The sequence below is a fragment of the Zea mays genome, chromosome 1, assembly GCF_902167145.1.
Source record: "Zea mays cultivar B73 chromosome 1, Zm-B73-REFERENCE-NAM-5.0, whole genome shotgun sequence".
NCBI classification, from domain to species: Eukaryota; Viridiplantae; Streptophyta; class Magnoliopsida; order Poales; family Poaceae; genus Zea; species Zea mays.
Window position 1 is genome coordinate 169,706,531 of NC_050096.1, and position 72,089 is coordinate 169,778,619.

At 48.4% G+C, this 72,089-nt stretch overlaps 1 protein-coding gene across 4 annotated transcripts; it reads left to right on the top strand.

Annotated features, from left to right (window-relative positions):
- Nucleotides 1-1,258: 1,258 nt before the first annotated feature.
- LOC109943457 (uncharacterized) lies at nt 1,259-28,263 on the top strand. 4 transcript variants are annotated; one of them, XR_002266243.3, is made up of 4 exons: nt 1,261-22,070; nt 22,897-23,031; nt 23,165-23,228; nt 27,743-28,263. XR_002266243.3 is itself a non-coding variant. In XM_035964131.1 (3 exons), the coding sequence occupies exons 2-3, from the start codon at nt 22,909-22,911 to the stop codon at nt 27,851-27,853; spliced, it is 234 nt and encodes a 77-aa protein (XP_035820024.1). In that variant the 5' UTR covers nt 1,259-22,070; nt 22,897-22,908; the 3' UTR covers nt 27,854-28,263. The 4 variants fall into 4 exon arrangements, 1 of the variants encoding a protein (XP_035820024.1); XR_004855379.1 differs by having other exon boundaries at nt 27,815-28,263; XM_035964131.1 differs by lacking the exon at nt 23,165-23,228 and having other exon boundaries at nt 1,259-22,070.
- The last annotated feature ends 43,826 nt before the right edge of the window (nt 28,264-72,089 follow it).

Here is a 72,089-nt window from a genome sequence, read left to right on the forward strand (position 1 = left end):
CCCGCGTAACGGCTCGCCTGAGGTCAACCCCGGACAAGCAGCGCATTTTCGACTCTCTCGAGGGCGCCTCAGGCGACTGTCCGGTGAGGCCCAGACTGGCCCAAGCTTGCTTTTTTCTGTTTCTTCTCAACTTGACTTCGACTCTTGGGAGGATCTTCCTGTGACTTAGACAAACACATTTAGAGTATAATTCAATTGACTGAGTCCCAGAAGATTACCTCTTTTCATATATTCTCCCAGCTTTTATGTTCGAGGTAGATGTTGGACTCCAAAACTCCAAGTCTCCAAGACTTGATCCAGATTGTTATCTATGAGCTCCAACACCCTGCATAGGTCACACAGAACATATCCAAACACAAGAACAACCCAAACTCATGGTCAAAGTAAACTTAGGGTCTGTTTGGTTGGGCTGTGGCTGTGAAAAAAGTTGCTGTGGGCTGTGAGCTGTGGAAAAAGCTGCTGTAGGCTGTGAGCTGTTAAAAAGCTAAAAACCGTTTGGTGGAAACCACTAAAAATCGTTAAAAATTCTTCGATATATGTTTTCATAGTTTCATCCGAAAAGCCACTAAAAGCAAGTCCAGGGGTGCTTTCAGATTTGCACTACGAGAAAGTCGGCTTTTAGGAAAAGCTGCTTCCTGGATCCAGCCCTTTGGTTGGCTTTTGGCTTTTAGGGGGACAAAAGCCAAAGCCAAAAGTCAAACCAAACACACCCTTAGCTCTTTTGAGTTGCTTCCAGGTTCTCGCTTTGACACTACTTCTAGTGACCTTGCTTTATGACCTGAGCTTGATCTTGAGCCTTATGACTTACACCACATAACCATAGATGTTACATCATTGGTTGTAAGTCATGTCCTTAGATAGTGATTCTCGATGCACCATATCTTTTCTCAACTCGATCAATTCTTGACTTGCAAGTCTTCTTGTTATGGTCGCTAGATCGGTGAGGGATTAGAGAGGGGTATCGATGGGCAGGAACGTCGGTCGGGGGCCTCTTCCCACAGCCGAGCAAGAGGAGGGTTTCTCCCTTCTAATTCTTGCCTGCTTTATTTCTCATCCATTGATTACATAAATAGGCCGGTTGGCCGCCCCTATCTAACTAGAGATCCTTATCTCCTTAAAACTCTCCTAAAAACTCTCAACAAACTACTAACTGATAACCTTCCTAGATAATCTCAACTAATCTCCTAAATAATCTGAACTAATCTTCTAATCTTATCTCTAACTATCCTTATCTAATCCCCCTTGGAGGGCCCATGGCTGTTGCTGCCGCAGCCCCTCCGTGGGCCTCCTTAGGCCCTGACACTACACCCCTACTGGACAAGCAACTCGCCCTCGAGCTGCCGCATAACGGGTGCTCAAAGATCGAGTCTACTTGACCCAAAACCAGACACCTAGAAGACATGCCTTTTACATCTCGGCTTATCTTATTATTCCGAATCTGAATTTTTTTACCCCATAAGATAAGGTGGACACCCTCCGCGCATTGGACTTGCACGTGTGCAGCCACCTGGATCCCATGGATGCCATCTGTACGAAAGAGGAGCACATGGACGGGCACCTGGAATAGGTTGCAACAATAACCAGCGGAGGCGCCCTCGTGGCGGCCGGTAGCGGAATGTGGTGGCGCTAAATAGTGCGCCCTTGTTGATGATGAGGTGAGTGACTTCCCTACCGCCGCTGCCGTAGAGTTGAAGTTCGTCGCCCACGGGACACGTACCATGCTCGCACTTGGAGATAGCGGCCCGATGCCACTGCTGATGGCCGTCCGACAGGGCGAGGTCGCGCCCCCCGTGTGCCGAGGTCAACCGTCACCAAGGCTGCCTCGAGCATCTGCCGGTGCATCTCCCGCACTCTCCGTCGTGCAAGGAAGCCACGAGCAGCAGCTTGTATGCCCACAGCCTCCGACGTCCGGAGCCGTGCGGACAACGCCGGCTGGTGCTGCTCATGTTGCACTGCTGCCTTGATTTGCAACAACCCTTGCTCAACCTTCTAGAGCGTGGCTTGCATCTTTGCGAGATCAGCCCTTATGTTGGTCCACAAATCCCCCATCGATGGATCTGGTGATTGCTGAGCCGTGGCTGCCCCTAGTGGCGTCGCCCATGGGGACGGAGACGTTGTCAACGAAGATGATGTGATGAAATTTGGCGTTGTCCCTGGGGATGGGCACGCCGACGTCCAGGATGTGGTGACAAAATTGACAGGCGATGTTGCCCATGGAGACAGGGACGCCGGTTGCCAGGATGGCGTGACGAAGGTGGCATGCGGCGCAACCCATGGAGATGGGGACGTCGGTTGCCAGGACGGCGTGACGAAGGTGACATGCGGCGCTGTCCATGGAGATGGGGACGCCGGTTGCCATGATGACGCCGCGAAATTGGCAGCAGAAGCCATGGGATCAGGTCGAAACCCAAGATAGCCGATACCAGATGTTATGGTCGCTAGATCGGTGAGGGATTAGAGAGGGGTATCGATGGGCAGGAACGTCGGCCGGGTGCCTCTACCCACGACCGAGCAAGAGGAGGGTTTCTTCCTTTAATTCTTGCCTGCTTTATTTCTCATCCATTGATTACATAAATAGGCCGGTTGGCCGCCCCTATCTAGCTAGAGATCCTTATCTCCTTAAAACTCTCCTAAAAACTCTCAACAAACTACTAACCGATAACCTTCCTAGATAATCTCAACTAATCTCCTAAATAATCTCAACTAATCTTCTAATCTTATCTCTAACTATCCTTATCTAATCCCCATTGGAGGGCCCATAGCTATTGCTGCCGCAGCCCCTTCGTGGGCCTCTTTAGGCCCTGACACTTCATCACCCCTGGCTTTGGGTTCCTCGGCCTCCTTGACCTTCTTCCGTGCACTCGGTACCTCGAAACTCTTCTTGCCTCTATCCTTGGCTTGACCAGTTGTCTCCAAGATATGCACACCAAGTCTCACATAAGCAATCTTCTCCTTCACTTGTGAAGTCCACACCCATAATCAACTCAGCCTTTGGACCATCACTCTTGAACACTTGTGTTGAACTTTACAAGTTTTACACTAAGCACCTGTCCAACGCTTAACACACTTGTCAGTCCTTTTATTGGGTTGTCATCCAAACCACCAAAACCCACAATAGAGCTTTCAGTTGGACGGGTGGAGGAAGAGGCACATGCATCCAGGGAAGTACTTGTATGTCCTGCGTCGTTTCGTACCACAAGCAGAGGTGCGTGCATCCATGGAAGTTCGTCCCATGGCCTGCGGACAGTGGACACGAGTGTCTAGACGCGACACCTACGTCAGAATGTCCGGGCACGACGCCTACGTCCGCACGTCCGGGCGCGGGGAGTTCTTCTGATTATTTATGTATGGCAAATACTCATTATGAAAATTTAAGGGCATCTAGGCACTATGCAGCGGATCATGAATAAAAAAGTAGTCCCTAATCTATAGCTAATAATAAAGAGACAAAATTTCAGCCTATTTTTTCGTCCATCCATTTTTAGGTTCGTCTCTCTCTAACTACCGGACAATAGAGACTTTCTTTGTCAAGACTTCATCTAGACCAATATGGAGTAGGAATCCTAATCTAAATAGGTTCCTCAGATCATGAGTACTCTAAATAGAACCCTTATATAATAATCAAATAGAAAAGGTAAGAGTCGTTCTGCTATTTATTTGCTCGTCTTTCTTTATTTAGTTCTCTATCAAGAGGGAGACAAAAAAATCATGTCCATGTGTTCCTTATTTTATATTCTCCGTCCGTTTACAAAGCAAGCAAACTCCCAACTTCTATCTCCTTTTTGATTCAAGCTTGTAGAGTCCAAATATTTCACGGAAACGTGGTGGCAATCTTTCTAAATATTTTTGTACAAATATTATGTAGTAGTAACAAGACCGGACTCGAACTCCGGGTGCAGAACGACAGAGATATATGGTATATAGCCTGAGGCACCATACATATATGTATAATAATGAATAAATACAGATATATCACGCCATACCATTATTGTTATTTTTTAGTTTGATTTGATTGATTGAAGCTCATCAGTAGATTTGGATGCAATGAACCGCGTTGTGGTGTACTGGTATGACCTCGTGACATTGAAAAGGCGGCGGGCACAAGGACGACCATGACCAATGCGGCATCGTGGCGCACATGCCAGACAACAAGCGTGGCATGAGTCGGACGTAGGTGGCTAGACCAAGGTCATCACGGGAGTCTCTGGGGCACTCGATCTGGTTCACTTTGACGACAGACGACGCTGGCAATAGGCTGTCATGTCAAGGCCATCGGAGTAGCTCCAATATGACATGGGGCTCGTTTTGGGCAACTTTAGGTACACTATACCCTATGACTCCGCAGGCTCACCGAGCTGTCTCTTCATGTGGACGTGGTGTTTGACAACGGTGCACAAACACTCATCAGGCAACGCACAAATTGGTAGGAGCCCAAGCAAATAAGGATGACAATTAAAAGCACAACATGCGGAACCGCAAGAAGACGAACCATGTCTTGTAGTCGAGACAGCGTTGCCGGCCACTTCCTGTCAGTCTCCTAGGCGTCCTAATTGGTAGACTGTGTGTGTATGGGCCGGCACCACTATTGGGCTGTCGACCCATTAGGGTTAGGATTGTGAGTCTATATATTGTACCCCATCTCCTATCAATATATCAAGCACTTTCATAATTCTACATGGTATCAGAGGATTAGGGTTCCCACAACCCAACTCCCACAGCCGCCACCTGCCAACCCCCACAGCCGCCTGCCTAGGTCTAGCCGCTGCCCCGGGAGGCTCATCCTTCCCTCCTGGGGCGGCTCCCTTCCCAGCCGCCGGCCACCCCTTTGCCCTGACCGTCCCAATTCGCTGCTCCCTCCCCTCGCCGGCCGGCCGCCGGCCTCCCCGGCCTAGGGGACGCCACGCCCGACGGACGGGCCCGCCTCCACTGGATTCGCCCAGTCACTTGTCTCCGTGGTTGGATCCGCCCGAGACGTCGACCCCTTCCTCTCCGGCGCGCCCGCTTGGCTCGCCCCTCTCACTCTGCGCCACCGGCGGCCGATCGCGGTCCTCCCTCCTAGCGCCGCTGGCCGCCCTTTGGCCGGATCGATCTGCCGTCCCTTTGGGCTGCCGACCCATTAGGGATAGGGATGTGAGTCTATATATTGTACCCCATCTCCTATCAATATATCAAGCACTTCCATAATTCTACACTGATGGATTAAAAGCTATTGGAACTGGAAGCCAAATCGTATCTAAGGCACCGTCTCTAGAGCAGACTGCATACATCACCAGCGTGCTTGTGCATTGGGTCACCTCTATGCATATGGGGACCAACAAGGCAGACACTTATCTAAGCCACGTGTGCACCACATAGTTCCAGCCCAGGCTGCGTGAAGACATGCGTGCGTGTTGCCATGACTACTCCCGCATGAACGTTGTGCCGTGGTGCAATGTCGGCATAGTTTCGTACTGTGGCCATCACGCTATCGGCCAGGGCTGCCTCGCCATGGTCAGTAACACCATGCGCACGTGGTGTCGTGGTCGCAAGTTCTAGCCACCTCGCTGTGGTCGTATCTCGGATGTGGCTAGACCGTTAAGTTTAATTCCGCAATTATTTTGGTCAGCCAACGTGATTAAGTTTTAGAAAAGACTATTCACCCCATCTTGTCCACCATATAGACCCTACGTCAGCAACCAGTGACACCCATAAGTAATGGTTATAACTAGTGCTTCATATATATTGTATGCATCTCGTTCGTTTTTTATTAATCATATCCTAGAAATGATGTTCGCTCCTAGGAGGATCGGATCAAAAGTTGTTGCGGCATTAATCCATGATCGGAATGCTCGACACCAATATTGGGAACCATCCACAAGTGTGTCAAGTATTGCTCACCAATTTCTCAAATATAATTGCGCCTAAAAATAAAGGACTAATAAATACTTCACCGGACATACATCACTTGTCAACACTAGGCATCTCATTGTTTATTATTCGATATATTGAGTAGGACACTACTCAATATAGATTCAACACAGACACTTAAATGTATGAAATCAACCATGAAAGCAAGATCAGACATCACACTCGCATTATTCAATTGATGCTTGCCTTTCATATATCAAGGCATAAAAGGTATAAATATAGCCTTTGCTAGTAGGCAATCTAGCTTACTAGCAAAAGCTACCTTTATACCATTTTATGCCTTGATATATGGAGTTTCTTCAACGGTTTCCTCATTAGTGTTTGGGTCCAGGCCAAAGTAGATGACAACACGTATAGCTCCGGCTGCGAGTTCGTCTGAAGGCCTCGGGCTCTCATTCAAATCCACATCTACTGAATCAAAGAATGTTACATCTGGCCGCTCTTGTTCTATTACTGCAATTGCATCATTAATTTCCTTGCCAATCAACTCGGGCCAACTGGTCTTGTTCTGCGTAGCCATGATCACGTACTGTCCTTAGCTTCTCTCTCTTTTGAAACTGTTATAATACCAATAAGAATCAATAATTGAGCAACATTAGTGTAACGAATAGAAACATAATATGTTGTTTTGTGCTAATGCTATCATACTTTCATAGTAAGCATATGTCTTAATCGAATGCACTACATAACTATCGGGCTGCTAACAGTCTATTAAAATTTTAAAAAGATACTCTTTTTTTCAAAGCAATTACTAACAAAGAATACATGATTACCTGAAGGGAAGAACACAGTAGCCTCTGGCGATGATACGTGCTCTATGTATAGGTGTGTATATATACACGACGACATTTGTATTGTTGGTTGGATGTTGTCGGTGAAAACAATGCAAATATTTTTTCCACCATTAATTAGGAAAACACGATCATATTGCCCTTTTGCTGCCAATAACTGTAGTTCTCGACCATAACAATGCAGGCTTTGACTTAGTAAACATCATCATATCTCCTTGTTCACAGGGGGGCAGCTGAATGCCCATACTGTACACAGCCCGTGACTCAAACAATATACGTGTAATCCAAATGAAACATAAAAAAGCCCTAGAAATAGTGCTACCCACTATGATTAATGTCATTGTTGTCTAGCTAAAATTTTTGACCCCACATGCATCGTTTCCTAACCTGACTCAAATCTAACACATGCCAGACTTTCGTGGTTTCTCATGTTTTGTTATTTTTGTTTTTTCATATATTTAAATGCCTCACATGGCCATGCACTGGAACCAGATTCTTAGCTATGGGCTGGCATGATGCATCTGTCAACAAAATCTCCAGTTTTCCACGCTGTTGAATCGACAGGTACAGTAGACAAATACAGAAAAGGGCTGGCCTGGTTAAAAAACGGCTCAGGTTAGCAAGCAGCCTGGCCTGCTTCACGTTTGAGAGAAGGTGGCTTCGAACGAGACCTGATCGTTTCCTTCGTCCTGGGGCCTGGGCGACTTGGCTGGCTCTTGCTCAATGGGAGTTGACAGGACAGATCACGGCCAGCCAGTTAGGTCGCTGTGACGAGCTGTACAAGAGGAGTGTTCCGCGATGATGCGTCTCAAGCAGATTTATATCGGAGGAGATGAACCGCGTTGGCTCTTCTCTCGGTTCTGAAAGGTGGTCTAAGTGAATAATTTTTTTTCTTTATCAAACCAGTTTTGGCTTATTGTGTTTCTGAACATAATTTGCTTGGTTCATTTGGTTACTGGTAGTTATACCAATGCAGAATAACAAAGTTTTATGGTGACTAACAAAAACAAAGGATGCCCAACATATACTTTCTTGTAGATAGGAATAGTAGATAATCTCCGGTATATTTGGTAGTGGTTTAAACTAATGTTTGTTGTTGTCTTGTCTAATGTTCTGCTTGTAACTGTCTGTCAAGAACATGACTTGACCTTATGAAACATATTTGACTGGGTATCTTTAGGGCTGATATTGTTGTTGATAGCATTATCTAATGTCATGCTTGTAACTTTCTGTCAAGAACATGACTTGACCTTATGAAACATATTTGACTGGGTATCTTTAGGGCTGAGATTGTTGTTGATAGCATTATAGCAAGTACGCTAGATGTTACCTCATTGATTTTAAGTAATGTCCTTAGATAGTGATTCTCGATGCACCATATCTTTTCTCAACTCGATCAATCCTTGACATTGCAAGTCTTCTTCACCCTGGCTTTGGGTTCCTCGGCCTCCTTGACCTTCCGTGCACTCGGTACCTCGAAGCTCTTCTTGCCTCCAGCCTTGGCTTGACCAGTTGTCTCCAAGATATGCACACCAAGTCTCACATAAGCAATCTTCTCCTTCACTTGTGGTGTCCACACCCTTAATCAACTCAGCCTTTGGAACATCACTCATGAACACTTGAGTTGAACTTTACAAGTTTTACACAAAGCACCCGTCCAACACTTAACACACCTGTCAGTCCTTTATTTGGGTTGTCATTCAAACCACCCAAACCCACAAGAGAGCTTTCAGGTGGGCGGGTGGAGGAAGAGGCACATGCATCTAGGGAAGTACTTCAATGTCTTGTGTTGTTTCGTGCCACATGCAGAGGTGCGTGCATCCACAGAAGTTCGTCCTGTGGCCTGCGGACAGTGGACGCGAGTGACCGGACGCGACGCCTATGTCCAGTCGTCCAGGCACGACGCCTACGTCAGCACGTCCGGGCGCGAGGAGTTCTGATTATTTATGTATGGCAAATACTCATTATGAAAATATAAAGGCATCTAGGCACTATGCAGCAGATCATGAATAAAAAAGTAGTCCCTAATATATAGCTAATAATAAAGAGGCAAAAATTCAGCCTATTTTTTGTCTATCCATTTTTTAGGCCCGTCTCTCTCTAACTACCAGACAATAGAGACTTTCTTTGTCCAGACTTCATCTAGACCAATATGGAGTATGAATCCTAATCTAAACAGGTTCCTCAGATCATGAGTACTCTAAAATTGAACCCATATATAATAATCAAATAGAAAAGGTAAGAGTCGTTCTGCTATTTATTTTGCTCGACTTTCTTTATTTAGTTCTCTATCAAGAGGGAGACAAAAAAATCATGTCCATGTGTTCCTTATTTTATATTCTCCGTCCGTTTACAAAGCAAGCGAACTCCCAATTTTTATCTCCTTTTTTATTCAAGCTTGTAGAGTTCAAATATTTTACAGAAACGTGATGGCAATCTTTCTAAATATTTTTGTACAAATATTATGTAGTAGTAACATGTTCGGGCTTGAACTCCGGGTGAAGAACGACAGAGATATATGGTATATAGCCTGAGACACCATACATACATGTATATAATGAATAAATACATATATATTACGCCGTACCATTATTGTTATTCTTTAGTTTGATTTGATTGAGTGAAGCTCTTCAGTAGATTCAGATGCAATGAACTGCGGTGTGGTGTACTGGTATGACCTCGTGACATTGAAAAGGCGGCGGGCACGAGGACGACCATGACCAACACAGCATCGTGGTGCACATGCTAGACAACAAGCGTGGCATGAGTCGGACGTAGGTGGCTAGACCGAGGTCGTCACGGGAGTCTCTAGGCACTTGACCTGGTTCGCTTTGACGACAGACGACGTTGGCAATAAGTTGTCATGTCAAGGCCATCGGAGTAGCTCCAATATGACAGGATGTTCGTTTTGGGCAACTTTAGGTGCACTCTACCCTATGACTCCGCAATTTCTAGCCACCTCGCCGTGGTCGTATCTCGGATGTGGCTAGACCTTTAAGTTTAATTCCGCAATTATTTCGGTCAGCCAACGTTAAGTTTTAGAAAAGACTATTCGCCCCCTCTAGTCCACCATATAGACCCTACAGCAGCGACCGATGACACCCATAAGTAATGGTTATAACTAGTGCTTCATATATATTGTATGCATCTCGTTCATTTTTTATTAATCATATCCTAGAAATGATGTTCGTACCTAGGACGATCGGATCAAAAGTTGCTGCGGCATTAATCCATGATCGGAATGCTCGACACCAATATTGGGAACCATCCACAAGTGTGTCAAGTATTGCTCACCAATTTCTAAAATATAATTGCGCCTAAAAATAAAGGACTAATAAATACATCACCGAACATACATCACTCGTCAACACAAGACATCTCATTGTTTATTATTCAATATATTGAGTAGGACACTATATATAGATTCAACACATACACTTAAATGTATGAAATCAACCATGAAAGCAAGATCAGACATCACACTCGCATTATTCAATTGATGCTTGCCTTTCATATATCAAGGCATAAAAAGGTATAAAGGTAGCCTTTGCTAGTAGGCAATCTAGCCTATTAGCAAAGGGTCTTTATACCTTTTTATGCCTTGATATATGGAGTTTCTTCAACGATTTCCTCATTAGTGTTTGGGTCCACGCTGAAGTAGATGACAACACGTATAGTTCCGGGTGCGAGTTGGTCTGAAGGCCTCGGGGTCTCGTTCAAATCCACATCTAGTGACTCAAAGAATGTTACATCTGGCCGCTCTTGTTCTATTACTTCAATTGCATCATTAATCTCCTTGCCAATCAACTCGGGCCAACTGGTCTTGTCCTGCGTAGCCATGATCACGTACTATCCTTAGCTTTTCTCTCTTTTGAAACTGTTATAATATCAATAAGAATCAATAATCGAGCAACGTCAGTGTAATGAATAGAAACATAATATGTTGTTTTGTGCTAATGCTATCATACTTTCATAGTAAGCATGTCTTAATCGAATGCACTACATAACTACCGAGCTGCAAACAGTCTATTAAAATGCTAAAAAGATACTTTTTTCAAAGCAATTACTAATAAAGAAATACATGATAACCTGTGTGGAAGAAGAACACGGTAGCCTTTGGTGATGATAAGTGCTCTATGTATAGGTGTGTATATATACATGATGACATTTGTATTGTTGCTTGGATGCTGTCGGTGAAAACAATGCAAATATTTTGTCCACTATTAATTAGGAAACATGATCATATTGCCCTTTTGCTACCAATAACTGTAGTTATCTACCATAACAATGCATGCTTTGACTTAGTAAACATCATCATATCTCCTTGTTCACAGGGGGACAGCTGAATGTACATACTGTACACAGCCCGTGACTCAAACAATATACGTGTAATCCAAACGAAACATAAAAAAGCCCTAGAAATAGTGGCAACCCGCTAATTCATGTCGTTGTTGTCCAGCTAAAATTTTTGACCCCACATGCATCGTTTTCTAACCTCACTCAAATCCAACAGATGCCAGACTTTTGTGGTTTCTCATGTTTTGTTATTTTTATTTTTTTTCATATATTTAAATGCCTCACTAGATTCTTAGCTAAGGGCTGGCATGATGCATCTGTCAACAAGATCACCAGTTTTCCACGCTGTTGAATCGACAGGTATAGCAGACAAACACAATTTTTATGTTGAACTATTTTTTTTATAGAAATTTATGTTCACCTGATAATCATCAGAATATCCTGAAATCAAACTACTCACGCAAGAAAAAAAATTCTGGAAAGTAATTGCATATAGGCCCCACATTTTGATTATATCATCATGCAATCAGCTTATCCGCATGATATGCAGGCAGATTAATTCAAGTTATAGTAACTTGGACCTCACGTGAAACGGTTAATAAGCTTAGAGAGTTGGATTTGCATTTTTGGAAATTTGGGAACTTGGATCGAACCAAGTTCATAAACTTTTATTCACATAAGGTACAAAAGCACCAAACTATATGGTGTAGAAACAATCCACATGAAATGTCATGAAGTGTCTGTAGCATAACACACCTCTGTATATTAATAAATCTGAAAGCTGACTCATTGACGGATGATACATCACTGGCCAAGAACATGGCACACTACAGCCAGTGCACTCGTACGAAGAGAGGAAAAGCAGCATGCTAGGCTAGCAATATGTGCTGGCACATCTTCTATTTTTTTTATAACAATAGGGAACAGACTGAAAAATCAGAGGCCGCAGGCATTACAGAATGTAGCATTCGAAAATCAGTATAATATGCAATAGCAGGTAGTCAACGAAGAGCATCCCGTTTGAATGTATCTTCTGAAAAAATGGATATAATAAAGAAGTAGGGGAGAGGAGAAAAGGGATAGAAAATTGAAAAAAATGATGTAGCTAGGAAATCTAGATTAGTAGCAGCTGCTAGTTAAGACGTCTACAAATTCCTATATCTCGGAGCATCAAGCCTGAATTCTCCACGGAAGCACAAACCATCTGCTTCGACTTGCTCCTTGTGCTCAGATAGTCAGTGGGAGCCAAAAGTACACACACGCACAAACGCCCTTCTCCTATCTGTGCATCTGCGGCCTTTCCGTGTAGACGAAAATTTGCTGTCACCGTACATTGGCCAGCCCAGCTAATCCATGTAGAACTCGAATTGAACCCCATTAGAAGCAGATTGAAAAGGATCTGCGAAGCGGACACACACAGCAACAACCTATCGCTAAAGGTGACGGAAGTGCAAGGGGAGGTGAGGGGGAACATGTCGCTGGCACACGAAGAACTGGAGCATCCATACTGCAATAACAGTAGAAGGTATAGCGGCAGAAGGTATACCGACAGCAGCACGTATACCTTCTATAGATGTAGCGACCCATGCACTATTAAATGGGCCGTGCTTCGGGTCGGCCTGCCAGGAACAATCCATTTGGCCATCTATAGACGTCAATGTAAGGAGAGTTCCATCTCTCTTTTGGAAATATCTTTCACTGCTCCATAGACTCAAACGGAAGAGTCTTGTTGGTATCTTGATCCGAGGATCCACCAACCAGTGAAATAATGTTGTGTGCCCTGGCCCAGATGAGTGATGCAAGGTGATACAAGTTGTTTATCCTGGTTCGGGCGAGAGAAAGCCCTACTTCCAGCAGAGGGAGGACGAGACTTATATTACTTGCACCTAAGTGCTTGCAGTAGGGAGTACAAACAGGTCGAGAGAGGGGAGGATCCCAAGTCCCTGGGGTTGATTGAGGCAAGTGTCAATATCGCAGTGGAGGTGAAAACCGTGAAGTGTTCGCCCGCCTCCCTGAAGCCACAGACTCCTCTATTTATAGCCTCAAGGAGGGCTGCCATGAGTGCCGGGGTTGGCCGGGTATGGTGAGGAGGCGAGGTTGAGCACCTGTAGACGGTATGGCCTGTGGTATGAGGCTTGTACTTGCTGTTGACTTATGCCTGGTGGAGACGTCTGGTTCCTGTATTTGCATCTTTGACTACGCAGAGAGTCGAGGCTAGGGCCGAGGGCTCGGTCACATACCCGAGCCTACCTGATGGGGAAGTTGCACATGTCGTAGTGGTTGGTGTAGTGCTGAGCATGGCAAAAAGCCCATGGGTAATATGTCAGCTCCCCCGTTTTCGGTGACGTCGGGCGCCCTTTTGTTGATAATAACGAGGTCGATGCCGTGCTCGGGCGAGGCGAAAGTCTGCCCGAGGCCGTGACTGAGCCCGCACCGGGATTCGTAGACGTGCGCGACACAGTTGAAGGAGTGGTCTCCTGCGGTATTCGCGGGGAGTAAGTAGCCGAGGCTGGGCTCGGGCGAGGTGTACTTTCCTCTCGAGGTCCAGTCCCGCGCTTTGTCGAATGCGTGTATGCGTGTCCCATCAGTAGTTGGTAGGTGACGTGGGGGAACAACAGCCGTTGTACTTAGGCATACATCATCGTAGTTGGTGAAAGCCGACGAGACCGCGGTCTTGTCGCTCCTGTTCGCCTGCAGCGCTGCGTGGGGTAGGTATGCTCATTAAATGCTCATGTCCCCTGTGACCTTCGGCTGAGACCTGCCTCGGGGATGCCTTCCTTGCTCGAGACGGGCTCGGGCGAGGCGGAGACGGTAGTTATGGGGAGAGAGGACCTCGGCTGGGACGAGGATTCTACTGAGTATGTACCTTGTCCGAGGGCAGGTCCGGGCGAGGCAAAGTTATGGGTGACCGCCGAGAGGGGCCTTGGGCGAATCGTGGTTTATACCTTATTGTCCTCGGGAATGTGCCTGGTGGCAACCTCGGGGTTAAGCACGTTTAGGGATGTAATCCAGGTACCTCTAATTACGATACCCGACAAGTCATCTCTTGAGTTGGATCTTTCGGCTAGTCTTGAGTCTTGACTTAGACCAGTGACTACACTGGGCATGAAAGAAGAGGAGAGAAGAACGATGCAGTCCTTAAATACCCTAATTTCGTCATCAAATCAAATTTAAATTAAGACCTGTTGGATCCACTTGACTAAATTTTAGCCCTATCACATTAAATGTTTAATACTAGTCAGGAGTATTAAATATAATCTAATTATAAAACTAATTACATAGGTAATGACTAAACAGTACAACCAGTCTATAGAGCCTAATTATGTTATGATTTACTCATGTGATGCTACATTGAACATTTGCTAATTATAGATTAACTAGCCAGTTGCACGTGCTTTGCTACGGTTGTTATATATCATATAAATAAGTATTGAGATATTTATTCAAATATAATTATTGTTTGTTTCTAAACACTAAGGTACGTGTGGTCTTGTGGTTAGCCCCACATTTCTAGAGTAGGGGGTGTATGTTTGAGTGCTCGCTCTGCACTATTTTTTGTGCGGTGTGGTAGCTGTATGGGCGGGGTCAGGTGCTAGACAGGCAGGTGGCGGCGCGGGCGCTGGGGGTCCACATTGCACTAGCTGAGAGAGCGCTGCACGGGCGCGGGCGTGAGGCCCACAGGGCACGACGCAGAGGCGGGGTGAAGCACCAGGTGCCCACATTAGGTTCTTAATAGAGTAATAGGTATGTGCCCGTATGTTGTCCCAGGAGTTAAAAATAGTATAAAACATAGATATAAAACGATAAACATCACTATGATATACAAAACCCGCGTAACGGCTCGCCTGAGGTCAACCCCGGACAAGCAGCGCATTTTCGACTCTCTCGAGGGCGCCTCAGGCGACTGTCCGGTGAGGCCCAGACTGGCCCAAGCTTGCTTTTTTCTGTTTCTTCTCAACTTGACTTCGACTCTTGGGAGGATCTTCCTGTGACTTAGACAAACACATTTAGAGTATAATTCAATTGACTGAGTCCCAGAAGATTACCTCTTTTCATATATTCTCCCAGCTTTTATGTTCGAGGTAGATGTTGGACTCCAAAACTCCAAGTCTCCAAGACTTGATCCAGATTGTTATCTATGAGCTCCAACACCCTGCATAGGTCACACAGAACATATCCAAACACAAGAACAACCCAAACTCATGGTCAAAGTAAACTTAGCTCTTTTGAGTTGCTTCCAGGTTCTCGCTTTGACACTACTTCTAGTGACCTTGCTTTATGACCTGAGCTTGATCTTGAGCCTTATGACTTACACCACATAACCATAGATGTTACATCATTGGTTGTAAGTCATGTCCTTAGATAGTGATTCTCGATGCACCATATCTTTTCTCAACTCGATCAATTCTTGACTTGCAAGTCTTCTTGTTATGGTCGCTAGATCGGTGAGGGATTAGAGAGGGGTATCGATGGGCAGGAACGTCGGTCGGGGGCCTCTTCCCACAGCCGAGCAAGAGGAGGGTTTCTCCCTTCTAATTCTTGCCTGCTTTATTTCTCATCCATTGATTACATAAATAGGCCGGTTGGCCGCCCCTATCTAACTAGAGATCCTTATCTCCTTAAAACTCTCCTAAAAACTCTCAACAAACTACTAACTGATAACCTTCCTAGATAATCTCAACTAATCTCCTAAATAATCTGAACTAATCTTCTAATCTTATCTCTAACTATCCTTATCTAATCCCCCTTGGAGGGCCCATGGCTGTTGCTGCCGCAGCCCCTCCGTGGGCCTCCTTAGGCCCTGACACTACACCCCTACTGGACAAGCAACTCGCCCTCGAGCTGCCGCATAACGGGTGCTCAAAGATCGAGTCTACTTGACCCAAAACCAGACACCTAGAAGACATGCCTTTTACATCTCGGCTTATCTTATTATTCCGAATCTGAATTTTTTTACCCCATAAGATAAGGTGGACACCCTCCGCGCATTGGACTTGCACGTGTGCAGCCACCTGGATCCCATGGATGCCATCTGTACGAAAGAGGAGCACATGGACGGGCACCTGGAATAGGTTGCAACAATAACCAGCGGAGGCGCCCTCGTGGCGGCCGGTAGCGGAATGTGGTGGCGCTAAATAGTGCGCCCTTGTTGATGATGAGGTGAGTGACTTCCCTACCGCCGCTGCCGTAGAGTTGAAGTTCGTCGCCCACGGGACACGTACCATGCTCGCACTTGGAGATAGCGGCCCGATGCCACTGCTGATGGCCGTCCGACAGGGCGAGGTCGCGCCCCCCGTGTGCCGAGGTCAACCGTCACCAAGGCTGCCTCGAGCATCTGCCGGTGCATCTCCCGCACTCTCCGTCGTGCAAGGAAGCCACGAGCAGCAGCTTGTATGCCCACAGCCTCCGACGTCTGGAGCCGTGCGGACAACGCCAGCTGGTGCTGCTCATGTTGCACTGCTGCCTTGATTTGCAACAACCCTTGCTCAACCTTCTAGAGCGTGGCTTGCATCTTTGCGAGATCAGCCCTTATGTTGGTCCACAAATCCCCCATCGATGGATCTGGTGATTGCTGAGCCGTGGCTGCCCCTAGTGGCGTCGCCCATGGGGACGGAGACGTTGTCAACGAAGATGATGTGATGAAATTTGGCGTTGTCCCTGGGGATGGGCACGCCGACGTCCAGGATGTGGTGACAAAATTGACAGGCGATGTTGCCCATGGAGACAGGGACGCCGGTTGCCAGGATGGCGTGACGAAGGTGGCATGCGGCGCAACCCATGGAGATGGGGACGTCGGTTGCCAGGACGGCGTGACGAAGGTGACATGCGGCGCTGTCCATGGAGATGGGGACGCCGGTTGCCATGATGACGCCGCGAAATTGGCAGCAGAAGCCATGGGATCAGGTCGAAACCCAAGATAGCCGATACCAGATGTTATGGTCGCTAGATCGGTGAGGGATTAGAGAGGGGTATCGATGGGCAGGAACGTCGGCCGGGTGCCTCTACCCACGACCGAGCAAGAGGAGGGTTTCTTCCTTTAATTCTTGCCTGCTTTATTTCTCATCCATTGATTACATAAATAGGCCGGTTGGCCGCCCCTATCTAGCTAGAGATCCTTATCTCCTTAAAACTCTCCTAAAAACTCTCAACAAACTACTAACCGATAACCTTCCTAGATAATCTCAACTAATCTCCTAAATAATCTCAACTAATCTTCTAATCTTATCTCTAACTATCCTTATCTAATCCCCATTGGAGGGCCCATAGCTATTGCTGCCGCAGCCCCTTCGTGGGCCTCTTTAGGCCCTGACACTTCATCACCCCTGGCTTTGGGTTCCTCGGCCTCCTTGACCTTCTTCCGTGCACTCGGTACCTCGAAACTCTTCTTGCCTCTATCCTTAGCTTGACCAGTTGTCTCCAAGATATGCACACCAAGTCTCACATAAGCAATCTTCTCCTTCACTTGTGAAGTCCACACCCATAATCAACTCAGCCTTTGGACCATCACTCTTGAACACTTGTGTTGAACTTTACAAGTTTTACACTAAGCACCTGTCCAACGCTTAACACACTTGTCAGTCCTTTTATTGGGTTGTCATCCAAACCACCAAAACCCACAATAGAGCTTTCAGTTGGACGGGTGGAGGAAGAGGCACATGCATCCAGGGAAGTACTTGTATGTCCTGCGTCGTTTCGTACCACAAGCAGAGGTGCGTGCATCCATGGAAGTTCGTCCCATGGCCTGCGGACAGTGGACACGAGTGTCTAGACGCGACACCTACGTCAGAATGTCCGGGCACGACGCCTACGTCCGCACGTCCGGGCGCGGGGAGTTCTTCTGATTATTTATGTATGGCAAATACTCATTATGAAAATTTAAGGGCATCTAGGCACTATGCAGCGGATCATGAATAAAAAAGTAGTCCCTAATCTATAGCTAATAATAAAGAGACAAAATTTCAGCCTATTTTTTCGTCCATCCATTTTTAGGTTCGTCTCTCTCTAACTACCGGACAATAGAGACTTTCTTTGTCAAGACTTCATCTAGACCAATATGGAGTAGGAATCCTAATCTAAATAGGTTCCTCAGATCATGAGTACTCTAAATAGAACCCTTATATAATAATCAAATAGAAAAGGTAAGAGTCGTTCTGCTATTTATTTGCTCGTCTTTCTTTATTTAGTTCTCTATCAAGAGGGAGACAAAAAAATCATGTCCATGTGTTCCTTATTTTATATTCTCCGTCCGTTTACAAAGCAAGCAAACTCCCAACTTCTATCTCCTTTTTGATTCAAGCTTGTAGAGTCCAAATATTTCACGGAAACGTGGTGGCAATCTTTCTAAATATTTTTGTACAAATATTATGTAGTAGTAACAAGACCGGACTCGAACTCCGGGTGCAGAACGACAGAGATATATGGTATATAGCCTGAGGCACCATACATATATGTATAATAATGAATAAATACAGATATATCACGCCATACCATTATTGTTATTTTTTAGTTTGATTTGATTGATTGAAGCTCATCAGTAGATTTGGATGCAATGAACCGCGTTGTGGTGTACTGGTATGACCTCGTGACATTGAAAAGGCGGCGGGCACAAGGACGACCATGACCAATGCGGCATCGTGGCGCACATGCCAGACAACAAGCGTGGCATGAGTCGGACGTAGGTGGCTAGACCAAGGTCATCACGGGAGTCTCTGGGGCACTCGATCTGGTTCACTTTGACGACAGACGACGCTGGCAATAGGCTGTCATGTCAAGGCCATCGGAGTAGCTCCAATATGACATGGGGCTCGTTTTGGGCAACTTTAGGTACACTATACCCTATGACTCCGCAGGCTCACCGAGCTGTCTCTTCATGTGGACGTGGTGTTTGACAACGGTGCACAAACACTCATCAGGCAACGCACAAATTGGTAGGAGCCCAAGCAAATAAGGATGACAATTAAAAGCACAACATGCGGAACCGCAAGAAGACGAACCATGTCTTGTAGTCGAGACAGCGTTGCCGGCCACTTCCTGTCAGTCTCCTAGGCGTCCTAATTGGTAGACTGTGTGTGTATGGGCCGGCACCACTATTGGGCTGTCGACCCATTAGGGTTAGGATTGTGAGTCTATATATTGTACCCCATCTCCTATCAATATATCAAGCACTTTCATAATTCTACATGGTATCAGAGGATTAGGGTTCCCACAACCCAACTCCCACAGTCGCCACCTGCCAACCCCCACAGCCGCCTGCCTAGGTCTAGCCGCTGCCCCGGGAGGCTCATCCTTCCCTCCTGGGGCGGCTCCCTTCCCAGCCGCCGGCCACCCCTTTGCCCTGACCGTCCCAATTCGCTGCTCCCTCCCCTCGCCGGCCGGCCGCCGGCCTCCCCGGCCTAGGGGACGCCACGCCCGACGGACGGGCCCGCCTCCACTGGATTCGCCCAGTCACTTGTCTCCGTGGTTGGATCCGCCCGAGACGTCGACCCCTTCCTCTCCGGCGCGCCCGCTTGGCTCGCCCCTCTCACTCTGCGCCACCGGCGGCCGATCGCGGTCCTCCCTCCTAGCGCCGCTGGCCGCCCTTTGGCCGGATCGATCTGCCGTCCCTTTGGGCTGCCGACCCATTAGGGATAGGGATGTGAGTCTATATATTGTACCCCATCTCCTATCAATATATCAAGCACTTCCATAATTCTACACTGATGGATTAAAAGCTATTGGAACTGGAAGCCAAATCGTATCTAAGGCACCGTCTCTAGAGCAGACTGCATACATCACCAGCGTGCTTGTGCATTGGGTCACCTCTATGCATATGGGGACCAACAAGGCAGACACTTATCTAAGCCACGTGTGCACCACATAGTTCCAGCCCAGGCTGCGTGAAGACATGCGTGCGTGTTGCCATGACTACTCCCGCATGAACGTTGTGCCGTGGTGCAATGTCGGCATAGTTTCGTACTGTGGCCATCACGCTATCGGCCAGGGCTGCCTCGCCATGGTCAGTAACACCATGCGCACGTGGTGTCGTGGTCGCAAGTTCTAGCCACCTCGCTGTGGTCGTATCTCGGATGTGGCTAGACCGTTAAGTTTAATTCCGCAATTATTTTGGTCAGCCAACGTGATTAAGTTTTAGAAAAGACTATTCACCCCATCTTGTCCACCATATAGACCCTACGTCAGCAACCAGTGACACCCATAAGTAATGGTTATAACTAGTGCTTCATATATATTGTATGCATCTCGTTCGTTTTTTATTAATCATATCCTAGAAATGATGTTCGCTCCTAGGAGGATCGGATCAAAAGTTGTTGCGGCATTAATCCATGATCGGAATGCTCGACACCAATATTGGGAACCATCCACAAGTGTGTCAAGTATTGCTCACCAATTTCTCAAATATAATTGCGCCTAAAAATAAAGGACTAATAAATACTTCACCGGACATACATCACTTGTCAACACTAGGCATCTCATTGTTTATTATTCGATATATTGAGTAGGACACTACTCAATATAGATTCAACACAGACACTTAAATGTATGAAATCAACCATGAAAGCAAGATCAGACATCACACTCGCATTATTCAATTGATGCTTGCCTTTCATATATCAAGGCATAAAAGGTATAAATATAGCCTTTGCTAGTAGGCAATCTAGCTTACTAGCAAAAGCTACCTTTATACCATTTTATGCCTTGATATATGGAGTTTCTTCAACGGTTTCCTCATTAGTGTTTGGGTCCAGGCCAAAGTAGATGACAACACGTATAGCTCCGGCTGCGAGTTCGTCTGAAGGCCTCGGGCTCTCATTCAAATCCACATCTACTGAATCAAAGAATGTTACATCTGGCCGCTCTTGTTCTATTACTGCAATTGCATCATTAATTTCCTTGCCAATCAACTCGGGCCAACTGGTCTTGTTCTGCGTAGCCATGATCACGTACTGTCCTTAGCTTCTCTCTCTTTTGAAACTGTTATAATACCAATAAGAATCAATAATTGAGCAACATTAGTGTAACGAATAGAAACATAATATGTTGTTTTGTGCTAATGCTATCATACTTTCATAGTAAGCATATGTCTTAATCGAATGCACTACATAACTATCGGGCTGCTAACAGTCTATTAAAATTTTAAAAAGATACTCCTTTTTTCAAAGCAATTACTAACAAAGAATACATGATTACCTGAAGGGAAGAACACAGTAGCCTCTGGCGATGATACGTGCTCTATGTATAGGTGTGTATATATACACGACGACATTTGTATTGTTGGTTGGATGTTGTCGGTGAAAACAATGCAAATATTTTTTCCACCATTAATTAGGAAAACACGATCATATTGCCCTTTTGCTGCCAATAACTGTAGTTCTCGACCATAACAATGCAGGCTTTGACTTAGTAAACATCATCATATCTCCTTGTTCACAGGGGGGCAGCTGAATGCCCATACTGTACACAGCCCGTGACTCAAACAATATACGTGTAATCCAAATGAAACATAAAAAAGCCCTAGAAATAGTGCTACCCACTATGATTAATGTCATTGTTGTCTAGCTAAAATTTTTGACCCCACATGCATCGTTTCCTAACCTGACTCAAATCTAACACATGCCAGACTTTCGTGGTTTCTCATGTTTTGTTATTTTTGTTTTTTCATATATTTAAATGCCTCACATGGCCATGCACTGGAACCAGATTCTTAGCTATGGGCTGGCATGATGCATCTGTCAACAAAATCTCCAGTTTTCCACGCTGTTGAATCGACAGGTACAGTAGACAAATACAGAAAAGGGCTGGCCTGGTTAAAAAACGGCTCAGGTTAGCAAGCAGCCTGGCCTGCTTCACGTTTGAGAGAAGGTGGCTTCGAACGAGACCTGATCGTTTCCTTCGTCCTGGGGCCTGGGCGACTTGGCTGGCTCTTGCTCAATGGGAGTTGACAGGACAGATCACGGCCAGCCAGTTAGGTCGCTGTGACGAGCTGTACAAGAGGAGTGTTCCGCGATGATGCGTCTCAAGCAGATTTATATCGGAGGAGAAGGAGATGAACCGCGTTGGCTCTTCTCTCGGTTCTGAAAGGTGGTCTAAGTGAATAATTTTTTTTCTTTATCAAACCAGTTTTGGCTTATTGTGTTTCTGAACATAATTTGCTTGGTTCATTTGGTTACTGGTAGTTATACCAATGCAGAATAACAAAGTTTTATGGTGACTAACAAAAACAAAGGATGCCCAACATATACTTTCTTGTAGATAGGAATAGTAGATAATCTCCGGTATATTTGGTAGTGGTTTAAACTAATGTTTGTTGTTGTCTTGTCTAATGTTCTGCTTGTAACTGTCTGTCAAGAACATGACTTGACCTTATGAAACATATTTGACTGGGTATCTTTAGGGCTGATATTGTTGTTGATAGCATTATCTAATGTCATGCTTGTAACTTTCTGTCAAGAACATGACTTGACCTTATGAAACATATTTGACTGGGTATCTTTAGGGCTGAGATTGTTGTTGATAGCATTATAGCAAGTACGCTTGCTGTCTCCATTCTTCTGTGGTGCCATTCACTTACTCAGACTTGCTCTTCTGTTGAAGCCTGAAGGCAGTTCATTGTTTGAAATTTTGAATGCATTATCATAACCAAGTTTTTGATGGAAAATCAATGTTGGTGTAGCACATAGAGTTGTCATTAGAGGACCCCTTTTGGATTATGATGATGCTTTCCTGCTATGTCATAAAGGAAAATAAACATATTATTTTTTATAAAAGAAATTATGCGGACTTGGTAATATGGAATTATTTGTCTCACATATGTGCATCTATTACCTGTTGTACATCGCAAATTATCTGATCACCATCTTGATTCATGAATATGAACTAATCATGGAGTTGAGCTTTGCTCTTGCAGCACAAGTTTACTATGTCTGGGATGGCATTTGATGATTCACCTGCCCAAGTGAATGTTGAAGGAGATGTTTCAGAGAAAAAAGTAGAAGTTCAAGACCAGAATGAAGTGGGTGGGATGCCCTCACGACAAGAGGAGGTACTGCCTTTTGGCATCACCATTTCCCTCTTGTCTGTTGCGCGTATTTATAACATTCGCATAGCCTTCACTTCATGTACATGAAGGAATATTGCCTTCTAACCGGTTCACTGCTACTTATGTGTTTTTTTAGGAGGCAGCGATTAAGAAATAGTATGAAGGAATATTGCCCAGAAAGACTCGCGCTTATATCTAAGGTCAATAGCATTGCCTTATATCTAACTGATAACGTTAAATCATGTCTGTTTAATTTCAACCGTAATCAGATACCACACTAGAAACTGATAACAACATATTCAACTTTATTACCGTTGTTACTTAAGTGTGAATCTGTCAAGGGCGTTGAACCCCTGACTAGCCGGACCTCGGCTACGCAGCTCGTAGCCGTCCGTCTTCTCAGGTGGGGTTAGAACTCCCCAACTGCAGGCTTGAGAGAAGAGGGGAGAATAGGAAGTGGTATTTCTTGCTTGATTATTCTAAGTGCGGTTACAGCATATATATAGGCCATCAGCCCACTAATTTAGGATCTCATAACAGGAAAGAACTACTAATACTAGGAAGGTTTTATTTTATATAAAGCTATCTCAATAATAGGAAGGATTTATTCATGGAAGGCTATTCCCTTATCTTAGCCCCCTGCCGGACCTTCCTCTTCTGGACCTTCCTCTTCCGGACCTTCCTTATCTCGCGCGCCTGCTGTGTGCGCCGCGCGTTCCGCTTCGGCTGCGTGTCGCATATCTCGGCGACTTCCTGTCAGTCTCCTAGGCGTCCTGTTGGATTAAAAACTATTGGAACTGGAAGTCAAATCGTATCAAAGGCACCGTCTCTAGAGCAGACTACAGACATCACTAGCGTGCTTGTGCATTGGGTCACCTCTATGCGTATGGGGACCAACAAGGCAGACGCTTATCTAAGCCACGTGTGCACCACATAGTTCCGGCCTAGGGTGCCTGAAGACACTGCGTGCGTGTTGCGATGACTACTCCGGCATGAACGTTGTGTCGTGGTGCAGTTTCGGCATAGTTTCGTACTGTGGCCATCACGCTATCGGCCCAGGCTGCCTCGCCATGGTTAGTAACACCATGCGCATGTGGTGTCGTGGTCGCAAGTTCTAGCCACCTCGCCGTGGTCATATCTCGGATGTGGCTAGACCTTTAAGTTTAATTCCGCAATTATTTCGGTCAGCCAACGCGATTAAGTTTTAGAAAAGACTATTCGCCCCCTCTAGTCCACCATGTAGACCCTACAGCAGCAACCGGTGACACCCATAAGTAATGGTTATAACTAGTGCTTCATATATATTGTATGCATCTCGTTCATTTTTTATTAATCATATCCTAGAAATGATGTTCGTACCTAGGAGGATCGGATCAAAAGTTGTTGCGGCATTAATCCATGATTGGAATGCTCGACACCAATATTGGGGACCATCCACAAGTGTGTCAAGTATTGCTCACCAATTTCTAGAATATAATTGCGCCTAAAAATAAAGGACTAATAAATACATCACCGGACATACATCACTCGTCAACACAAGGCATCTCATTGTTTATTATTCAATATATTGAGTAGGACACTACTCAATATAGATTCAAACATACACTTAAATGTATGAAATCAACCATGAAAGCAAGATCAGACATCACACTCACATTATTCAATTGATGCTTGCCTTTCTTATATCAAGGCATAAAAATGTATTGCCTACTAGCAAAGGCTACCTTTATGCCTTGATATATGGAGTTTCTTCAACGATTTCCTCATTAGTGTTTGGGTCCAGGCCAAAGTAGATGACAACACGTATAGCTCCGGGTGCGAGTTCGTCCGAAGGCCTCGGGCTCTCGTTCAAATCCACATCTACTGAATCAAAGAATGTTACATCTGGCCGCTCTCGTTCTATTACTGCAATTGCATCATTAATTTCCTTGCCAATCAACTCGGGCCAACTGGTCTTGTCCTGCGTAGCCATGATCACGTACTGTCCTTAGCTTCTCTCTTTTGAAACTGTTATAATACCAATAAAAATCAATAATTGAGCAACATTAGGGTAACGAATAGAAACATAATATGTTGTTTTGTGCTAATGCTATCATACTTTCATAGTAAGTGTAGAATAGTGAAGTGTTCGATTGTATTGCATAGAGAAGGACTACAATATATAGACACAGGAAACCCTAACCCTAATGGGCCGGCAGCCCAACAGTGGTGCCGGCCCACACACACTCACACACACATAGTCTAACATCCCCCCGCAGTCGCAACGGGGGCACCACACACGATGAGACTGGAGTAGAGGCCGAAGGTAGGAGCCGACGGGTTGAAATCCCCCCGCAGTCGCAGCGTCGTGATGGTGCGAATGTTGCGGCTGGAGTAGAGACCGTTGTGTGCTCCAAGAAGACAATAGCCCCTAGATGCCGAGGTAGCCGAAGTCGAGGTGGTCGCGGTCGGAAGACGCGCAGCAAAAGCCTGATCTTCGGGAGGGGTCGACGTTCGAGCGTCAACGATTGGCAGGGCGACACAGCAAAAGGGCACCAGCAGGCCGACCTTTCTGCGTCTTCGATCATCCGGGCCTCAACGAGCCCCGCCAGGGAGGCCGACAGCAGCGCACGCGGCTGCGCTGGTCAAGGTGTCCGCGCCCGCGACAGAAAGGAAGGGGAATGTCGGATCCGGCCAGGAAGGCCACGGCAGCGACGGATCCGGACGGGGAGACGCGATCCAGCCAAAGGGACGGCGGATCGAGCCGAGAAGGACGCAGCAACGTGGATCCGGCCGGGAAGGCCGCGGCAGCGACGGATCCAGCGAAGGCGAAGAAGGGGGTGGGCGGCGGGGCGTGTCCAGCCGGGCAGGGGTCTGCGTCGGACCTGGCAAAGGGTGTTGACGGCACTGGCGACGGGAGAAGCTTGAAGTGGGAGGCGCTGCTGGGGCGTCAGCGCGAGCAATTAGGAGGTGGCTAGCGCGATGAGGAGGGCGGCACGTGGGAGGGTGCCGACGGAGGACGTAGCGAAGAGGAGGGTGCACGTGCAAGGGACACAGCGAAGGGGAGGACAGGGAACCGAGCATAGGGGCTGTTCGCGCCCTGCCCCGCGGCTGGAGTAGAGACTTGGCTGGCGACCTGGGAGAGGTAGTAGTAGCGGGAAGCCAGCTGGAGACCGCGGCCGCCATGGGGGCTGGAGGCAGAGCGCCGGTCGCCGGGGAGGCTCAGGCTCGTCGCCGCCGCGCCCTTCTTGCGCGCGTCGGGCTGCGGGTGCTGTGTAGGCGCCTTGCCAGTCAGCGCCTCCAGGACCAACACGCCGAAGCTGTACGGCGACCATGCGGAAGCTGTCGTGCAGCCGCTTCACGGCGACCATGCGGCCGTCGCTCAGCACCGCGCGGTACACGGTGCCCAGGCTGCCCCTGCCGACCATCTCCGCGGACGCGCGCAACAGCTCCTCCAGCTGGAACCGGGTCCCCCGCCGCCCCTGCAGGTCGCGCCGCCATGCGCCAGCGGGGAGGGGAGGGGCGGGCGCGCCGGCGGCAGACGCGTCCGGCGGGCGCGGATCTGGGCCGCGCCAGATGGGGGCGCAGGGGAGGCGGCGACTGGGAGAAGGAGGCCGCCGGCTGGGAAATCCGCGCCCGCGCCCTGGGCGAAGCCGGGGAAGGGGGACCTGGCCGCGCCGCCGTGCGCCGGCGAGGAGGGGCGGTGAGCAGAGGAGGGTGCTCGAACAGGGGTGGCCCTCAGCAAGGCGGCGGAGCTCCATGGGGACATCAGCAGGGGTGCTTGGCTGGGGGAGCTCCGGCGCTGGACGGGGAAGAGAGGTGGGGCTGGCGGCTGCTGGGTGGAAGGGCCGCCCCGGGAGGGATGGATGAGCCTCCCGGGGCGGCGGCGCGGAAGCAGGTGGTTGTGGGGTTTTGGGGCAGCCGGCGGCTGCTAGAAACCCTAACCCTAACCTAGTCCTCTGATACCATGTAGAATAGTGAAGTGTTCGATTGTATTGCACAGAGAAGGACTACAATATATAGACACAGGAAACCCTAACCCTAATGGGCCGGCAGCCCAACAGTGGTGCCGGCCCACACACACTCACACACACATAGTCTAACAGTAAGCATATGTCTTAATCGAATGCACTGCATAACTATCGGGCTGCTAACAGTCTATTAAAATTTTTAAAAAATACTTTTTTTCAAAGCAATTACTAACAAAGAAATACATGATTACCTGCGGGGAAGAATAACACAGTAGCCTCTGGCGATGATACGTGCTCTATGTATAGGTGTGTATATATACACGATGACATTTGTATCGTTGGTTGGATGTTGTCGGTGAAAACAATGCAAATATTTTTTCCACCATTAATTAGGAAAACACGATCCTATTGCCCTTTTGCTGCCAATAACTGTAGTTCTCGACCATAACAATGCAGGCTTTGACTTAGTAAACATCATCATATCTCCTTGTTCACAGGGGGACAGCTGAATGCCCATACTGTACACAGCCCGTGACTCAAACAATATACGTGTAATCGAAATGAAACATAAAAAAGCCCTAGAAATAGTGCTACCCACTATGATTCATGCCATTGTTGTCTAGCTAAAATTTTTGACCCCACATGCATCGTTTCCTAACCTGACTCAAATCTAACACATGCCAGACTTTCGTGGTTTCTCATGTTTTGTTATTTTTGTTTTTTCATATATTTAAATGCCTCACATGGCCATGCACTGGAATCAGATTCTTAGCTATGGGCTGGCATGGTGCATCTGTCAACAAGATCTCCAGTTTTCCACGCTGTTGAATCGACAGGTACAGCAGACAAATACAGAAAAGGGCTGGCCTGGTTAAAAAACGGCTCAGGTTAGCAAGCAGCCTGGCCTGCTTCACGTTTGAGAGAAGGTGGCTTCGAACGAGACCTGATCGTTTCCTTCGTCCTGGGGCCTGGGCGACTTGCTCAATGGGAGTTGACAGGACAGATCACGGCCAGCCAGTCAGGTCGCTGTGACGAGCTGTACAAGAGGCGATGATGCGGCTCAGGCAGATTTATATCGGAGGAGATGAATCGCGTTGGCTCTTCACTCGGTCCTGTTTCTTAACTGATGTAAATTTTAGCTTGTTTTTAACTAGAGGAACGATGTAAGTTTAACCAGACGAATAAAACAACTGTGTATGCTCTGCTTCCAATCCAGTTATTAGCTGCAGCTGCTCCCTGTGTCGTGTGTGGAATGCTTGCTTCTGTACTATAACCTTTTTTTCTACTTGTTTGAGTATACTCACTTCTTGCGCAGAAGGATAATGGTGTGTTTGCGAACAAGCTGCCTTGTACACCTGACCCCAAGTGAGATCGCAGTCAAGAAAAGATGCTCCCAAGCAACCTCTGAAATCGCAATTCGTCGAGTCATGGGCTATGGCTGGCCTCTGGTCTGATTTTCACCCGGGGCGCCCACTGTTTGGGCCAGTCCTGGCTTTCTCGGCACGCAAACAGAGGAAGCCCCGTGACAATAACAGGTGGGCCCTAAAAATGGAAAAAACCCTAATCATTAGCTAGAGTCTAGTCTCTATTCTGGTGATGTAGACTCGTGCGGTTTAGATTTTTCGTTCCAAGATGTCATTATAGATGTCTAGACGATAGATGTCTAGACGGGCGGCTCGGTCCGACTTGGCACAGGCCAAGGAGACGCTGGATTCTATCGGCTATCCAGTAGAACACACGCTCGGTTGTCATAAATAATGAGTATAATTTGTATATACACATATATACTACTTTTTTGTAAAATAAAAAAATATAATCATCCCGTATCAGGCCACCACTACGGACCGAGACAGCGGCCTAGACACTATTAAATGAGTTGTGCTTCGTGCCGACCCACCGGGAACAATCCATTTCACTATCTATAGACGTCAATGCAATGAGAGTTCTATCTCTCTCTTGGAATTATCTTTCACTGCTCCATAGACTCAGACGTAAAAGTCTTCTCTTGAGTTGGATCTTTTTAGCTGGTCTTGAATCTTGACTTAGATCAGTGACTCACTGGGCATGAAAGAAGAGCAGAGAAGAATGATGCAATCCTTAAATACCATAATTTCGTCATTAAATCAAATTTAAATTAAGACATGTTTGGATCCACTTGACTATATTTTAGTCATATCACATTAAATGTTTAATACTAGTTAGAAGTATTAAATATAATCAAATTATAAAATTAATTACATAGGTAAGGACTAAGCAGTACATCGATTCTATAGAGCCTAATTATGTTATGACAGTGAACATTTGCTAATAAGGGATTAATTGGACTTAATAAATTCGTAGTTTTATAATTATATTATATAATACTTAGAGCAAATCCAACAACACCACTAAAAGACCCCGAAAAGTGATTTAAGGGATAAAGCGCCTTTTACCTGCCTCTAACAAGTCCCTCATCTTTCCCTAATTTTTTCGTTGTCACCCATCAGCAGTGTGTCCTCCCGCATATTTGCGCGAGATCGAGATCCCCCAATCCCCTCTACATGCTCGCGTCCTAGTTGTTTCCTGCATCCATCGTCGGCCTCACATGCAGTTTTGTTGCTGGAGCCATCGCGTGAGGTTGCTACGGGAGAGACAACATCGGAGTTGGAGGCAACTGCAACCGCATCGATGCCAAGCTGGAGTGGCAGCCCACACTATCAATGTTGGGGGTCTTCCTCTTCCGAAGGTCCTCAAAAACGTGACTAACCATATGTTTTTAGTATGACATGGATCATTACAGGAGGGCTTCGACTTCAGGATGAAGGTTTTCTCTCGTGACAAGGTGAAGATGTAGCCCGAAGGTAATAAGAATGGACGACGAAGCTATAGTCGAAGAGCTTCGGCTTGATGTGATGACGAAGACCAAGTATGATGATGACCGAAAAGGGACAAAGACTATTCAATCCTTAATGATTCGTGTTATGCTTATAGATGAATGTCAAGGGCATAAATACACGTTTACTCGGGTTGTCTCATGCCTATAAATAGATGAACAGTAGCACCGTACTGTTCACGATGTTTTGTAATCTCCCTCGCATCAACATCTTCGAGCAAGCCGAAGGTACCAATGTATTATTAATATTGTCAACACTCATGCATGTTTTATGAAATGCAAATATGTATGAATTAATGAAATACAGTTACCACCTTTGTCCTTCCACATTACTAATCACATATTAAATGATGAAGGTATGTCCTTCTTGACCTTCGTCTGATGAGCATTATATCCATGTGGAAATAATGCTTTGAAAGACGAAGGTCTGTAAAAATTAACAATTGTGTTGCCTTGTTCTTGATCTACAACATTTGAGAACAAGTTACCAACATTGGCGCCCACCTCTGGTGAACTCAAACGACCACCTTCGGCAAGCATCTATCTTCATCATGTCGCCGAAGAAGACAACAGCGCTAGGGGCTGCCCTGCAGCCACTGGACACAAATTAGGAGACAGTCTCCCTGCAAGAAGCTAGGAGCCCAAAGAGAAAGGCTACTAGCCCAACACCTTAGGAGGAGGAGCTGGATCAGGAGATCAGGGACTTGGAGGCTATTCACCAACAAGTGCAAAGGAAGAGGGAAAAGATGCTTTGGCTCACCGATCTTCAGAGAAAGATCGACGAAGCTGCCGAAGAAATGCGTCACCTCACTCAAGATGACCAAGACCGAAGGCCCCAACATGGGGAGCTTCGTCAAGAAAGCCCAATCAATGATGATGAATGGTACGATGACTTTCATCATGGTAACTTTGCTTTTGATGATGCTTCTCCTCTACCAGCAGAGTTGTAGGCTACCCCATGGCCACCATCTTACAAGCCACCTCAGCTCCCCATGTATGATGGACACTCAGATCCGAAGCAGTTCCTAATGAGCTACGAAGCAACCATATCCTCATATGGGGGCAACACTGCCGTCATGGCGAAATCCTTCGTCATGGCAATCAGAAGTGTGGCTCAAACATGGTATTCTTCTTTTTGGTCGGGAACAATTACGCCATGGCAGAAGCTAAAGGATATGCTAGTCACTAGCTTCTAGGGTTTCCAGACGAAGCCAATCACTGCCCAAGCCCTGTTCCAATGCACACAGGACCATGAGGAGTACCTGCAGGCGTACGTCCGAACGTTCTTGCGACTGAGAGCTCAAGCGCCTACAGTGCCCAATGAGATTGTCATTGAAGCCATGATCAAGGGGCTCAAACCGGGACCAACGGCGCAATATTTTGCAAGAAAGCCACTGCAAACCTTGGAGGAGCTTCTCCAGAAAATGGATGAGTACATCAGAGCCGACAATGACTTTCGATAAAGAAGGGAAGAAGCATACAGATACTCCGAGATGATCAGGGGCTTCGGAGGAAGACTCCACCCTAGGAATGTCAGGACGATCCATAACCCCAGCTCAAGCGAAGACAGGGGGAATCATACCCAAGGGCAATAGACAGTTCTCAATCATTAGGGGCACAACAAAGTTCTTTTAGGCCACCAGCTCCAAGAGGCAGAGGGGCAGAAGCTTTGGAGGAAGATATGGTAATTAGCCAGGATATTGTTCTACCTATTTTGTGGCGAAGACAAGGAACACGTTGTTGGGGCAAAGGCGAAGACGCTACCCTTCGCGCGAAGCCTTCGTCGCCTCGATACACCAACAAAGACCACGCTCGAGCGAGCCGAGGGCGCCGATCGGATGAGGACCAGCGCGGCCGCCCTTCGTCCTCTCCGTTGCCAGACGAAGGCAAGGCTCCATCGAAGTCTGCTAGTCCCATGTCCTCACCGCGTCGGGAGGCCCAAGTGGGATTCGGCCCACTGTAACGGGCCCCGCGCGGATAAGCATGTTACAGGCCACGTCTGTAATAGCCTTTTCTGTAATGACGGTCTGTAACCTCCTCTCGTGAGAATATTTTGGGGATAGCCGGGTACCTAAGGGCATAAACATCCTTGCCAAAGGACGGTGGTCACTCAGGTGCCTATAAATACCCCCGTACAGTGTCCTTGAGAGGCCAGATTAACAGAGCTACTGCCATCCCCCATTGAACTTTGCAAACACTCTCTCCACTTTCTCGTTGGATCTACCTGCCCAGGAAAGCAAGTCCCAACATTTGGCGCCCACCGTTCGTGCTACGAACAAACAACCCACGATGGCACCCAAGCGAGCTAGTTTGAAGGTAGCCCCATCCATCGACGAAGCAGCGAAGGCAGCACTGCTGGTTGATAAAAAAGGCAAGACCCTCGTGGACAACACCCCCCAAGAAGCCTCCGAAGACGAACCTGTCAGCAAAAGACAGCGCCAAGAGCACCCCACCCCCGAAGGCACCCTACGCACCTGCAGCTCCGGAGGACTACAACAAGCACCACCTCCGGGCTTTGCTCCACCAGAGGCCGAAGACGCAATAGAGGACGGTGAAGTCATCGACATCTCAGCCGAGGAACAGCTACAGTTGTGGGCCCTGCGCCTCAAGAACCACAACCTCCAAAAGCAGAAAGACATCCTCAAGGACAAGCGCCAACGTGTCACCGCGCAGGCCAAGGTGCGCCAAATGATACGAGACGAGGAGCAGAGAGCGAGGGAGCTCGAGCAAGAAATCGCGCTCATGCAGAGCGAAGGCCAGTATGATCTGCAGCACGGACCGCCCCTCCAACAGAGCGTCCTAGCCGGAGATCTATTCATACCCCATCGCGGGCCCTATATTCCGCATGTCATAGCTTTCCAAGGGATCAACTACCTTGATGAGCGAAGCCCCTGGCTCCTCAACTCCAAGCATCACCTTGGCCCGCCAACTTCAGGGCAGGCACCTACCCCAAGTACAACGACAACACTGGCCCAGCACAATACATCATGAGCTACCAAGTCTCCGTCGCATCGTCCAGAGGGGATGACACCACAATGGCCAAATATTTCATCATCGCGCTCGAGGGTCCGACCTTGACCTGGTACACCAGGTTGCCGCCACTATCCATTGACTCCTGGAAAGGACTCCGGGACAACTTCCTGCTCAACTTTCAAGGGTACCGACCTGATATTGACGCCTTAGCCGAGCTATCACTCTGCAAGCAGCAAGAGAAGGAAACCCTTCGGGAGTACTACAGAAAGTTCCTGACTCTCAAGTCACAACTGCCATCGGTCGACGACCACATTGCGATCCATTACGCCATCAGTGGCCTTCGGGCTGGCGTCCTGTACAGTCTCTGCATCAGGGACCCACCCCAAAACCTCCAAGAGCTATATCAGCTATTTGAGAAGTACGCCAGATCCGAAGAGCTACATCAGCGAAATGTCAAATCTTAGAGGAAGCCAAAGGACCCTCTGCAGTCCAGCAGAACTTGGACCAGGCCTTCGCAGCCAGACTCCGGTCGGGACAGCCGAAGCCAACAACAGGTGCACAACATAGCCAATCAGCACCCAACCGGAGAAACCGTCCGCCGCCAAGAATACCCCCCCTAAGGCCGCGACAATGGCACCAAAGGAAGAGGCCGGGACGGACGCAGCAGCCATGCAGATTCTACTGCCTATTCCATGGCGAGGACTATGCGCACCCCACAAGAGATTGTCCTGAAACGAAGGCCACTAGGGACAGGATGTCCAGGGCACAACCAGCCGACAACCAGAGAGTTGTCGTGCACACATACCACCACCACCAACAACAACCTTACAACAACGACCATGTCCAACACCCACCCAACCACGCGTACCAACACCGCCAGGAAGTGCAAGTCCTGCCACCCCCGCCTCCACCTCCGCATCACCCAAATCCACACCACCATAATCACCCCAACCACCAAAGCAAGAAGACTTCACCGAACAGTCATATCGTGGAGTCATCCATATGATCACCGGAGGGTCTAGCGTGGACTTCGAAACGAAGCGGCAAAAGAGGGACCACTACCGAAGTGTTAACCACGTCGCCCTCACCAGCCCAGTCGAACAAACAAGATGGTCTCATGTGCCACTCACCTTCGACGCCAGGTACGTTGATCTGCGCAGTGCCCCTCATGTCGACGCCATGGTGATCAACTGCAGCGTAGCAGGCTGGGACTTCCACAAAGTCCTGGTCGACAACGGCAGCCAAGCCGACATCATCTTCCTGCACGCCTTCGACCGCATGGGCATCAGCCACGGTTTGCTCAAGCCTTCAGACAACCTCCTTTATGGCTTCGGTGGGAAGGGCGCTTTTCCCGTCGGCAAGATCGAGCTACCCCTGTCCTTCGGTGTAGCACCCAATGCATGAAGTGAGCAGGTCACCTTCGACATCATCGACATGGTATACCCGTACAACGCCATAATGGGTCGGGGCTCCATCGACAAGTTTGAAGCGGCCATTCACAGACTTTACTTATGCATGAAAATCCCGGGTCCGCAAGGCATGATCACAATCTATGGCAACCATCAGACCGCATGCAATATTGAAAGAGACTTCATCCTAGGGCAACGGAACATGAACTGTCTCACAACACAACGCGAAGGCTTTGAAGGGACCCGCCCAGCCGTCAATGAAAAAGTAAAGGCGCAGCTGCAAAGCAACGACGGAACGAAGGCGGTACCCCTCGACCCGACCACCCCTAAGCAAACGATCATAATTAGCGAAGACCTAACCTTGCAAGATGAGGAAAAACTCACCTCCTACCTCTCCCACAACAAGGACGTCTTCGCTTGGTCCGCCCATGACCTGGTCGGAGTCAGCCGCACCATCATAGAGCACGGCCTGGGCATCGACCCCTCGGTGCGCCTAAGAAAGCAACGACTGCGCAAAATGTCCGACGAGAACACTGAAGCCGCCAAAGCCGAGGTGCACCACCTGTTGGAAGCCAACTTCATCGAACCAATTGCTTATCCTACATGGCTTGCCAACATGGTCATGGTGCAAAAGAAAAGCGGCAAGTGGCGCATGTGTATCGACTTCACCAGTCTCAATAAGGCCTGTCCCAAGGACAATTTCCCCTGCCACGGATCGACAAAATAGTCGATAGTGCAGTAGGATGCGAAGTCATGTCCCTCCTCGATTGCTTCTCCGGTTACCACCAGATCTACATGAAAGAGGAAGACAAGGCCAGCACAAGCTTCATCACACCCTTCGGCACATACTGCTTCATCAGAATGCCGGAAGGATTCAAAAACACCGGGTCAACCTTCTCCCGCCTCACAAAAAGGTCCTCGAAGGTCAAGTAGGCCGCAACATTTTCACCTACGTGGACGACATTGTCGTCGCGAGCAAAAACAAAGAGGATCACCTGGACGACCTCGCCGAAACCTTCGCCAATATGTGGGATGCACGACTTTGGCTCAACCCCGAAAAGTGTGTCTTCGGGGTCCGCCAGGGGAAGATACTCGGGTACCTGGTGTCGCACAGAGGGATCGAGGCCAACCCGACAAAAATCCAAGCAATCATCAACATGACACCTCCGCAGTCCGCCAGGGACGTCCAGCGACTAACAGGCAGATTGGCCACCTTGAACAGGTTCATTTCAAAATCCGCATAGCGCAATCTACCTTTCCTCAAGACATTGCGCGGCGCAAAAGACTTCGCTTGGGGACCAGAGCAGGCGGCAGCCTTCAAGTCACTCAAGCAACACTTGTCCAATTTGGCAACCCTCGCTAGTCCCGACCCTTTGCTACCCTTACTGCTATACATAGCGGCCTCACCATGTGCAGTCAGTGCAGCGTTGGTCCAAGAGCAGGACAAAGAGGACACGACCCGACAGTGCCCAGTGTACTGTGTCTCTGATGTCCTCACGGCTTCCAAGTGCAACATGACCGAGCTGGAAAAAATTTCATACGCAGTTGTCATGGCATCTCGCAAGTTGCGCCACTACTTCGAAGCATTCAAAGTACAGGTCACCTCTGACAGAGGCCTGGGAGAACTATTCCGAACCCGGAGGCATCCGCCCGAATCGCCAAGTGGGCAGCGGAACTTTCTAGGTACCACATCACCTTTGAACCTAGAACAGCGATCAAGTCACAGGTCCTGGCAGACTTCATCGTTGACTGGACGGGACCAACATAACAACAAGAAGAGTCCCCATAGAAAGTATGGACCATTCACTGTGACGACGCGTGGTGCCACGCGGGGGCAGGTGCTGCGACAATCATCACTTCGCCCACAGGTGTCAAATACAGATACGCCACCCGCTTAAGCTTCGCTTTGGAGCCCGACAGATGTACCAACAACATAGCAGAGTATGAAGCCATCATCTTGGGACTCCACAAATTACGAGCACTCGATGTCACCACCTGCATAATCAGAACAGACTCCAAAGTAGTCGCCGGCCAGGTCGAGAAAGAATATTCAGCTAAAGACCCTGCACTCATGCAATACCTCACAGCCGTCCGCAGCCTCGAGAAGCAATTCAAGGGTTTTACCCTGCAGCACGTCGACCGCGCCAAGAACGAAGAGGTCGACGCGTTGGCCAAAGCTGCAACCAAGGGCGATGCCCTACCCTTTGACGTGTTCTACCACGTCATCGGCACACCAGCTGTCCGCAACCCCAAAGCCTGCAAATAACGCAGGACATAGAAGGCCACCGCATCGTCAATCTCATCATGGCCGAAGACTGGCGGGCCCCAATAACCCTGTACCTGCAAGGTCACTATCACCCCAACGACCGCAACGACGCCAAACGCCTGAAACACAGAAGCTGGGACTTCGCACTGGTCGAGGGACAATTATACAAAAAGGGGATCAGCCAGCCTATGCTAAAGTGCATAACTAAAACTAAAGGCATAGAAATCCTCCGCGAAGTCCATAGTGGAACTTGTGGCTCCCACTCAGGACCAAGGGCCCTCGCTGCCAAGGTGATTCGACAGGGATTCTATTGGCCCGCAAAAATTTGCACCGCCAATCAAGTCACAAGGTCATGCGAAGCATGCCAAAAATTCTCCCCTCGCTCGGGCAGCCACTCGCAATTCACCAAACTTATCGCCCACACATGGCCACTTCAGCGCTGGGGGCTGGACATCGTCGGACCGCTGCCTACAACTCAAGGGAACATCAAGTTTGCCTTTGTCATTGTCGAATATTTCACAAAGTGGATCGAGGCCAGGGCAGTATCCACCATAACATCGAAGACCGCATAGAAATTCTTCTGGCAAAACATTGTCTGCCGCTTCGGAGTCCCGTCCGAACTCACAGTCGATAATGGCAAACAATTCGATAGCCAAGACTTCAGGGTTTCTGTTTTTCCATCGGCACCAAGCCTGTATTTGCCTCGGTATACCACCCACAGTCCAACGACGTCGTCGAGCGTGCCAATGGCAAGATTTTTACCGCTATCAAGAAAAGACTTCTCGACGATAAAAAGGGCAAATGGGCCGACCAACTACCTGAAGTGGTATGGGCCCTAAACACTACAGAATGCCGGGCAACCAGGTTCACACCTTTTTGCCTATTGTATGGATTCGAAGTCATGACACCGCAGGAGATAAAGCATGGATCGCCCAGGACAAACACATCAGCAGTCCTTGATGTCGACGAACCAACTTCCAAAGATCTCATCGACGGAGACCGCGTCCTCGCCCTGCAGACTCTCGATAGATACCAGGCCCAAACCAAGGCCTGGCGCGACAACACAGTCATCCCAAAGGAATTCAACAAAGGAGACCTCGTACTCGTCCGGACCACCCAGACAGAGTCACGGGGCAAGCTGGAGCCAAAATGGGAAGGTCCATTCATTGTCAAGATGAAGGCATCCCCCAGCGCGTACAGGCTGGTAACACCTTCCGGCGAAGATTTAGAGCACTCCTGGAACATTGATAATCTCTGGAAATTTTTTGTTTAACCCTCAGGGCCCACGCGCCCTTGTAATTCAGCAAACAATGTTGTTTCGGCCCGCACTCTTTTCCTCCCGAGGGGTGAGGTTTTTAACGAGGCGGAGCCATGTAATATACCAGTAAAAGCCCCTGCAAAAAAAACTCAAGTGCAACATGTTGAAAAAGACCGCTTCGACGGTCTTCGGCATTCGACCAATTCAAAGTCACCGCGACAGGTAGCGTAGACTACCCTCGCGTGCGACACTCTCTGCGCAAAAGTCGCCTAAGGGTGCAGCTAGACTAGCACAACAAGTGCGCGATACGAAGTCTCACTCCGTGCAAAAGTCGCCCAAGGGTGCAGCTGGATAAGCCCAAAAAGTGTGTCAATCGAAGTATTTTACTAAAAGGACACTCCGTGCAAAAGTCGCCTAAGGGTGCAGCCGGATTAGCACAACAAGTGCGCGATACAAAGTCTTTTACTAAAAGGACACTCCATGCAAAAGTCACCTAAGGGTGCAGCCGGATTAGCACAACAAGTGTGCGATACGAAGTCTCTCACTCAAAGAAGGCCAACAGGCCACATTACAATACAAGTTGCAGTTACATACACTCAGCGAATGGTCACTAGACCCACCGCACAAATAAACACAACTACACCCTCCATTACCGCCGGACAACGCGAGGGCACCACATACTACATCGGCTCAACCTTTGGGATGATGCCCGCGTCCCTATAATTGAACAACATTATTTTCAATTCCTCACCCTCAAAAAATTCCGCAGATCCCCCTCACCAATGCTCGTCCCAATCGGTGAAGACAGTAGCTCTCGTTTACCAAACCGATCTACACGAAGACGGTCCCGCTCCATCCCCATCCGACGGTGCCTACCACTTCGCGAAACCTCGCCAACGCTATGCTTCGACACCACCCTTCGTCGCCGGCACTTGGCCCTCGCACTAGGAAAATCAGACACCTCACCAACCTCCACCCGCGGCGAGGACTCCATCGCGGCCACATCTAACGCATCAAAATAATCCAAGTCTTCATCCGAAGACTCTTCGGTCCAGGAAAACAGACTCCCAAACTCACCATCAGACGAAAAAGAACCAGATTTAGAACCAGATAAATTGTCATCGGTAGGCACTGCGGTTGCGGCCGCCACAAAATTAGCATCATCAGCAGCGGTTGCTTGCGCAGGCCCACACGTCGGAACCTACGCGGCAACCGAGTTTTAGTATCACAAAAACAAAGTCCTACATCTGATAGCCCTAGCCCCTACCCCGCCACCTGTGAAGGGTCGGTCGACACTACAGAGTCTTCGGCAGTTGGTTTGCCCGCCACCACCGAAGTGTCCTCACCAGTCGGCGCAGCGGCCGGCACTGGGTCCTCGCCAGCATAGGTCGGTGCGGGGGTCATCACGGGGCCTTCGCCAGTATCGGACGGCGGCGCCAGCTGCCCCCCAATCCCTTCCTTCGCACCTGACGACTTGGGCAGCGTGCTCTCTAGGTCCCCGAGGTCTTCGACCTCCTCATCATGCGCTATCTACAGAAATAGCATACTCATTCAACAAAAACCACATATCAATATATATATATACCCATATATACAATCACAAAACAAGTCCATACCTGCTCTATCGCCCGATTGGACCTCTCCCGAACAATATCACGGCCATGAGGGCCCCACATCCTATCATAAAGTGCCCCGGCAGATCGCTTCAGCACCGGGTCCTCAACCTGGAAGATTCCGCGTTCGAAGTCTTTGTCCGATCGGTTGAAGACTTCGAAGTGCCTGCATCCCTCGCGGACAAGGCATTCACGACCCCTTCGCAGGTGATGAGCGAGGCGAAGGATATGATGCCCGTCACAATCGTTGGGAGCACCTCCAACTCCTCCTGCAGCCATCCGAGGAAGCAGAGGCCCACCTCCTTACCGAACGCATCAAAGGGAGTGGTCCGCGCACCAAGCTGCCAGTACGCATCCGCGAGCTGTGCATGCGTCCGGTCGACCTCTGCGTGAGTAGAGGCCTCCGCTTTGTCCAGGCAGCCGCGTAGGTTGTTGTGGCTTGCTTCCGCCTCCTCAGCGTGTTGGCGAGCGAGATTGGCCTCAGCACGCGCAAGTTTGACCTCGGCATGTGCGGCCTGCGCCTCAGCACAGGCCCTGTCTGCATCCTTCTTTTCCGCCGCCAGCCGACGGCTAAGGTCCTTCTCGGCCTCCGCGACCGCCAACTTCTCCATCAGCCTGCGGCTCTTGTTTCCTGCAACTGACTTGTCCCACACAGCTTCCGTATGCTGCGTCCGGAGGCGCTCAATCCTCCCCTCGAGTCATTGCCTCTTGGCAGCGAACTTCGAGGTCAGAGCGCCCGACGCAACATGATCGGCGAAGGCAGCCGCTTGCCATGAAAAGTCCATCAAATTCGCAATCACATAAACACAACAACCTGACGAAGTCTAAGACGACTTACATGCTTCAGCTGCTGCGCAACTGAGCCCGCCACGTCTTTAGCAGCGGCGTCCGAAGTAATCTCGCCATTGGCGCAAAACTTGGACCATGGGTCCTGCGAAGCACCCTTCCCCTCGGCCGTCGCCGTGGCCGACGCGGCCGTCACCGAAGCCGGGACAACAGCCAGTTGCCCAGCATCTGACCCTGCATCACAATCTTGTCCAAGACCCAGACCCCATGAAAAATAAATAAATATAAAATAACAAAAGCTCATCGACAAGTCCCCGCCCCGTCCGGGCATCGAACATCATGACACCACCCACACGGTAGTCATCCACGCAGATGTCCATGGAGAGTTCGGCCCCACCCGCCACCGCCTCGGCAGTGCACAGCGGAGATGGTGGCCCTGCTCCTGCGTGGGCTCAGCAGAAGGCGGCTTGCTCGAGCCGGGCGCGACGGCCTTCACACCCGATGAAGGTTTGCTGGGGCCGGGGACGGCAGGCTTCGCAGCCGGCGGTGGCTTGCTGCTGCCGGGGGCGGCAGACTTCGTGATTCCACGCGCATTCTTGACCTTGCGACTAGGGTCCCCGACCCTAGTGAACGCTCGGCGCTTCCGCGTCACATCTTGGTGATCCTTATCCATCACTGCTGATACAACAGCAGCAATATTCCGTCCATAAGGAAAAATCTTCATCTCACGGGCTAAGCGAGACGTAAACATGTCCTCGCCGGCCGCCCGAGGGATCGGAACATTCCTAGGCCAGCGACCCCCGGTAACCTCCAGCATTTGTGCCGAAGATTCCTGGAGCTCGGGCGAAGACATCCTTCCCCCGGGGGCCGCACAAGTTCCCATTAAATCCACAGCAAAACGATCGAAGACCCCCAACCCCTCAGCTGCAGTACCTAGTTTTCTATTTTTACTGGCCGCGGCCGGCACAGCTCCCCGCGAAGGGCCTTCCTCAACCGCAGTTGTCGCCCTTTTCCCCGGCGATCGACAGTAACAGCAGCGTCGTCTCCCGGGTAACCGCCATATGGCAGACGGTTCAACTCGAAAACGCGGTTCAAACAAACATTGGAACCGCGAATATCCCAACTCCGCAAAGTCTCCGTCCTCGGCACGTATCGCCCCACAATTCTCACTACTCCATCCTCTACTTCACGCACAAACGCGGCTGGGTTCCGGCCGCGCAAATCCAAGGCGAAGGCAGGACTTCGCACCAACTGCTCTCCTAAGGTCGGCATCTGGCGAGGGCACACTTTGCCAAGTACCCAGCCGTGCGCCAAGGACCATACTCCATATCCAATGAACTCCTCAACTAGATCGCGCCCGCTACTCATGCGGGCAGCATACCGGAGGTTCCCTTCGTCCTCATCGTCCTCCGCCACCTCAAACGGTGGGAACGCCACGTAACAGTGGGAGCACATAACGGCCACAGGGAGCCTAGGGAGATCTTTGACTTCCCCACCTGAGACATAAAACCAAAAGTCTCACCAGTTGCCCCACTTGTTCCGAGCGTAAGGGACTATTTCCACGACTTCCGCCGAAGTCTTTCCAGTCCTCGGCGTGAAGGTGCACGATCCATGGATGCAATCTTATTTCCAATTTTCCTCTTTTGCCAGTCAGACAATAGTTCTTGGAGAAGACCTCCACGGACGGCTGACCGTCGTACGAAGTCACCGCCTAGACATACTTCGCCAAGGCAACCACGACATTAGGTGTCAACTGGTGGACCTGGACGTCGAACCTCTGCAAGACCTCCGCCATGAAACGATGTGCCGGTAGGTGAAGGCCGGCGATGAAGAATGCCTCGAACACAACCAATTCGCCCTCAGGCTCAGGAATCTCCTCAGCGCCCGGAATGCGCCCAACACCGTCACCAAAGTACCCAAGCTGTTGCATCTCCTGCATGCGAACCAAGGAAATCCTCGAGGTGCTGAACTCCACCATGTGGCCCGGCTGCAACTCCATCGCTATCAAATCACTAAGGGTATCCTGGGACGATGGATCGGTCGATGACGCACTCACAACAGATGAGGAAGAAGACATTGCTACGTACCGTCGGCGGTGGCGCGTGGTCTGCTTGACGCGGGCCAGATCTCCGAAGCAGAAGAACAAGGAGGGCAGGAGAGCGGGTGAGCGGTTTGAAAAAGTTAGGGTTTTCCGGCGCACACAAGGGTAAGAAACAGCCACGGCCACGCCCGCCTTTTTATAGACAGGACGTGACGCTTTGGGAAACACACAGTCCAACAGTGCTACGTCCATCAACGGTCACCTCAAAAACCCCCGCGGGACCACTTCGAGCGAGGGCAGCGTCTCCACCATCTAGCGACGTCTTCGGCACCAGACGACTTAGTCGAACTGGTCCCTCGAAGGGCAAATGTTGGGGCGAAGGCGAAGACGCTACCCTTCGCTCGAAGCCTTCGTCGCCTCGCTACACCAACGAAGACCACGCCCGAGCGAGCCTAGGGCGCCGATCGGATGAGGACCGGCGCGGTCGCCCTTCGTTCTCTCCGTTGCAAGACGAAGGCAAGGCTCCGTCGAAGTCTGCTAGTCCCACGTCCTCACCACGTCGGGAGGCCCAAGTGGGATTTGGCCCACTGTAATGGGCCCCGCGCGGATAAGCATGTTACAAGCCGCGTCTGTAATAGCCTTTTCTGTAATGACGGTCTGTAACCTCCTCTCGTGAGAATATTCTGGGGATAGTCTGGGTACCTGAGGGCATAAACATCCTTGCCAAAGGACGTTGGTCACTCAGGTGCCTATAAATACCCCCGTACAGTGCCCTTGAGAGGCCTGATTAACAGAGCTACTGCCATCCCCCGTTGAACTTTGCAAACACTCTCTCCACTTTCCCGTTGGATCTACCTACCTAGGAAAGCAAGTCCCAACACACATCACAAGGACGTTGTAACACCCAAATTCAGGTGTTACTCTTCTCTATCTCACTCTAGTTTCAATCTCTCTCTAGTTTTCTCCCTCTCTTTTTCTTTTAATTAGGGTTAGTTGAATTAGTGAAGGATTATTTATTTTATTTTGCCCAAAACTTATGATTCATGGAATGTTTCATAATATTGAGCCTAAATATTCTTTGAATTGTTGCATATATTTGATTTGGTTTGAATTCGAAACTTGATTTGAATTTGAATTGAAAACCCTAGAGAAAATAAATAGAAAAGGCAATAGAAATTCTAGGAAAAAGGAAAAGGCCATTTCAGCCCAAGTCAACCCAATTAGCCCAGCCCGCGCGCGCCTGCGCGCCCCCTGTGCCTGACAGCCGGGCCCCGCCTGTCGGCGCAAACCGGAGCGCGCTCACTTCCTCTCTCTCTCTCTCCCTCCCTCTCTCTCTCTCTGTGCTGTGGGGCCGACCTATCGGCATTGGTTCCCTCGCGTGCGCCCGCTCTCTCTCTTTGTCCCGCCGTCCCCACTTGTCAGTCGTCCCCAACCTCCCGCCCACGATCTCCCCGCCGTGGACGCGCCCACGTTCCGGTGTTCTCCGGCCACGTCCGTGCACCCGCGCCCCTTTTGAGCCCCGCGCCCTGCTCGCCCACCTCCCCTCTCTCATTTGCGCCCTCTGCCAAACCCTCTCGCCCTTTCTCTCGCTCTGCCCACGCGTGTAGGGAGCTCCGCCACCGCCCGTCGTCGACCACTGCTTGTTCTGTGGCCGCCGTCGCGCCCCGTCCAGTGCCACGGTGAGCTCCGCCTCGCTGTCAGCTGCTCGGGACACCCTTCGGTGTGCCCTCTCCCTCTCTGCTGCGTCCGGTCCACGCTCACCGGAGCAATCTTCGCGTAGCCGGAGCCCCGCCCCCGTCGCCCCATCGAGTTTCTGCGCGTCTGCCGTTGCTTCGCAACACCAGCGCTTCTCCTCAAGGTAAGCAACCCCCGTACCCTTAATTTGGCCATCCCTGTTCTGTTGTTCACGTGATTGCTCCCGAGAGCAACCCCGCGCCGCAGTTAGCCCGCCCCACCGTGGTCTGCGCTCTCTGGTGCCCCTGCGCCAGCGCGAAGGCCATGGCTGAAGCCGCCAGACCGCCCTGATCGCGCCCAGACTAGTCCCCAAGCCCCGGGAGCCCACCGTGGCCAACCCCCTCGTCTCTGGCGAACTCTCGCCCGGGACCGAGCGGCGCCACCGCGTCCATGTCCGCCCCTAGCCGTTAGATCTCGGGCGTCCGTCCGAGATCAGAAGGTTTAGACTTAACCCGAGTGGATCTAATCCCAGCCCTCCAGTCTGGATCCAACCGTCACTCTCTCTCTCTCTTCCCCCTCCCCCATGTCTCTGCCTCTGGGCCCAGCTAGTCGGTCCGCCCTGACCCGCTGATGCCCTGGCCTCGCTTGTCAGCTGCGTCTGCGCCCGCGCGATCTAATCTAGGCCGCCGATCTCTGATCCGATGGCCAAGATTACCTCGTACCCCTTCGCGTGTGCATTTTACTTAAGAGACCCCGTTGTTTTAGGAAATCAACCCTCCATCCTCAGTTTTAGCGCGCAGGCCCCTAGTTTGTTTTAATTAACCCCTTGTACTTTATTTAATCACATATTTAGCCCTAATTTCATATTTCAAACTTCAAAACTTGTTTATTTCATATCTTTTTCATATGAACTCCAAATTTAGTGGTTCAAATTGCAAAATGTTCACAAAATTATTCTCTGTTCAAATAAAATATGACCAACTGTAATCTATATACTTTATTTTTACACTTAGAATATAGGATTAAAGTATATGTTGATTTATTCATTTAATGAAATAATTAAAAGGAGAATCCTAGGAGTTAAAGTATATTTAATCTTGTGATATTAGTGTTATGTATTACATGGATTCATTTTTGGTTTAACCTTTAGGCCTTAATGAGATAAATAGAATTAGGTATGTAATTATGGATAACACTTAAAGGATAACCAAATTCCTAAATGAGAGTAGTTCATCTTATAATTTAATCTTTTCTTGGTGTAAATATTACTTAACCTTTTTGAGTTATGTTTCAACACTTAGAGAGTAATCAACCCCCAATTAATATTAGTCCATTTTACAACTTGATCTTAGTCTCCTTTATCTTGAGTATTACCTCTTTTTAAGTTGTGTTCCTGTTGGGGGCCTTCGTCTTCCAAAGGTCCTCAAAAACATGATTAACAATGTTTCCCAAGCATAATATATGTACAGGAACCTTCGAACTCGGGATGAAGATGTACACAATATGGAAAGCAGGGTCAGAACGAAGGTTGAACCAGCGCCGAAGCTGCGCGCAAGGAAGCTTCGGCTCAGTAGCAGAAAAAAGAACCGACTTAAGGAGGAAAAGGCTATCTAGTCCTCGATAGATTGTTCTTAAGTCAATAGTGAATATGAAGGGCATGAATGTAATTTTACACAGGCTTTCCCTGTGCCTATAAATAGATGAACAGTACCCCCATACTGTTCACGCTAACTTGTACTCGCTCGTGCATCACGCTTGTACTTTCACCTTTTGTCAAGCCGAAGGTACAAATGTAATTCAATATTGTTCTTATTCATCCATGATTATTTAATAAGGATATGTAAGTAATGTTATGTGATTATTCATGTTATTCTCTCATGTTTCATATGCTTCTCCTTTTATCAATGTAAACTGTGATGATGAAGGTATGTCCTTCATGACCTTCGACCGAAGATCGTTATATCCTGATTATTCATGTTATTCTCTCATGTTTCATATGCTTCTCCTTTTATCAATGTAAACTGTGATGATGAAGGTATGTCCTTCATGACCTTCGTCCGAAGATCGTTATATCCTAAGGGAAATAATGTTTCGAAGGACGAAGAGCATTAACCATTAACTTCTTTCTGTGTTGCCTTGTTCTTAATTCATAGCATTTGAGAACAAGTCCCCAACATTGGCGCCCACCTCCGGTGTACTCACTTCCACAACCTTTGGTAAAGCATCAACCTTCGTCATGCCGCCGAAGAAGATAACAGCGCCAGGGGCTGCACTGCAGCCACTGGACACAAACCAAGACACTCTCTCTCTCCGAGAGGCTAGAAGCCAAAAGAGGAAGGCCTCCAGCCCAACACTTCAGGAGGAGGAGTTGGACCAGGAGATCAGGGACCTAGAAATCATTCACCAGCAAGTGCAAAGGAAAAAGGAGAAGATGGCTCGGCTGGCCGACCTTCAGAAGAAGATCGACAAAGCTATTGAGGAAGTGCGTCATCTTACTCAAGATGATCACGATTGAAGGCCCCAACACTGGGAGCTTCGTCAAGAGGGCTCATTCAACGAAGATGAATGGTACGATGATTTTAATCATGGTACCTTTGCTTTTGATGATGCTTCTCCTCTGGCAACAGAATTGCAGGCTATCCCATGGCCACAATCCTACAAGCCACCTCAGCTACCCATGTAAGATGGGCACTCGGACCCAAAGCAATTCTTGATGAGCTATGAGGCAACAATATCCTCATACGGAGGCAACGCAGCTGTCATGGCAAAGTCCTTCATCATGGCAGTCCGAAACGTAGCCCAGACATGGTATTCTTCCCTTCGGCCAGGGACAATCATGTCGTGGCAGAAGCTCAAGGACATGCTGGTTACCAGTTTTCAAGGCTTTCAGACGAAGCCAGTCACAGCTCAGGCCTTGTTCTAGTGCACACAAGACCATGAGGAATACCTTCAAGCGTATGTCCGAAGGTTCTTGCAACTGAGAGCACAAGCGCTCATAGTGCCCAATGAAATTGTCATTGAGGCCATGATCAAGGGTCTTCGGCCAGGACCCACAGCTCAATACTTCACCAGGAAACCTCCCCAAACTCTGGAGAAGCTGCTTCGGAAGATGGATGAGTACATCCGAGCTGACAATGACTTCCGACAAAGAAGGGAAGAAGCTTACAGATTTTCTGAGATGACTAGGGGCTTCGGAGGAAGAATCCACCCTAGGCATGTCAGATCAATCCACAGCTCCAGTCAGAATGACGATAAAGGAAGCCAGCTTCAGAGGCCACAACACACCTCACAGTCTTCGGGACAGCAGCAAAGCTCCTTCAGGCCACCAGCTCCAAGGGGCCGAGGCGCCAGGGGCTTCGGAGGAAGATATGAGGATCAGCCCAGGAAAATTTATTGCTTATTCTGTGGTGAAGACAAGGGCCACACTACAAGAATGTGCCAAATCACTATTTTGAAACAAAAGGAGATTGCCGAAGCCGAAGCTCGGCAGAATCAACCAAAGCAGGTCTTGCACACTGCTTCGTGCCACTCTCCTTACATACCAGAATACGTGGGCAATCAACCTACAGCCTCTGTTGCTTTGGCAAGCCATTCACAGGCTTCTTGGCCTCGGCTTCCACCGCCACCACCACTGCAACCCACTTATTCCCGAAGCCAGCAGCTAGAAGGGCGTCAACACTCCCAGCAACAACGTGACTTCAGGGAGGAGTCCGAAGCTCGTACAGTCAATAGTACTGTACCAGAATCGAAGCACATATACTGAGCGATATCCTACCTCTGAAATGATTTTGAGTTCTATGTCGTTTTGCTTTTTAATAAGGAACAAGTAATGTAAATTTAGTTTTAAATTCTTGTAATGATTTTGCTTCTATCAGAATAAAATATATCTTCCTCACAGAATTACGAAGCCCAAAATCTTCTTCACAGAATTTCGAAGCTAAAAAGTCATTCCTAAGGGAATGCAGAGCCAAAATTGTCAAAGCTACAAAAGTCGTTCCTAAGGGAGCGTAGCGTAAGTTATCTGCTCAAAAGTCGTTCCAAAGGGAATGCAGAGCCAAATACCGCCGAAATATAAGGTGAAGAAGTTCAAAAGTCGTTCCTAAAGGGATGCAGAACTTATACCGCCGAAATAGAAGGCGAAGAAGTTCAAAAGTCGTTCGTAAGGGGATGCAGAACTTACACCGAAAAATAAACAGTGAACACCAAAAAATAAACGGTGAAGAAGCTCAAAAGTCCTTCTTAAGGGGATGCAGAGTTTGTGTATTCCAGTGTGGGTGTGTGGGTGTGTATCTTCGGCATCAGTATCATTTTGCATCATATCATCACATCATTTTGCATAACATCACATCATACATCATATCGCATCAATGACATGAGAATCGAATACTGAGTTGATCTTCGGCGAATGCTTCATAAAAATGAAAATGTGCTAAGGCACGAAGTAAGCTTCGGGAAATACAACTTCATCAGCCTTGTCACAAAAGAAGGGATCCTTCTTCGCGAGGCATGGATATTTTTACGAAGCATGGATCTTTTTCTTTACGAAGCATGAAAAGAAGGGAAGGTGTTTTTTCGCCGAAGGCTAAAAAATGGTATGTATGTAAAGTTTCATGCATCACAAAGAAATGGATTACAATAATTTACATATTCGATTCAAAGCTACACACGTCAAATATTACAGTCTTGTTACAATAAAAGTACAATGTCTATTCCAGTGTCTCAGACATTGACCATCTCAAAATGTTTTTACAATAAGTGCTATTCCTCTTTAAGGACTTTCTCTGCAACTTCGTGCAGTAATTTGTTAACAACTTCACCAACAATGGATTCAGCCATGTTTATAATGTCCAACCCTTCCTTCATTTCTGGATCCGCTAGGGGATCGAACGGTTCTAGCGGTGGAGATAATTCAGCTAAAGTAGGAAAAGTTAATCAGTCCGAAGCCACAAAAACAAATGCCGAAGCTAAAAGCCAAAAAGCAATACCTATATGTTTTTCACGCTCTGCAGCTTCTTTAGCTCGCCTTGCTTCTACTCGGGCGTCATTGGTATCCTTTTCACTTTTCTTTATAATTTCATGGGCCATCTCTCGACCACCATTCACCCAGACATCATTGTAAAATTTTCCGCTCATCAAGGTCGCTTCAGCTGAAGGATCCTTCGTATCATCTACGGAGAAGGTAACTTCGTCCTGGGCCATGGTCTTGATGTGATCACATCCCGCCTTCTCCAAGATGGCTGAAATTCCCCGCGCACCGGCAAACGTGCAAACATCCCCGCGATCACTTAAAATTTCTTCGAAGGTCTCGGCCTCTCCACTTATCCATTCAATAACGCCTTCGGGGTCGCCTCGTATGAAGTTTTCTTCGGCAGAATAGGCCTCCACTTTGGCGAAACTAACTTTTATTTTCTTCACACAATCCAAGGATTTTTCAAAGCATCTTTCCTTAGATGTGCGAAGTTCTTCAACATTTTTCTCTAAATGATTTTTTCCAATATTCGCTAATTTCTTGGTTAGCTTCTTTGAGTGCGCATTTTTCCTTAGCTTCGGCCAGTTGCCTTCGAAGGTCTTCAATTTCAATCTTTTGGGCTTCGGCCTGAGCTTTGAAACTAGCTTCGTCCTCTTTCACTTTGTTAACCAGAGAAATTAAGATTTTGTCTTTTTCAAGACCTTCGTTTCTCAATTCAATCACCTCTGAACGAAGGTTGTTCAGAGCCATCGTATAGCCTTCGTCTTCAATATTTTTCTGCGCCCTAAGGGCATTACTAAGAATCAAGCCCTACAAGAGGAGGAAAGAATTGAATATGACAAATGAAATACCTCATTTTCAAATTCAAAGTTAACTTTTATACCTTTATTGTGGCAGAACCTCCCAAGTTATTGGGCCCACATGCACCTGTCCTTGTCTCAAAGACCTCAGACTGTTATGCATGTGCACCAGATAACTTAACAGGATCCGTCTGATTGCCCCAAGGACATTGGATAAACCACTTACAACCAGAACCGCGGGATTAAGTAAACACAAATCACACACCAACATTTTTGCAGCGGAAATTTTATTACCAAATTTTACAAGTTACATCAAGTTTTATAATGTACATGATCGGAGTGATTACAAAAGTATAAGTTTGAAATATATGCTAGCTCAAGTGACCATCCTCAATAAGAAGTATAGAAGAAGTACTTAGACTTATAAGAAGGCCGAGCCCACCGGCACTTAACACCATCAACAGCAGCACAAAATTAAAACCTGAAAAACAACAGGGAATAAAACCCTGAGTATGGAATTACTCAGCAAGACTTACCCGACTAAAGAAAAGACTCTCAAGGGTATGCTGGATTTAGGAATCAAGGAGAGGCTTTAGCAAGAATCAACTTAGATACTTTTGCAGGAATAGCTTACTACAGTGAGTCCTTACTTTCAATATTTTAACGCCAGATTAAATATTAATAGACTCTGTTTGCATCTGGTCTAATTTCACCATCTCATCAATACAACATCATTTTTATTCATGAGGTTCACATCCTGACTTAGGTTGCAGGGCAGCGATCAAGTCTCCACTCTCCGGGGATATAACGGCGATCCGAATCGATTTACTCAGCTGAGGATCTCTAACCACACGACATATGTAGCACTTAACCCTTGCATATGTCAACCGTTCCCACGGATCCTCCACTACATGAACAGGTCCACGCCACCCGAGAGCACACCACCCCTTTTAGGCGATCCTTTGCCAGGAGGGTACGTGCCACTCTCGCCATCTCTCCACTCCCAGTGCGCGATTGTCTTTTCATGTATGGAATAGCCGGGTTCAAGCTTACCCTGTCCCATATCCAGGGCATGTGGCTAGTTAAGATAGTCCTTGATCATACAGGCCTACATACGCATCCAATCCTTAACTAACTTGGGCGGAGCATCACCAGTTCCTAGCCCAAGTCTCGATTTAAGTACTTCCATCCTTAGGATTGTTTATGTTCCTAGGATGAAAAGAGCATCAAAGGGAACTTTGCAGTAAGATCCCACCATGCTCCCAATGAAAATATTCTTGCAGGTAGAAGCCACCTTTCCTCAGGATAACCCCTGAGCAAGGCCTTATTGCGAAAGACAACTTCTATCCACAAGATCTAAGCAGAGCTAAGCATTTTTTGTAAATCATATTTTGATACTTCATCAGAAGTATCTATAAAGGTATGGATATCAAGGAAGGCAATGCATCAAAGGGTTTTCAAGCAACTCCTATAAACCTAGTGCACATTTCACTAGACTTAAAGTGTGCAAAAATTATTTAAAAACACAAGGAAGGGGTTGCATGCACCGGGGCTTGCCTGGGTAACACTAGGTTAGTGTTTGTTAGACGATGTCCACTTGACGATCATCCTTGTCCTAGCACTTGATCAGGCAGGTTCGTTCATCAGCATCACCATGCGGAGTAGCCCGCGCTTGGGGTCGACTTGAGTCATCTTCCGCATCACGTGATTAATTATCGCACCTGAATGGAATGCATTATGCATATGAATGCATATAGACAGGAATATCAAAAACCCTAAATAGTGCTACGCGATGGCGAATTTAAACACCTAGCGGCGAGGCATTGTACAAGTTCATACGGAAATACTATTTATCGATATACGACTACGCCTAATAATCACAAAATAATAAATTGGCTCACCATGATCGAATCGATTTGATAACCGCGAGGGCGACGACGGTTTTCAGTTTAGACATCCGGTCGAGCTCTTGGCAAATGTTGCATCACATGGGATTTGTTGCTTTATTCAAACTCTCGGGAATTTTCGACGACACAAAGGATGTCAACGAGTTGGAGGCTTCCAGGGTCGAGCACAACAAAGGGCTTCGGAGCTCAACACAAGTGGCGCGCAACTGACAGATAGATCGTCAGGATCGACGGGCACGTCGCGGACGCGACATGGATTGATGACGAGGAGCAAGGGGGTGTCACAGCATACGAAGGGCGACACGAAGATATTGGGCACCGACTATGACGTGTGTGCAGATTCCTGGGACTCGACAAGCTGAGCATAGCAGAGAGCTAACCCCGCGTTGCGTCAACGGTAGCGCGACTCTAGCGAGACCCTATGTTCGTACGGGTCGACAGCATGGACGAACGGACACGACACGGAGGTGCGAGTCCACCAAGGACGCGAACTTGAAGGGCGGCGCTTAGAACGAAACCTTGCTGAGCGAAGAACGACGATGAGGTCGAGCAGGGGATAGCGAGCGCGAGCGCACGCAACAACGACGATAGTCGAACTGGTAATAGAACGTTGGCGAACTTGGCCGACGCGACCATGAACGCGTGCTGGCGCGGACAAGACAACAGTGGCTGACGAGCTCGCGACGGCGCCAAGATTGGAGGCAAAAAAGACGGCCAGGACGGAGCACAGATCGGTGCGACAGAAACGAAAACCGGGCGCAGGGACGCACACCATTTCCCTGGGCACGACGGTGGCCTGGGCCAGAACCGTCCACGGCCAGGAGGCATGCACAGCCACCATGGCCGGCCAAGCGAGCAGAAAACCGCGGCGCCGGAGGAGCAAGGCGAGCAGGGAGATCCGGGCTGGGGAAAAATGGAGGCTGGGCGGGTTCTGGAGGGGCAAACACGCCGAACAGAGGGCCAAGCCGAGCTGGGGCAGACAGCCATGGGAGGTCAGGGGCGAGCGCCAGGCGAGTGCAGGGAGCTTCGACGGCTGGGCGCGCAGGGGAAAGAACCAGGGAGCTTGGACCAGGAAGTGGCGCTGGTCACAAATGGAGGGGATCCAGTGAGGGGGCGCATGCAGGGAGCAGTGAAGCGCTGGCTGCCATGGAGGCCGGCGTTGAGGGAGTTTGGCCGGCGAGCTAGACGCACTGCCCGGTGGGGAGCAACGACAAAGGGAGCAGTGACGCGCGCTGGAAGGGGTGTCAAGCAGAGCTTGGGTGCCATGGACAGGAAAGGGCAGTTCCCGGGCGAGCACCAGGGTTGGCGGTGTCCAAGGAGATGGGCTGGGCGCAGGGGCCAGGCTCGCGCGTCCATGAGAGACGGAAAGGAAAAGCAGGGAAAGCAAGAAGCGGACACAGGGAGGAAGACGCCGACGAACTGGAGCCGAGCACCGAGCGAGCAGGGATCACCGGCAAGGCTCTAGATGCAAAAGTAGCCACCAGGGTTGGGGGCGCGACGAGCAGAGCACAAGGGAGGATTCTGCGGCGCGCTGGGACGCGGCTTGGGGAGATGGGCGCGCCAGAGAGCATGTGATGCCGCGGTCAGCTGAGGAACGACGCAGGGAGCTCCATGGCTGAATCCAGAGCATGCTGGCTAGCAGGGATTCATGCGCGTGGCCACAGAGGAACTGGTGCTGGGCAGCACGTGGAGGGAACTTCGGCGCGGAGAAAACTGGACGCCGGAGAGAGTACCGCGCAGGGAGATGGAGCTCAACTTGGAGAAAGGAGGAACGTGCAGTGAGGCCGCTCGGCTGGGCGTTGGGCATGGGCGCGGCCGAGCAGGAAGCTCCGGCGAGCAGAGCCCAGGGGAGGGAACCACAGCGGCTAGCGCTTGAGAGAGATGGAGGGAGGAGAGAGCGAGCTGTAGGGAGAGGCGACCACGCGCAGAGGCACACGGCCAGGGAGATCCGGCCAACGGTGCCATGGGAGCAGCTCGAACTGGGGCAGAGGAGCAGGGAGGAGATAGAGGAAGGGCACCGTGAGGAGTGGGCGGACTGGAGCCGGGAGGCACGCGGCCATGGCTGGAAGGACGAAATGGAGGGAAGGCGCCGGAGGATACGAGAGAAGCTGAGCTCGCGTACAGGAATAAGAAGAAGCCAGCAAAGAAATATCAACAGAGGAGCGGCGCAACAAGATAAGAACGACGGCTGTGATCTTCACCGGCGGTGAGCGGCTGGAAGATGAAGGCTGGCACGGGATGGAGAAAAATCTGAGCGTGCCTGTGGGAGAAGAGGATAAGAAGCGCGCGTCAGGAGAAGATAAGGAGGAAACGTCACGCGCGGGTGGAAAAAGATCTGTGGGAGAGCGGTGGGATTAGATAGGATTCAAGGATATTTTCTTTTGATTTTCTTCTTTTTTTGTTTCGAAAATCACAGATACTTTGAAATCGGATAAAAATTCATCCGTTATCTAAACACAGTTGAGTTGATTATCCTACAGTGTGGGTTGAAGGATAAATTGGATCATAGACTTGCGCAAGATTTCGCGCGATTCGAATTATTTTACCCCGCACATTTTAGACGTTGAGTTCAAATTAACTTGTTCGGGATAAAATCGTCCAAGTGGTTCGGGCTTCCGAATTCGTATTCACGCGGCGATGAATTTTAATTAATCATCGGACGCACCGATTTTCAGAACAGCTATGTTCCGAACATCACAAAATTTAGGAAGAGCCCGGATGGATAAAAATAAAAACGACATCGCACTCGCGACGGATGAAACAGATGCGATATTAAAATTGCGATAGACGAAGATGATTAAAATTTAGCGTCTGTTTACCCACTGATATTACGTGCTTAAATCCATACTCGTTGTCGAGCGGAATATAAACACATGGGGTGTTACAGCCCTCCCCCTTAAAAGAATCTCGTCCCGAGATTCGGAGTGAAAGACTTCTAAGGGTAGAGAAGTATGTAACCCATGTCCATATCAGTGATAACCCTAAGACAGTCTGGAGCGAAGGCGAGTGCCTCAGGATGTGGTTTCTCCAGTGGACATAACATGTATTGCCTTAGGCTAATTTAGAAATGTCCACCAATAGAGACGATGTCTGCCAGAAGAACACATAAGGTTCCATGTGTGCAGTTTGCTTTCTCTGATGACACTATACTATCTGAGGCTGTTGAGTGAGCGACTAATACGCGATTTTACCCAAACAGAATTAGATGCACCATCTTGGGTAAAACACACAGAAAGAGATTTACCAACAAGTGGTCACAGGAAATTCATAGCACATGGGACGGGTGTGGATGTTGAATACTGTCGCGGTTAACATGTGGTTAACCCGAGAATTCAAGTTCATGAAAGATGGTATAGATTCGAGAGAATCACCAGCGGAGGGATATGTAGATACGGACTTTACATCCAATCCATTGTGTCCAGCACTAGTCACGGCTTGACATGATCACACACACTGGAAAAGCACGCGTGAGACGATCGAGGCATGACTAGAGCGATGACTAGGTGGTTTCTGGTCGACTTAATCTCGATTCTTGTAAATACTTCCTTAAGAAGGGTTGTTCAAAAGTGAGTTTAGACAACTCGATAAAACAATCTCTAAACTCAACCTTTGTTCAAAATGCAGTTACAAGTTAGTAAAACCAACTTGTTGAACTACTTTTGACATTGAGCAAGTCCCCTCAGTACCATCGGTAAGCCAACAGTCGAGAGCTCACTCATATTAACAAGAGATTATGTATTTGGGTAAAAATTCATTTGGTCATGTTGTTCGTCCCTTTCTTCATGCGAGATGAATTATCCACTTGGTTAAGGAATATAGGGATTAATAAGAGAGTGAATGAACAAACTCCTGCATCACAGCAGCAGGGGAAACAGATATCCATTTTGAGAGCTAATAAGTTGTCTTTCAACACTAAAAAGCTCCAAAGCTTCACCTTTACAACAAAGGATGCAAAGGGAACTTGTATACGTGTAGTCACTACCAAAGTCAAGGAAAAAGAGACCACACATGAAAGTGGTATGCCTTTTTTGATCCAACAGAGATAATAGATGTTGCTTGATCACTTCACAAACAACATAGAAATTGTTTCAAGGATGAGGTCTACGGAAGATCACACATCAGTGTAGTTCCACAATGGATCATGACTAGAGACCTTGATACCAGCATCCGACGAGTGGCACAATCCTGTGTGCGCATTCACAGGAGGCTCTCAGTTCCGCTGCGGCACCATAAGTCATTAATCATGACACCATTACTGAACGGGTACCAACAGAGAATCTCACTTAGCAAAAATAGATTGTGCCAAGATAACGCATTGACATAGTCTCATAATGGATTACAACTACTAACTGTGATACCAGCGCGTGCCGAGCAACACAACCATGTGTGCGCACACACAGAAGGCCCTCGGTTTCGTCACGGCACCACCGGTTTTAGTCATAACACCATTACCAGACATAACCAATAAGAAATCTCACGCGACACAATAGACTGAGCCAGGATGACAATATACAAAAAGACTCTACCTGTCAAAACGATTACAAGTAGAGAGCCAAATAGATCATGGCCCGATGAAACGAACAAGGTATGGCCATAACCTAAACTTGATGAAAGGAGTATGATGGGAGACTGTTAATTCAGCCCCAAACAAATTTCTATGCCCATCATAGGGATTACAAGGTCAAGGATTAGTATCTGACTAGATACGAAGGGAAAACTATTAGAAGACTAAGTTGGTATGGCTTCGATAGATATGAAGTAACTAAAGGCATCAAACTCAAGAAAATGATCAGACATGTCTTCCTGGGTTAGGTTGATAAAATATCGACATGATCCCCAAGAAGATACAAAGTAGAAGAGAGACATCAGTTTGCAAAAATCGAACAAGGGAATGGTTTTGGGAGGAAACATGACTCGATATTCTTGTTTTAAGCCCGAGTACACTTTATGTCCCACAAGGAAAATATCTAAGCATTTATTTGTATGAGTTTGGTCATGGAGGGATAACGGAAAATTCAAATTTGGGTCATGGTTCACCAACTAAGAACATGGCCTAGTTTTCGGTTTAAGCAAACAAGTCACCAATACTCTATCGGCACATCAAGTACAAGAGCAAACACGTATAACACCTAAATAGATTACCTAAAGAACGGAGGACAGCTATTTCATTGAAGTTCACAATACAACATTACACCACATTATCTACAATCACCGGTTATTAGAATAAAGGTGAGAGAAGCATTTTGGGTGTATAGGTGACAAACATGATGCAACAATCAGGATGCATGCTCGTCCTATACGTCCTCACTGATTTTGCCAACATAATGTGGCCATAGCGTTCTATATCGGTGGCATACGTCCTCTCTCGGTATTGCTAGTCGTCAGCTACACATACGTTTTCGAGGTTAGTGTACCTGCAGAAAATTCTATCACAGCCCAATTTCCCATGATGCAGTTCACACATGACAGTTTATCACAGTTTATACTCCATATATTGCTATATGGAGGCCAGCTCATCATTAAGCGCCGAGCCACGCATAGGCGCCGTTGCCACACTTTAACCATAGGGCAACTCATTATGGTAACTCACCTTCTTACCTGAGCATAGGTGCGTCGTTACAAGTACAATACACTTCTCAGTATTCCCATGTCTGTATACCCATACACATCCTTGGGATACTGAATTCCTAGAAAAGTAAATACTCCACATCGCAGCCTTCATATATACATATGTGTAGCATGTATATAATCAAGCGCTTTTTATGCTCTTCCCTAGACCGACATTTGTTCGGTCATGCTCTCACATCTCACCTTACCTTGATCGTCGATCCATTCAAAACTGAATGACCTTAAAAATAACAATACACATGTATGCAATACCCACCCGGTTGTGGGTTAGTGGTTTGAACTAAGCCACCTAATAGTCCTTAATTTAGGGCTTAATAGAGGATGTCGCTAGCATTATAGTTTTTCAAAGTTGTTTTCAAAGCCAAACAATGTTTTAGTTGAAAATAGGTTTTCTAAAACCAAAACTTTTGTTTTGAAAATACGTATGTGACTGTATATACTTAATCCTGCTCCGATACCAGCTGTGGCAGAACCTCCCAAGTTATTGGGCCCACATGCACCTGTCCTTGTCTCAAAGACCTCAGACTGTTATGCATGTGCACCAGATAACTTAACAGGATCCGTCCGATTGCCCCAAAGACATCGGATAAACCACTTACAACCAGAACCGCGGGATTAAGTAAACACAAATCACACACCAACATTTTTGCAGCGGAAATTTTATTACAAAATTTTACAAGTTACATCAAGTTTTATAATGTACATGATCGGAGTGATTACAAAAGTATAAGTTTGAAATATATGCTAGCTCAAGTGACCATCCTCAATAAGAAGTATAGAAGAAGTACTTAGACTTATAAGAAGGCCGAGCCCACCGGCACTTAACACCATCAACAGCAGCACAAAATTAAAACCTGAAAAACAACAGGGAATAAAACCCTGAGTATGGAATTACTCAGCAAGACTTACCCGACTAAAGAAAAGACTCTCAAGGGTATGCTGGATTTAGGAATCAAGGAGAGGCTTTAGCAAGAATCAACTTAGATACTTTTGCAGGAATAGCTTACTACAGTGAGTCCTTACTTTCAATATTTTAACGCCAGATTAAATATTAATAGACTCTGTTTGCATCTGGTCTAATTTCACCATCTCATCAATACAACATCATTTTTATTCATGAGGTTCACATCCTGACTTAGGTTGCAGGGCAGCGATCAAGTCTCCACTCTCCGGGGATATAACGGCGATCCGAATCGATTTACTCAGCTGAGGATCTCTAACCACACGACATATGTAGCACTTAACCCTTGCATATGTCAACCGTTCCCACGGATCCTCCACTACATGAACAGGTCCACGCCACCCGAGAGCACACCACCCCTTTTAGGCGATCCTTTGCCAGGAGGGTACGTGCCACTCTCGCCATGTCTCCACTCCCAGTGCGCGATTGTCTTTTCATATATGGAATAGCCGGGTTCAAGCTTACCCTGTCCCATATCCAGGGCATGTGGCTAGTTAAGATAGTCCTTGATCATACAGGCCTACATACGCATCCAATCCTTAACTAACTTGGGCGGAGCATCACCAGTTCCTAGCCCAAGTCTCGATTTAAGTACTTCCATCCTTAGGATTGTTTATGTTCCTAGGATGAAAAGAGCATCAAAGGGAACTTTGCAGTAAGATCCCACCATGCTCCCAATGAAAATATTCTTGCAGGTAGAAGCCACCTTTCCTCAGGATAACCCCTGAGCAAGGCCTTATTGCGAAAGACAACTTCTATCCACAAGATCTAAGCAGAGCTAAGCATTTTTTGTAAATCATATTTTGATACTTCATCAGAAGTATCTATAAAGGTATGGATATCAAGGAAGGCAATGCATCAAAGGGTTTTCAAGCAACTCCTATAAACCTAGTGCACATTTCACTAGACTTAAAGTGTGCAAAAATTATTTAAAAACACAAGGAAGGGGTTGCATGCACCGGGGCTTGCCTGGGTAACACTAGGTTAGTGTTTGTTAGACGATGTCCACTTGACGATCATCCTTGTCCTAGCACTTGATCAGGCAGGTTCGTTCATCAGCATCACCATGCGGAGTAGCCCGCGCTTGGGGTCGACTTGAGTCATCTTCCGCATCACGTGATTAATTATCGCACCTGAATGGAATGCATTATGCATATGAATGCATATAGACAGGAATATCAAAAACCCTAAATAGTGCTACGCGATGGCGAATTTAAACACCTAGCGGCGAGGCATTGTACAAGTTCATACGGAAATACTATTTATCGATATACGACTACGCCCAATAATCACAAAATAATAAATTGGCTCACCATGATCGAATCGATTTGATAACCGCGAGGGCGGCGACAGTTTTCAGTTTAGACATTCGGTCGAGCTCTTGGCAAATGTTGCATCACATGGGATTTGTTGCTTTATTCAAACTCTCGGGAATTTTCGACGACGCAAAGGATGTCAACGAGTTGGAGGCTTCCAGGGTCGAGCACGACAAAGGGCTTCGGAGCTCAACGCAAGTGGCGCGCAACTGACAGATAGATCGTCAGGATCGACGGGCACGTCGCGGACGCGACATGGATTGATGACGAGGAGCAAGGGGGTGTCACAGCATACGAAGGGCGACACGAAGATATTGGGCACCGACTATGACGTGTGTGCAGATTCCTGGGTCTCGACAAGCTGAGCAGAGCAGAGAGCTAACCCCGCGTTGCGTCAACGGCAGCGCGACTCTAGCGAGACCCTATGTTCGTACGGGTCGACAGCATGGACGAACGGACACGACACGGAGGTGCGAGTCCACCAAGGACGCGAACTTGAAGGGCGGCGCTTAGAACGAAACCTTGCTGAGCGAAGAACAACGACGAGGTCGAGCAGGGGATAGCGAGCGCGAGCGCACGCAACAGCGACGATAGTCGAACTGGTAATAGAACGTTGGCGAACTTGGCCGACGCGACCATGAACGCGTGCTGGCGCGGACAAGACAACAGTGGCTGACGAGCTCGCGACGGCGCCAAGATTGGAGGCAGAAAAGACGGCCAGGACGGAGCACAGATCGGTGCGACAGAAACGAAAACCGGGCGCAGGGACGCGCACCATTTCCCTGGGCACGACGGTGGCCTGGGCCAGAACCGTCCACGGCCAGGAGGCATGCACAGCCACCATGGCCGGCCAAGCGAGCAGAAAACCGCGGCGCCGGAGGAGCAAGGCGAGCAGGGAGATCCGGGCTGGGGAAAAATGGAGGCTGGGTGGGTTCTACAGGGGCAAACACGCCGAACAGAGGGCCAAGCCGAGCTGGGGCAGACAGCCATGGGAGGTCAGGGGCGAGCGCCAGGCGAGTGCAGGGAGCTTCGACGGCTGGGCGCGCAGGGGAAAGAACCAGGGAGCTTGGACCAGGAAGTGGCGCTGGTCACAAATGGAGGGGATCCAGTGAGGGGGCGCATGCAGGGAGCAGTGAAGCGCTGGCTGCCATGGAGGCCGGCGTTGAGGGAGTTTGGCCGGCGAGCTAGACGCACTGCCCGATGGGGAGCAACGACAAAGGGAGCAGTGACGCGCGCTGGAAGGGGTGTCAAGCAGAGCTTGGGTGCCATGGACAGGAAAGGGCAGTTCCCGGGCGAGCACCAGGGTTGGCGGTGTCCAAGGAGATGGGCTGGGCGCAGGGGCCAGGCTCGCGCGTCCATGAGAGACGGAAAGGAAAAGCAAGGAAAGCAAGAAGCGGACACAGGGAGGAAGACGCCGACGAACTGGAGCCGGGCACCGAGCGAGCAGGGATCACCGGCAAGGCTCTAGATGCAAAAGTAGCCACCAGGGTTGGGGGCGCGACGAGCAGAGCACAAGGGAGGATTCTGCGGCGCGCTGGGACGCGGCTTGGGGAGATGGGCGCGCCAGAGAGCATGCGATGCCGCGGTCAGCTGAGGAACGACGCAGGGAGCTCCATGGCTGAATCCAGAGCATGCTGGCTAGCAGGGATTCATGCGCGTGGCCACAGAGGAACTGGTGCTGGGCAGCACGTGGAGGGAACTTCGGCGCGGAGAAAACTGGACGCCGGAGAGAGTACCGCGCGTAGGGAGATGGAGCTCAACTTGGAGAAAGGAGGAACGTGCGCAGAGGCCGCTCGGCTGGGCGTTGGGCATGGGCGCGGCCGAGCAGGAAGCTCCGGCGAGCAGAGCCCAGGGGAGGGAACCACGACGGCTAGCGCTTGAGAGAGATGGAGGGAGGAGAGAGCGAGCTGCAGGGAGAGGCGACCGTGCGCAGAGGCACACGGCCAGGGAGATCTGGCCAACGGCGCCATGGGAGCAGCTCGAACTGGGGCAGAGGAACAGGGAGGAGATAGAGGAAGGGCACCGTGAGGAGTGGGCGGACTGGAGCCGGGAGGCACGCGGCCATGGCTGGAAGGACGAAATGGAGGGAAGGCGCCGGAGGATACGAGAGAAGCTGAGCTCGCGTACAGGAATAAGAAGAAGCCAGCAAAGAAATATCAACAGAGGAGCGGCGCAACAAGATAAGAACGACGGCTGTGATCTTCACCGGCGGTGAGCGGCTGGAAGATGAAGGCTGGCACGGGATGGAGAAAAATCTGAGCGTGCCTGTGGGAGAAGAGGATAAGAAGCGCGCGTCAGGAGAAGATAAGGAGGAAACGTCACGCGCGGGTGGAAAAAGATCTGTGGGAGAGCGGTGGGATTAGATAGGATTCGAGGATATTTTCTTTTGATTTTCTTTTTTTTTGTTTCAAAAATCGCAGATACTTTGAAATCGGATAAAAATTCATCCGTTATCTAAACACAGTTGAGTTGATTATCCTACAGTGTGGGTTGAAGGATAAATTGGATCATAGACTTGCGCAAGATTTCGCGCGATTCGAATTATTTTACCCCGCACATTTTAGGCGTTGAGTTCAAATTAACTTGTTCGGGATAAAATCGTCCAAGTGGTTCGGGCTTTCGAATTCGTATTCGCGCGGCGATGAATTTTAGTTAATCATCGGACGCACCGATTTTCAGAACAGCTATGTTCCGAACATCACAAAATTTAGGAAGAGTCCGGATGGATAAAAATAAAAACGACGTCGCACTCGCGATGGATGAAACAGATGCGGTATTAAAATTGCGATAGACGAAGATGATTAAAATTTAGCGTCTGTTTACCCACTGATATTACGTGCTTAAATCCATACTCGTTGTCGAGCGGAATATAAACACCTGGGGTGTTACATTTATGCTATTGTATGCTAGGCTGTCAGCAAGTTCATCCTTCGATAAAATCAAAAGGCCGTCTTCCAGCTTCGGGAATCCGATGCTTTTACCTATCTCCCGACAAATGGATATTTCTTTGTTATCCGAGAGACAGTACATAAAATCTTCTTCGTCACTACCATTGAACACTAACGCCCCCTTCGGATATTTCAATTTTTGGGCGTAGTGTCGTGCTTCTAGCATTTCTTCTTGGGATAGTTCTTTTCCCGAAGCATGATGAATAATGTAGTCAATGCTTTTGTTCGAAGCTTCGGGAGCAGGAGCTTCGATCTTTTTAGATGCAATCTGTTCTGTTGTTTCTTCCTTAGGATCAGCAGGCTCCATCTCGGTGGGCACTGAAGGCCCAAATTCGACTTCAGTTTGAGCTAGCGCAGCTTCAGTTTCTGCTTGCCTAGTTTTGGTTTTGGCCTGCGTTTTTGTAGTTTCAGCAACTTTCTTTGTAGCAGCAGGGCTTAAAACCTTCATAGTTTCCAGCACAGCATCCAGCACGTTGGCCATTCTCCTCCCATTGCACCTTTGGCAGTGTTGCCTCCGTCGGAGGGCTCAGAATTTTTGGCACTTGCATCATTTTTTCAACCTTTGACCCTTCAGCCTTATCAACCTTATCTTCGACTGCCTTGACTGTATGCGTCTTCAGCATTACAGTCGGCCCTTCGGCTGTTGGAGTGGACCCTGCGCCAAATTCAGGCACCACGGCCGGTTCAATGTAACGCGGTCGGTGGGTCAGAACCTTCATCTTTTTTGCTCTTCGGCACAGGCTCAGTTGGGGTGACCGAAGCAGCAATCTTCCTCTTTTTCTCTTGTCCTCGCAGTGGGTAGCGATAATCGGGGTATATGAAGCCAATCGCGTCAAAACCCCTGTTCAGTCTTGTCTTCCCTCGACCTCCGAAGGCTACGAACAGAGCATTATCTTCGGCCTTGGAGTAAGCTCCAAGCAACTCATCGCTCGTAGCTTCAATACACTTCAGCCAATCGTCGTTTGGCTCATCAAACTTCTCCCTAAATCTGAAGGTATATTTCAGTTGGACCAGTCCACCATCACTAGAATCAGTGGTGGTCACCTTCGTCATTTCCCAGCTTTCAACAAGCGGCCATACCCTAAAGGCTATATGTTCATGAATCAAATCTCTTGTGCCAATGAAGGAGCAAACAGTGCTGAAAGTCCTCTGACATGCTTCGACAGTGTCATCAATTTCTACCTTCGGCCTTAGGAGGCCGAAGCGGGACCAGATGGGGCGCATGATGATTTCTTTAATGTCTTCCCTTGCCTTTAAATCATTCTTCACATAAAACCACTCTTCCATCCAGGCCCCGGGCCATCTCTTCCGAAATGTTGGCACCGGGTGGCTTGCGTTAGGGCAAGCAATAAATCCATAACAACCGAAGTTGTTGTGGTACTGTTCTTTGCCAGTAGCCTTCGTCTCATATAAGAGTTCGTGCATACTGCAGAAGCACTTCGTGCTTGGCTCTAGCCCTTGACTCCTTACAGCCCAGACAAAAACCCCCATCCTCATTATAGCTTCGGGGGTGATCTGATAAAGGAAGATCTGGTAGATTTTCAGCACTTCAACTACAAACTTGCTTAAAGGAAACCGAAGTCCAGCCTTAAAAAGCTTTGGTAGATAACAACTTCGTTTTCCTCAGGAGCAGGGACGTTGTTGTCTCCGCCAGCCCTCACGATAGATATGTCCCGAAAGTACCTTCCTCTCATGTTCTCAAGATGACTCTGTTTAATGGTCGATTTTTCGAAGACAGTATGGCTTGGTCGCCAGGGCTAGTCTTCAGAATCTTCATCTCCACTTTCCACATCATAGCTATCGCTGTCACTAGTATCTTCAGATAAACCTTCCAGTATCTCTTTAGTAATCTTCTATGTGCTTGTCTTTGCCATCGACTCAATAAATCCAGCAATATAAGGATTCACACCCTTCTTCTCCTCAAACAGCTTCGTCTCCTCAGTCAGCTTCTCCTTCTCAATCATTTTTCCCAAGACATGGTAAAAACGCGTATTTTAACCGAAGCTCAAAAAGCTTGAAAATTTAGCGAGCGCTAGTGAGCAAGAGCTAAAAGTTTGAGAAAATAATGCAAATGGCAGAAACAGCGTATCAAATGCAGCCGGTCTGAGTTCATATTTATACGCCTCGTACGCTGCAACTAGGAGGGCCCCGTCTGTCATTGATTGTTGCTATTTTAGCAAAGAGAAGGTGTTTTTTCGGACCTTCGGCTTAGGGCCTTCGTTCACGTCGTAGTCTGAATTCGTTGTTATAACAAATTAATACTGCGAGGGGCTACTATTGGGGGCCTTCGTCTTCCGAAGGTCCTCAAAAACATGATTAACAATGTCTCTGCCTCTAGGCCCAGCTAGTCGGTCCGTCCTGACCCGCTGACGCCCTGGCCTCGCTTGTTAGCCGCGTCTGCGCGCCCGTGCGATCTAATCTAGGCCGCCGATCTCTGATCCGATGGCCAAGATTACCTCGTACCCCTTCGCGTGTGCATTTTACTTAAGAGACCCCTGGTTTTAGGAAATCAACCCGCCATCCTCTGTTTTAGGGCGCAGGACCCTGGTTTGTTTTAATTAACCCCCTGTACTTTTATTTAATCACAGATTTAGCCCTAATTTCATATTTCAAACTTCAAAACTTGTTTATTTCATACCTTTTTCATATGAACTCCAAATTTAGTGGTTCAAATTGCAAAATGTTCATAAAATTATTCTCTGTTCAAATAAAATATGACCAACTGTAATCCGTATACTTTATTTTTACACTTAGAATATAGGATTAAAGTATATGTTGATTTATTCATTTAATGAAATAAATAAAAGGAGAATCCTAGGAGTTAAATTATATTTAATCTTGTGATATTAGTGTTATGTATTACATGGATTCATTTTTGGTTTAACCTTTAGGCCTTAATGAGATAAATAGAATTAGGTATGTAATTATGGATAACACTTAAAGGATAACCAAATTCCTAAATGAGAGTAGTTCATCTTATAATTTAATCTTTTCTTGGTGTAAATATTACTTAACCTTTTTGAGTTATGTTTCAACACTTAGAGAGTAATCAACCCCCAATTAAGATTAGTCCATTTTACAACTTGATCTTAGTCTCCTTTATCTTGAGTATTACCTCTTTTTGAGGTGTGTTCCTGTTGGGGGCCTTCGTCTTCCGAAGGTCCTCAAAAACATGATTAACAATGTTTCCCAAGCATAATATATGTACAGGAACCTTCGAACTCGGGATGAAGCTGTACACAATACGGAAAGTAGGGTCGGAACGAAGGTTGAACCAGCGCCGAAGCTGCGCGCAAGGAAGCTTCGGCTCAGTAGCAGAAAAAAGAACCGACTTAAGGAGGAAAAGGCTATCTAGTCCTCGACAGATTGTTCTTAAGTCAATAGTGAATATGAAGGGAATGAATGTAATTTTACATAGGTTGCACCCTGTGCCTATAAATAGATGAATAGTACCCTCGTACTGTTCACGCTAACTTGTACTCGCTTGTGCGTCACGCTTGTACTTTCACCTTCTGTCAAGCCGAAGGTACAAATGTAATTCAATATTGTTCTTATTCATCCATGATTATTTAATAAGGATATGTAAGTAATGTTATGTGATTATTCATGTTATTCTCTCATGTTTCATATGCTTCTCCTTTTATCAATGTAAACTGTGATGATGAAGGTATGTCCTTCATGACCTTCGTCCGAAGATCGTTATATCCTAAGGGAAATAATGTTTCGAAGGACGAAGAGCATTAACCATTAACTTCTTTCTGTGTTGCCTTGTTCTTAATTCATAGCATTTGAGAACAAGTCCCCAACAGTTCCAATGTTTGTACATGCTTGATGTGATGTTCATTTTTACCTTCCAAATGTATTGAATGTATGCTCGCTTTTACTTAGACAACGAGCAGCTCGCGGTTCCTGAGTGTGTTGCCGAAGATCCCTCTGAGCAACAACCTGGTGAAGGCAAGTGTCCTCAGACCTATCATGTCCTACATACTCTATAATTCATTGTCCCGCATTACTTTATGAAATCTAAGGATTGACTAGTCTGTATTTACTTATCCTTGTCTACCTTTTTGAGTTATCATGGTTAGCATTTTGCTACTGCCTTAACTTAATCAATGAACATGATGTGATTATTTATGATATGATGATGTTATCCCGATGAGGTTCTTGTGATTCTTTTAGGGGGCTCAGGCTATTTCCTGAGTACCTCTCTGTAAGGACCTATTTGGGGAGTGACAACCTGGGATAACTATGCAACCATGAGGGTGGAATGGGACGCCCTTAGCTGATTAATTAGAGGAACCAGAGGAGTAGTTGGCTTCGCCATAGGGCCGTCAATGGGGTCCGGGCACAGTACTTGCTCTACCGAGGCTGGTTGTAGAGGTTCTTTGATTTGGTTTTGTTAGTCACCCTTCCTTTGGGGAGATGTACTGTGTTTATCAAACTGGAGAAACCTAACGGGCGACTATGACCTCTGGGAAATTTTTGTAAAGGCTACGTAGTGAGACCCTGCTAGGTCACCTTGGTAGTGATCAATGGGGAGGCTAGAACCCTGGGCAGAACGGAAGATTGGCTGTGTACCATGGAGCGTGAGTTGCACACTGCCCAGTGCAACGACCGGGAGAATGTGTTGTATGGTCCCTGACAGTTGAGGGGAGCAGCACAGTCTTGGTGGGAGTCCTACCTCGCCACCCATGCCAACCCTGAAGAAATTACTTGGGAGGAGTTCAGGGACAACTTCCGTCGCTACCATGTGCCCGAGGGACTGATGATAGTGAGGAAGGAGGAGTTTCTCGCCCTGAAGCAAGGTCCCCTGTCCGTCAGTGTGTACATGGATAAGTTTTTGCAGCTCTCCCGTTATGCCCCAGAAGATGTCAACACAGATGCCAAGAGGCAGTACTGCTTTCTGAGAGGATTGGTTGATCCCCTCCACTACCAGCTTATGAACCACACTTTCCCCACCTTCCAGCATTTGATCGACAGAGCCATCATGACGGAAAGGAAGCATCGGGAGATGGAGGATAGGAAGCGCAAGATTGGTGGACCTCAAGCCAGGAGTAGCAGTCGTGTCACACCCGGTTCTAGAAGGCAAACCGAATGCGAACCATGTACGTGCCAGGATCAGCAATTCACGTACACAGCAGTTACATAATCATGGACATCATCACACAGTGCTCAAATAGTATTAAAAAGGGAAATAATAGTCGATTACATCATATGTCTGAGACATCCACGTAGTCCTTACAATAAATCAAAGTGCGGAAAAGAAACGTAGATAAACGCGGCCTTCACAGGCAGCCGACTGGGGGGTTGCCGCTAACCCACGCCTAGAACTCGTCGTAGTCTTGAAACTCCTGGAAGTCTCCTTCCACGGCTTCACCTTCTCATGAGCAGTGGTTGCAATGCTGACAACCTGGGGATGGGGGGTTTGGTGTGTAGAGCAAGGCTGAGTACACATCAACATACTCAGCAAGTATCCTGTTTGGCTGTAGTGGACTAGCTTTATGTGGAGGATAAGTCAAGCAATTGCTTTTAGTTGGTCAGATTATTATTTACTAATAGAAAACCAGGTTTTAGCATTAACCCAAGTTATTAGCCCGATGTACCCTTTCCAAACGGAAAGAATACCACTTACCAGCACCATAGTCATAACCTGAACCATCAATCTCATTGCCACCTGTAAACCAAAATGTCTCTGATCAAGTACCACTAATCACTGGAGCTCCCTTGGTCGCTCATAACCGCAAGCACGGCTGATATATCAGTTTTCAAACACTCTGCAGAGGTTGTGCACTTTACCCACAAGCCATGATTCCCTTTCTGCCCGGAGATCATGACTCTCCATTGATCACTACCAAGGTGACCCAGCAGGGCATCACTACGTAGCCTTTACAAAGATTCCCCGGGGTTGTAGCCACCCGTTAGGTTTCCTAAATGCACCGCACTCCTCCCCAAGGGGCGAACCCAAACTTGGCAGAGCGAGCCGCATACACCGAGCCCCATTGACGGCACAACGGCTAAGCGAACTACACCCCGGATCCTCTAATTATTCAGCTAAGGGCACCCCATTCCACCCTCATGGTTGCACTGTTTTCCCGGGCGGTCATCCAAAGAACAGGTCCTTACGGAGAGGCACTCAAGAAACCGCTCGAGCCCCCTTAAAGGCCACAAGAATAACATCATAATAAGAGAAGGGAAAACAGCGTATCATAGATAATCTCATCATGTTCATTGATTATAGTTGAGCAATAGCATAAAGCTAAACGATAATAATCCAACCCAAATAGGTAAACAAGGACATGGATAACAAAAGCTAGTCAATCCTTAGGTATACATGTGTAATGCAGGAGGTGAATTAAAGAATGAATATGACAGAGATAGGTCAAGGGACACTTGCCTCCACCAACCGACTGCTGCTCAGGGGCTTCTCCTGTGAGTTCCTCGGGCTCTTCAACCGGATCGTTCTCTATGCGAGTGCAAACATACATACATCCATCCATTCAAATTAGGAAACAAACAGTACACCATACAAGAGAACAAGTAGATTAAACGTGCATAAAATATGACATACGGTATTGCATTTTCCAGGGTTAGAAAGAGACGGGGGAGGGTTTCGCGGGGTTAAAGCTTATGCGAAACGTATCACGGGTAGATGCATAACTAAACGCTACGTGATTTAGTTCTACTTAGCTCCAATAGTAAGGATTAGCTACATGCACTAATGGAAACGTGACCACTTTTAGTAGATTAACATTAAATGAGATAGACGATTAGCTATACAAATTAACTAACATAACCAATTTCTAAATTGAGACTCCTATCTTATTAACATGAACAATGTGATTAGCACACATAAAATATAAGGGGGGGGGGTAGACGGGCACGTCTGGGGGTAGACGAAGGCACGACGGGCCGTGCCAAGGCACTGCGCACTACGCGAGCACGCGCGCAAGGCCGCACGCACGTGCCGCGAACTGACCGTGCGCACGTCGGGGTCGCGCGCTGGCCGAGCTCAAGGTCGCGCGCCATAGGCACACTGGGCCGAGCTCGAGGCCGCGCCGGGGCCGTCACGACGCGAGCAAGGCACGCCGGGGGGCCGGCGGGGCTGGGGGCGGCGCGGACAGGGCGGCGCGGCCGGGCCGGGGCGACGCCGAGGTGGCGCGGCCGGGGCAGGGCCGGGCGCGGGGCGGCTCGGCTGGGGGCGGCACGAGGGCGGTGCGGGGGCGGGTCGCCGGGGCCGAGCGAGGTCGGGGCGGGGGCGGGTCGCCGGGGCTGAGCGAGGTCGGGGCGGGGGCGGGTCGCCGGGGCGGCCGGGCGGGGCCGGACACGGGGCGGGTCGCCGGGGCGGCCGGGCGGGGCCGGACGCGGCTGGGCCACGGGAGGACGCCGGCGGGCGGGGAAGGGGGAGGGAGGGGAGGGAGAAGAGGGGAGGGAGGCCTCACCACGGCGAGGGAGGGCGGCGCGGCGGCGGCAGCGCAGGGAGAGGGCGGCGGCGGCGGTTAGGGCAGGGGAGAGGGAGAGAGAATGACGGGCGGGGCCCGCGGGGAGAGGAGAGAGAATTTGGGGGGGGAGGGGGAGGGGAGGGGCGGCTGGGCCGGATTGGGCCCAAATGGGGCGCGTGGGGGGGCGGCTGGGCCGGCCGGGGCGGCCCACGGCGGGGGAGGGAAAGGGGAGGGGGCGCGGCTGGGCCGGGCGCGAGGGGGAGGGGGCAGCTAGGCCAAAAATGGGGAAGGAGGGGGGAGGGGAGAGAGGAAAGGATTTTCCCTTTTCTTCTAAAATCTATTTTCCTCTACATGAATGCATTCACATTTTTAAACAATCAAAAGGTATGCATGGTTCGGCATGGTGCATCACACAAAATAAAGTATTTTAGGGTTTTGCTTTACATGGGATCTCAAGCCGAATCTCGCTATAACTTTGGAAAAGATCAAGGTTTAGCGAGGAGAAAAGGGAAAAGGAAAGGGTAACACCTGAATTTGGTGAGGGAAAAGAAGAAAAAATTCTACCCCCAAATTCAGGGCGTTACAAGTCGCCCCCGCTACTCAGGAAACTCGCCCCAGCAATTCAAGCAAGGCCACCAACACTAGCATCAACGTCAGCACCAGCACCAGTACCAGAGGCAGTTTCCTTAGTAGCAGCAGCAGTACCGTCAGAACACTCAATCTGGAGGAAATCAGTACCAGCGTCAGAACAACCAGGCAGCCCATCTTCCTGCCCCAGCAACCAACCAGATAGGCCAAGTAGCCCAGTACAAGTAGGAGGTCGTGCATGCTTCTACTGTGGAGAACAAAATCATTGGGTGAAGAATTGTCTAAAGAAGGCAGCTCAGCAGCCACCAGCAATTAATGCCCCAGCAAGACAAGGAGCACCACAACAAGCACCAGGAGTCCGTGGTCAGGCCTACAACCGTGGAAAGGTGAACCACCTGGAGGCCGAAGCAATTGTGGATGCTCAGGACGTGGCAGTAGGTATGTTTCCAGTCGAATCCTACCCAGCAAAAGTACTATTTGATATTGGCGCCACACATTCTTTTGTTTCTGCATCTTGGGTAGAATCACATAACATCCCTATAGAACCAATGATCCTGCCTTTAAGAGTTAATTCAGTTGGGGGAAAAGTTCAGTCCGATAGGATTTGTCCTTATCTAAGAATTGAAATAAGGGGGATAGACTTCCCCGCTAGCCTAGTAGTAATGGGAACTCAAGGGTTAGATGTCATCCTAGGGATGAATTGGCTACATAGAAATCAAGCCACTGTCAGTTGTGACAAGAGAATAGTCAAGTTGGTATCCCCATCCGGAAAGGAAGTAGTAACCAAGTTGTACTTACCTGAACTAGAAGAAGGAGCCTGTCATCATTTATCAGTAGATGACAAGGAGTCTAATCCAATTGAAGCAATTAGGATTGTGTCAGAATTCCCCGATGTATTCCCTGAAGAGTTACCAGGCATGCCACCTAAAACAAAAGTTGAATTTGCCTTAGAGCTTATCCCATGCACCGCCCCTATTTCCAAGAGAGCCAATCGAGTGTCCGGACTAGAGTTGGTGGAACTCAAGAAGCAAATTGATGAGTTGTTGGAGAAAGGTTACATCAGACCAAGTACCTCACCTTGGGCAGCCCTAGTACTATTTGTGGAGAAGAAGGATGGTACGAAGATGATGTGCATCGATTACAGAGCTTTGAATGAAGTCACTTTCAAGAACAAGTACCCTCTGCCTCGAATTGAAGACCTATTTGATCAGTTGAGAGGAGCCAGTGTGTTCTCAAAGATAGATCTGAGGTCAGGTTACCATCAGCTCAGAATCCACCTGCGGATATACCGAAGACAACATTCATCACCAAGTATGGGCTATATGAGTTCATGGTTATGTCATTCAGATTGATGAATGTGCCAGCTTACTTCATGTATCTGATGAACAGTGTGTTCATGGACTACCTCGACAAGTTCATAGTGGTGTTCATTGATGATATTCTCGTATACTCCCAGAATGAGCAAGAACATGAGGAACATTTGAGGAAGGTACTTCAGAGGTTACGAGATTGCCAGTTGTATGCCAAGCTTAGCAAGTGTGAGTTCTAGATCAGCAAAGTTCTATTCTTGGGTCATATTATAAACTAAGATGGATTAGCTGTAGATCCAAAGAAGGTAGAAGTGATTCTGGACTGGAAAGCACCAAAAGATGTCCGAGGAATC

Excerpts from the sequence above, each read along its gene's own strand:
- LOC109943457 (XM_035964131.1), top strand. The coding sequence starts at position 22,909 with ATGTCTGGGATGGCATTTGATGATTCACCTGCCCAAGTGAATGTTGAA. Across the intron at positions 23,032-27,742 it reads TGCCCTCACGACAAGAGGAG|ATTCTTAGCTATGGGCTGGC; the intron begins GTACTGCCTTTT and ends CACTGGAATCAG.